Source organism: Amphibalanus amphitrite, unplaced genomic scaffold (assembly GCF_019059575.1).
Source record: "Amphibalanus amphitrite isolate SeventyFive unplaced genomic scaffold, NRLGWU_Aamphi_draft 001133F_arrow, whole genome shotgun sequence".
Taxonomy (NCBI): Eukaryota; Metazoa; Arthropoda; class Thecostraca; order Balanomorpha; family Balanidae; genus Amphibalanus; species Amphibalanus amphitrite.
The window spans coordinates 60,668-127,500 of NW_024882627.1; the positions used below are offsets into that span (position 1 = coordinate 60,668).

Below are 66,833 nucleotides of genomic sequence, written 5' to 3' on the forward strand. Positions count from 1 at the left end.
GTACCCAAACGTGTTTGCCATAAAATGCTGGGAAGAAAACCACCTCTTCCTTGGCTCGTTTTTCCGCTATTCCCGATCGCGCAAAAAGTGTCCAAAACCCCGTTGACTTAACATGGGGAAAATGGAATCGCACGTGCCACGTGCCACGAGGTTTTAAGCGAGTAGCGACCGGTGCCAACAGGTAGATCGCCTGCGGGAGCCCATACACTGAAATTTTTAAGAAAATCGAGCCACAAGTTTAGGCCTGACCCAAGTTGCCCCAATTCGCGGCCAGACATGCAAAACATAGCCCGGAGAAGGACCGCTCCGGTTGTTTTTCAATAGAAAAACACAATTCTAACGAATAGTGTTTGTCTTTTCAAACAACCTGCGGTTATGCAAAACATAGCCCGGAGAAGGACCGCTCCGGTTGTTTTTCAATAGAAAAACACAATTCTAACGAATAGTGTTTGTCTTTTCAAACAACCTGCGGTTACCAGCATCTGCGATGCTGGGCTCCGCATCGCGGGACCGCAGGTTGTTTGAGCAAGCACCTCTGTAACGCCGCAAAAACGCCCGCCGCCAAACGAGAGGATGAGCCTTGCACGTGCCGACCGGAGCGGGTGTGCTACGAACTGACGTGCACTGCACTCTACTAACCGGTCTCTTGCGGTGTGCCAAATTTGAGTGCAATCGAATCGGCCGTTTTCGAGATCTGGAAGCGACACCCTGCACGTGCGCACGTGCAACCTGGGTCCCAATTGACTTGTGCACGGCACTCTATTCGCCGGTCTCTAGCGGTGTGCCAAATCTGAGTTTGTCTTTTCAAACAACCTGCGGTTATGCAAAACATAGCCCGGAGAAGGACCGCTCCGGTTGTTTTTCAATAGAAAAACACAATTCTAACGAATAGTGTTTGTCTTTTCAAACAACCTGCGGTTACCAGCATCTGCGATGCTGGGCTCCGCATCGCGGGACCGCAGGTTGTTTGAGCAAGCACCTCTGTAACGCCGCAAAAACGCCCGCCGCCAAACGAGAGGATGAGCCTTGCACGTGCCGACCGGAGCGGGTGTGCTACGAACTGACGTGCACTGCACTCTACTAACCGGTCTCTTGCGGTGTGCCAAATTTGAGTGCAATCGAATCGGCCGTTTTCGAGATCTGGAAGCGACACCCTGCACGTGCGCACGTGCAACCTGGGTCCCAATTGACTTGTGCACGGCACTCTATTCGCCGGTCTCTAGCGGTGTGCCAAATCTGAGCACAATAGGCCCGCCCGTTCTCGAGATCTCGAAGCGTCGCCCTGCACGTGCGCACGTGCAGTTGCACCCCAATCGTGGCGCATGGAAATACATACTAAATGACTGGTGCACGGCGCCCTACTGATCGGTATCAAGCGCTTTGCCAAATTTGAGCACAGTCGGCCCAGCCGTTCTTGAGATCTGGAAGCGTCAGCCTGCACGTGCGCACGTGCCAAATGGGTCCCATCTGACTTGTGCACGGCACCCTACTCGCCGATCCCTAACGGTGTGCCAACTTTGATCACAATCGGCCCAGCCGTTCTCGAGATCTGGAATCGTCACCCTGCCCGTGCGCACGTGCAGCTGCACCCGAACCGTGACACATGGAAATGCATTGCCCGGCGGTTGCCTACATCCATCCCAAGTATCAGCGCAATCGGCAAACTAAATACAGAGCAATTAGACTTGTTACCAAACCGACGCCTCTTCGTTTTCCACGTGGCACGTGCATTAGGGGTCACCCATACGCATCGAGAGTAGCGCACTACGTGGGAGAAAGGAAGAAGCTATCCCACACAAAAGACCGCGAGTGAATCGGTCAAGCAGTTGTGGAGCTATAACCTTTGCAAAGGCTCCCCCGCAACGGCCGACTGCTAATATTTAGCAATTATCAGTGTCGCGTCCGCACACGGGAGGTATCCCCGTCACCTGTTCGTATACTCTAATGTGGTTGGGTTCAAGTCACAGTCGAGCCCTGCTTTTTTTACAACTTTTCTTGAAAACAACACATTGTGCAGTGACGTTCTATACGTCGTTGGGAAGAGCATCAAAAGTTGTATATTATATTAACTTTTCTCTTTAATATATCTGAAACGTAAAAAGTCATTAAGCAACAAAGACACTCTCATTGACTTTCCATGTTAAAAATTGTCATTTTTAAACAAGCTTTAAAAGAAAAAACGATTTTGCACAGCTTAACGAAGCACAACAGCATATACTATGTTCCTTCCTCAACAACTCTCGAATGTTTGGACGAAATCGTGACACATAATTTTGTACAGTGCGCGAATGAAAATAGCTCTGCAAAATTGTCCATTCACTTAACATGGAACACAGCATAATTCCAACTTTGACCTCGTGCAAGGAAACTTTCCGAGATTCTGACGGGTATACGGCGCACACTGGCGTGTACCGGAACTTGTTTCCCATAAAATGCTGGGATGAAAACCACCCCTTTCTTGGCTCGTTTTTCCGCCATTCCCGATGGCGCAAAAAGTGCCCCAAACCCCCATTGACTTAACATGGGGAAAATGGAAACGCACGTGCCACGCGCAAAAGAATTCTGAGCGAGTAGCGACCGGTACCAGCAGCTAGATCGCCTCCGCGAGCCCATGCTCTGAAATTTTTACGAAAATCGTTGCAGTAGTTTGGGCAGGTAGCAAGGTGCCCCAATCCGCGGCCAGACATGCAAAACATAGCCCGATGAACGACTGCTCCGGTTGTTTTTCAATAGAAAAACACAATTCTAACGAATAGTGTTTGTCTTTTCAAACAACCTGCGGTTATGTTGTTTTAAGCTCTCTTTAGAGAGTTGTACACCTGTTCGTATACTGTCTGAGCAAAGGCCATACGTTACGGTCCAAACTCCATAGTGAGGCGGACATACGAATTTACGAGAGTTTAGCGACGAAATGATTCACTTAATTGTTAAGTAATGGGTACCATTAGGTAGACCATAAATTTTATCTAGCATCTCACCGTAGATGCAGTAAAAAGTGCTTTACTTTTCAATGTATATAAAGACTTGCTCAGCTCAATCAGTTCACTCTGTATTGGCTCAAGCCGTATCATGCGAACGCAATACAAACTAGAGCACCGACAGCGCAGCGCTCCCCAACTCACTGCTCGCCCAGTCCACCCGGGCCGCCGCCACGACGGCCCCCCGCAAGTAGGCATCCCGCACTGCACCGACAGCCGCGGGCCACCAGCTGACCGGCCAGCAGCCGGCGGGCGGCAAGCCGCGGATGGCCGACCCGCCGGCGCGGCGAGGGAGGGGAGGGACGCAGCTGAAAGACCCGACTACATATATATCAAAGAAACATATGTAATCATCGATGACGCGACATAAATCTGCTTTATTGGGGTTAGCGGTGTAGTCTGTGATGCCATCACAATGAAAATAGCCTAGTTTTGTAGAGCATCAAATTCTGATTCCATAACGACTCTCGCTAGTCCATTTTCAATTGTAAATAAGCCTTTTATTGCAATGCAAAGTCCCGAAATGGTGCCGACGGCGGCCGGTCCCCCGATGGTACCATACCATAGATGGTAAACAGGTTAGTTCACATTCCCGCCGCTATGCGGGCGGCGGCGGCGCCACCTGTCCTCGTGTCCGCCTGACACCGTAACGACATAGGTCTGAGCTCAAATCTCGGTAATGTCGTGCTTTTTTACTATATTTCTCAAAAACGGCACCACGTGCAATAAAGTTGTATATATCATTGGAAAGAGCACCAAAAGTTGTATAAAATATCAACTTTTGACTTAAACATATCTTTAACGTAAAAAGCTTTAAAGCAGCAAAGACGCTCCCATTGACTTTCCATGTTAATTTTTTTCATTTTTAAACGAGCTTCAAAAGAGCAAACGAATTCTGACAGCTTAACGAAGCATAACAACATGTTCTATGGTCTTTTCTCAACAAGTCCTGAAAGTTAAAGCAAAATCGTATCATACAATTTTGTACAATGAGCGAATGAAAATGCCTCTGCAAAAACGCCCATTGACTTAACATGGGGAGCGAAAAAAGTTCAACTTCAAACTCGTGCAACTCAAGTTAACGAATTCTGACGGGTATACGGCGCACACTGGCGTGTACCAGAACGTGTTTGCCATAAAATGCTGGGAAGAAAACCACCTCCTTCTTGGCTCGTTTTCCCGCCATTGGCGATCGCGCAAAAAGTGTCCAAACCCCCGTTGACTTAACATGGGGAAAATGCAATTGCACGTGGCACGCGCAATGATTTTTGTTGCGAGTAGCGACCGGTACCATCAGGTAGATCACCTGCAAAAGTCTATATCCTGAAGTTTTTACGATCCTAGACGCAAAACTGTAGGCTGCGACCAAGTTGCCCCAATTCGCGGCCAGACTTGCAAAACATAGCCCGGAGAAGGACCGCTCCGGTTGTTTTTCAATAGAAAAACACAATTCTAACGAATAGTGTTTGTCTTTTCAAACAACCTGCGGTTACGCGACATAAATCTGCTTTATTGGGTTTAGCGGTGTAGTCTGTGATGCCATCACAATGAAAATAGCCTAGTTTTGTAGAGCATCAAATTCTGATTCCATAACGACTCTCGCTAGTCCATTTTCAATTGTAAATAAGCCTTTTATTGCGATGCAAAGTCCCGAAATGGTGCCGACGGCGGCCGGTCCCCCGATGGTACCATACCATAGATGGTAAACAGGTTAGTTCACATTCCCGCCGCTATGCGGGCGGCGGCGGCGCCACCTGTCCTCGTGTCCGCCTGACACCGTAACGATATAGGTCTGAGCTCAAATCTCGGTAATGTCGTGCTTTTTTACTATATTTCTCAAAAACGGCACCACGTGCAATAAAGTTGTATATATCATTGGAAAGAGCATCAAAAGTTGTATAACCTATCAACTTTTCACATAAATATATCTCAACTGTAAAAAGTTATTAAGCAGCAAAGACGCTCCCATTGACTTTCCATGTTAAAATTTTTCATTTTTAAACGAGCCTAAAAAGAACAAACGAATTTGCACAGCTTAAAGAAGCATAACAACATGTTCTATGGTCTTTTCTCAACAAGTCCTGGAAGTTTAAACAAAATCGTATCATATAATTTTGTACAATGAGCGAATGAAAAAGTCTCTGCAAAAACGCCCATTGACTTAACATGGGGAGCGAAAAAAATTCAACTTTGACCTCGTGCAAAGACACGTTACGAAGTTCTGAGGGGTATACGGCGCACACCAGCGTGTACCCAAACGTGTTTGCCATAAAATGCTGGGAAGAAAACCACCTCTTCCTTGGCTCGTTTTTCCGCTATTCCCGATCGCGCAAAAAGTGTCCAAAACCCCGTTGACTTAACATGGGGAAAATGGAATCGCACGTGCCACGTGCCACGAGGTTTTAAGCGAGTAGCGACCGGTGCCAACAGGTAGATCGCCTGCGGGAGCCCATACACTGAAATTTTTAAGAAAATCGAGCCACAAGTTTAGGCCTGACCCAAGTTGCCCCAATTCGCGGCCAGACATGCAAAACATAGCCCGGAGAAGGACCGCTCCGGTTGTTTTTCAATAGAAAAACACAATTCTAACGAATAGTGTTTGTCTTTTCAAACAACCTGCGGTTACCAGCATCTGCGATGCTGGGCTCTGCATCGCGGGACCGCAGGTTGTTTGAGCAAGCACCTTTGTAAACGCAGCAAAAACTAGAAAAACACAATTCTAACGAATAGTGTTTGTCTTTTCAAACAACCTGCGGTTATCATATAATTTTGTACAATGAGCGAATGAAAAAGTCTCTGCAAAAACGCCCATTGACTTAACATGGGGAGCGAAAAAAATTCAACTTTGACCTCGTGCAAAGACACGTTACGAAGTTCTGAGGGGTATACGGCGCACACCAGCGTGTACCCAAACGTGTTTGCCATAAAATGCTGGGAAGAAAACCACCTCTTCCTTGGCTCGTTTTTCCGCTATTCCCGATCGCGCAAAAAGTGTCCAAAACCCCGTTGACTTAACATGGGGAAAATGGAATCGCACGTGCCACGTGCCACGAGGTTTTAAGCGAGTAGCGACCGGTGCCAACAGGTAGATCGCCTGCGGGAGCCCATACACTGAAATTTTTAAGAAAATCGAGCCACAAGTTTAGGCCTGACCCAAGTTGCCCCAATTCGCGGCCAGACATGCAAAACATAGCCCGGAGAAGGACCGCTCCGGTTGTTTTTCAATAGAAAAACACAATTCTAACGAATAGTGTTTGTCTTTTCAAACAACCTGCGGTTACACGAGATTTTAAGCGAGTAGCGACTAATGCCATCAGGTAGATCGCCCCCGAGAGCCCATACCCTGAACTTTTTACGTAGATTGAGCGATTCGTCTAGGCTGCGACCAAGTTGTATAGTGTTTGTCTTTTCAAACAACCTGCGGTTACACGAGATTTTAAGCGAGTAGCGACTAATGCCATCAGGTAGATCGCCCCCGAGAGCCCATACCCTGAACTTTTTACGTAGATTGAGCGATTCGTCTAGGCTGCGACCAAGTTGTACTGATTCGCGGCCAGACTTGCAAAACATAGCCCGGAGAACGACCGCTCCGGTTGTTTTTCAATAGAAAAACACAATTCTAACGAATAGTGTTTGTCTTTTCAAACAACCTGCGGTTACCCATCGATGTTCGGAAAAATTTCAGAGTATGGGCTCTCGGAGGCGATCTAGCTGATGGCACCGGTCGGTACACATGGTCAGCTGCGCCTATGACGTCAGACTTGGCGGACCAATCAGCGGTCGCCGCCCGCCGTTGGCCCCGGCGGCGGCGGCGGTTTCAAACCGACCCCCACCAAACACGATTTGGCAGCACTGTAATGACGCCTGCTGGGCGTGAAGTTTTCCCTTCACCATAGGGTTTACACACAAACTGGTCAAAGTTTGAGCCAGGATATAATAGTCTAAAAATGCAAAAAACGAACAAATTTTGGCATCAATAGATTCAGCATTTCATCGTGTGCCTCAAACCGTCCATCATTTGGCCTCAAAGGAGGTAAAAATTGTTCAAAATCGAAGTTGAAAAGATGCTTTCTGAGCACATAATCTGGTAGCAATCACTTGACCTGCTATAGGCAGCTTATCGATAATTTACAAACATAATTATTAATATGCTGCTTTAAACAAGATTAACCATACATTTTGAGCTTTCAGTACTTTAAATAAGGTCAAAACATCGCAAAACAAAAAAGTTAATACAATAGTCACGTGGGTGTCAGGAAATGTCATAGGTGCGTCAAATTTGTGACTGGGGCTTTACTTTCAAACATCGGATCTACCTGTTTCTTATAGGTATCTTGTTTCAAACCAGCAGTTGTCGCGCGGCCGCCGTGCAGCCTGGAGCAGCGACGAGGGCTGTTCCAGCATTTGTGCAGTAAAAAGTGAAATCTGTGAACTGTGGTGTTCGTGCTGTGAGTGAGGCCCCCTCTGGCCTGCGGGACGCACTAATCGTGCCATACTCGCGTTCGAGACGCCTCCCTTCCCCTGCGCGCGCAATGTAAGTGGGCCAGACCTGTGCATTAGGGGTACCCATTTTTCCCGATTTTGGAAATTTGTGGGTGGGGGTGTTTTTTCCCATTATTTCGCGGCTCCTGATTCCAATGGTGCCAAAAATATTGAAATCAAAGGTGGTTTAGGGGTCGCGAATTGGGATTGAAATTTGCGTATTTACCTAGAAATATGCTTATTTTACGCTGATAGTAAATCGCAACGAAGGCAAACTTTTTGTTTCGAGAGTCGGGTAGAGGGGTCATTGAACGCTCCCTTTTCATCCAGATTGATGTGCTCCATCACGTGGTTACGGTTCAATGCTTTACTAGCGATCATTACAATGTCGATATTGTAACATTTGGTGAAAAGCGCCGGGATGTCTTGCTCCTGTTGCTGGTATCATTCTGGTCAGCGTGCAATCATTTTTGATATTTTCTTTTTGTGTTGCATTAGTGACCTTTGATGACCTTTGAGGTCAAACTAAAATGTGAAGTTTCAGTTGCCATATCTCAGTTCATGACAGGCTCTTTGTGTCCATTATACAATTCAAGTTTGTGCAAATTAGCTCAGGATTCATCTGGCAGATCATGGCTCCGAATGTATTTCAAACCATGTAATTCAAAAACGATCAAACCATTTCGACCGTATACTTCCACAAGAAACGCCGTCGCGTTCGCTCACGGCTACGATGTAATACACCTTTAGACAGGGTAGGATAAATACCTAGGTATGGGTGTTCTATACCAAAAATTCAACTTCTGATCCAAAAACAGAAACTCCAAAGAGTCGATTCTATCCATGCCCACCAACCATGTACCATTTCATTTCTTCAGTGGGGACAGATACACACCGTTCATGTAAGAGTTTCCGATACAATCCGATCATTTACGAGTTCATATTAATTATTCGACACGGGGGACTAGCCATGCGCTGATACGTGCACGGCTGATAGGCATGTGACGAAGAACTTTCACAGCTTCTGGCACAGATCACTTGTGATCTCAGGTAATTAGCGTCTGAATCTGAAGAACCTATAATGTAGCAGAAGATTTTCATCCTGAATGGGCCGTATGGTGGCACCAGGACGCATCATATAGAGGAGTGTGCGTGCAAAGGCTGAAGAGGAGGAGAATCAGGTCCGCCACCATAAGGTCCGTGGCCCACCCACTGTGTCGGCCCCCAGGCAATGCCAAGAGTCAGTAAACGGTTCTGCCTCGGAGTTGGCTGAGTCGTTTAGACTTGGTACCTTCCTGATTCTCAGCTTTAGGCAATGCCATTCGACTTCAGTTCAGCACCATCTGAGGGTTTGGACTGGGCCTGTGACTTGTGAGTGCAGCGTAAGATCCGTTACTATTTCTTGCAAGGATGCTGCTGGCAGCGGCCATCACCAGGCACTACTACAGCTGCTTGTAGTGGCACATGCCCAGAACTGGAGCCACGAGCAGTCGTGCACGCGTTCGGCCAGGCCAGTGCTGTCCGTCATCAGCAAGATTGCAAACATATTGCTTTCATAATGGGGTGAGGATGAAGTTCATTGTTCCTCTCCTCCTGTGATGTTCTCTGCCAGCTGTCTTTCCATATGCACAATCGCATTCTGTGTGTGGTTGTGGGTGTTTGTGGGGGAGGGGCAAAGCTACACTCAAGCACAGCGGTCACCCAAAGGCGCGGTGGTGTAAAGCTTGCGCCCCTCCCTCTGCCGTCTCTGCAACTCCGGGACTCGGGGAGGTCGTCTAGCGAATTGGAAAAGGTCATGCATACCAGCATAGCTTAGTGCTGTTTTTATGTCTTTGTAGATATATTTGGTGCTCTTTTACCGCTGCACGTCAAATATACAACTGAAGTAGTGTTGAACGGTGTCCAACAGTCATCAATACCACTGCAACACATTGGCTTTGCATATTTATAGTCGTTAAAATGAAGTCATTTTTCCAAGTAAAATTAAAACTTCCAATGCAACCTCGCAACCCCTAAAAGTAGTCTGATATCGTTATTTCTGTCACTGCTAGATCCAGAACGGAGCAAAAAAATGCAATAACATCAACCCCAAACTGTTGACATGGTAACCTTGTTCCAACATAAAATATTGCTAATTTGGTCGATTTTCCGCTAAAATTAACATTTTCATTTTGAATTCGTGACCCCTAGAAATCGTTTGGTTTCGTTATATTTGGCACAGATGGAATCAGAATAGACCAAATAATGGGAAAATTGACTCCAACCTGTTCGCATGGCAACCTTGTTCCAAAATAAAATAACATTATTTTGGTCAATTTTTCGCTAAAATTGGCATTTTCATTTTGAATTCGCGACCCCTAGAAATCGTTTGATTTCGCTATTTTTGGCACAGATGGAATCAGAATAGACCAAATAATGGGAAAATCCACCCCCACCTAAAATTTGGAAAATTGACCCAAAAATGGGTACCCCTACAGTGTGCATGCACAGGTGAGCAGATGTTTTGCGGTCGGTGTTTTTTATATATAAATACATTTATTTGCCTTTAATTCAACTCTTTGTATTTTTAACTTAAGTGATGGACATATACGGGCTGTAAAAGCTAATCTGGTTGGCGATCATGATTTATTCGAATTATCTGGGTGATGGTGCAACTGCCATGATTGCTATGGTCAATGTTCAGGAAATATTCGTCATACGGGCATGTTATACTTCTGGCTTGATGCGGTGCACAAAACCATGTTCTTCCACATACGCAGCAGTTCTTGCTTCAAAGACTTATATGCTGACGGTGCATGATAGGTATACCTACTGGGTATACCTACCTCATGCATTTACCACATCCATTCGAAAATATGCACTCGGAATTGTCTCCAGTCAATAGTATTAATTACGTGACCGTATTAAATACTAATGATTCCAGAAACTTTTGAATGGATGTGGTGTATGCATTCATTGATTATATAACCCATCAGTATTTCGTTTCTTGTCAGCGCAAGCCTTTAAGCAATAACTGATGCCAGTCATGGTTTTGTGCACCACTTCCAGCCAAAAAATAACCTGTCCGTTTAGAAAATATTTCCTGAATCAGTATCGTGGCAATTGAAAACGAACGCGAATCGTAAGTTCTTAAACGCAAACAAAGCGATTGTTGACAAGTTCGAACAGAGCGTTAGTACACTTACTTGTTGACAATTTGTAAGCTAGCAATGCCCAGTCAAAGGCTAGTTCATCAACAAACCAAGGGTTGGTGAACCGACAAGGAAACGAATATGCCTATCCAGAAGTTGGTAGGTCCACAAGGCCCAGACTAGTACTCAACAAGGTGACGCCTATGCGAATTGGAACCAAACTTGTAGACAAACTGTTAGTTTGTTCGCCAACAAGTCTGGGGTTGGTGAATCGACAAGGTATCGACAAGGTGACGCCTATGCGAATTGGAACCAAACTTGTAGACAAACTGTTAGTTTGTTGGCCAACAAGCCTGGGGTTGGTGAATCGACAAGGTATCGACAAGGTGACGCCTATGCGAATTGGAACCAAACTTGTAACAAGGAGCCAACTTGTAGATTTGGTTTACAGTGTATACGCAAAATGCAAGCAACTGGAAGCTGCGATCTGGCTCAGTTACGTTTTGTTGCTCTGCAGACAAATGGTATATGTTTGGCATTGATGGCGTTGCGAGCTGCAACCGATAAGACCGATAAGAACTGATAGAGATTCGCCTATGATGCTTTGGCGTTGTGACCTGACCTGACTGGAAAATGAAATGAGTTTAAAATATCCACTTAATCAAGGGTCACGTCCATGGAATTTTGTGGTTGTGTTTTTTTATATTGTTGTGTGGTTCACTCTACCTCACCTACAACACAAGCATTGACAGCAATTTGAGGGAGATTTAGCCCATTTCATCCAAAATAGCAAAGGTGGCTTCGACGATGAGTGGGCATTGGTAAGAAAGAAACGCCGCTCCATTTTGTAGGCAAATTATAGGGCACACTGCCTTATTGGCTTAATTTCATAATCTACAGCTGTGGCGCTGCCAAACTGAGCGACATCGCGCTCAACAAACCGTCTGACGTCCAGACATCACAGCACGCGACTATCTCACTGGTTCGTCCCCAGCCTCAGAGGCCATCCGTCCCGCAGCGTGTCATCCCTGCTCCTAATCCCGGGCCAGGGGGTCCACAGTGAATCCAGGGGGGCGACACGGCTATTCGCGCAATGTATTCAGTTATGGGCCGCGCGGGGCCTCGCGATGACGCGGCTGGAGGCAACTGCTAAGCGCGCTAGGACACTTCTGGCGGGGTCGGGCGCTGAAGCCTGAACGGTGTGCAATGAATGGGTTATGGTCGGGCAGACAGAGATGAGGTATTGAATTTGAATTGACATCAGCAATCGGGTGGGGAAGGAGAACGTTTCTAATCGAGCTTGGGATGGGGAAAGCCGAAAATGTCACGATCGGCTCAAAGCTCCGACAGGGCTGGGTGCCGTACAATGTGTAGTATATTTAGGCGGGCAGAGATGAATTATTGGATTTAGATTCACCTTACCATCGGTTTCTGGTGGGGTTTGAAGACGTTTTTAGTCAAGCTCAGGGTGGGGCAACCCACTGGCGGATCCAGGGGAAGGCATTTGGGGCAAATGTTTAACCCCACAACCATGGCAGCGCCCGAAATCGCTTTTCGAGAATAAAAGAAAACTTCACAACTTTTCTGAGGAAATGTTGTTTATTAAACAATATGACAGACCAATTATGCTTGCCTACGTTCAGGCATTACCTCTGATGGCTATACGCCCAGTACAACATGTGTTGTCTGTCAAACAACAATCGACGACGGGATCCCTTCTCATTATCTCTCAACCATCGGTTGTCAATTCACCCACCCCGTTTCCCTAAAAATAGACGGTAAGATTCGGCCTAGATTCTTACGACCCCTCTAGATTCGCCAGAGACGAGATCGGGTCGCCGTTATTGCACCCGTCTTAGGCGGCGTTCGATGTCTCCCGGACGGCAAAGATTCTATGCCGTCCGGGCCCGAAATGGCGTTCGATGTCACACGGACGACGAAGATTCTACGTGACGTCACGTAGAATCTTTGCCGTCCGCGCAGAATCTTTTGAGCGTACTACGGCGGGCAGAGCGGCAGTGATGGCGCGTATTTCGAAAGCGGCGCAGCAGCTGTTTATAGAAGTTGTTTACATTTGTGCGCGGTGTCTATGGAAGCGTAAACTTTATTGACCATTGGACCTATTTCGAAACTGACGCACATTGTGTAAGTGGCGCACAAAATGGCCGGTCCTGTCGTCCGACTGTGTGCTTCATCGAACGCAAAATAGAATATTCTGCGTAGAATGTTCTTCGTCCGAGGAGACATCGAACGCGGCCTTAGTGTCTTTAATACATAGACATCTTCGACCACGGACGTCGAACGGGGTGATCGTTCCACGAATGTACGCACCATCCAGGCCTAGGATGCATCGAGGTTTAAAAGAATGCAGTCTGTAGATCAATCAACATAACAATGGTGGTATGCAACCACATTATAATATCTCCCCGGCTCCCGCAACGTTCCAACGCCCCTCCGTTATGCATTCGCCTTGTGTGTCCGCAGAGCCGGCTTGCCTCCAATGACGTCATCGGCCGGCCGGCGGCGTTCAAGGTCAAACGGCTGGTGTCCTTACCTGGAGTTCTATAGCCTTGAGTGAATCACCAGCGACTTCGGGAGCCCCGGAAGACCACGTCAGCCGACTTCATGTCCGATAGACGACTCAGTTCAGTAGCTGAATCAGTGGTGTCTCAGAGATAGGTTCTCTTTTCGCTCGGCTCATCACCAGTGCTGACTGCTGAGCGAGTGGCGTGACCTCCCTGTGGACCCCTACTATCTGGCAAACACGGTCACCGCTGGTAAACACGACCAGAGTCGTATCAGTGAACCGGCGGACGGGGCGCCGCGTCCCTCGATAGATGCTGCGGCGTGGTGATCTAACGCCAGAGATCCATCCACCGCCGACAGATGTCTGTGTAAACAGTGCGGATGAATGTGTTCTTTGAGAAGTGACTGGCCTGAAAGTGAATGATGTGGCTGAGCCATTGTCAGCGAATAAAGAAAAGAAGTCTTGGGCCCGTGGAGCTATGGTATGGTATGGTATGGTATGGTATGGTATGTGGGTGCTATGGTATTTTTCTATCTTTCTGCTTAAGTAGTTATTTGGTTTAACCAGGTGAGTTAATTGAGTTAATTAAATGCAATAATGAGGTTATGTAGTAAGATGTATTCCGCTTCGATTTTCACTGTCTGACACACCGACCATCTACATGCTTCTACCGACGAAAGTAATACACAACAACAAATCAGGTCACCGGCATGAGTAAATGAGCGAATTACGAATGTCAAAGTATGAGTGATCCCACCACAATTATGACATGGGTAGCTTCAAACACGTGTAGGGATGGCAAAACTGGCACGCGCCAACCAACTGTCCATGAAATTAGCTCACGGACACGCGTTCCCACAACGAGGCACATTTTCACTACGAGTAAATTGGCCATGAATGGTCGACAGTTGTGGACTTGTACTTTTCTGCAGGTAACCGGCACACGGTCCTAGTAGTAGCGGCGCCCGTTTCTCTTGTACGGCCAGTACGGCCGGTAGAAGCGAGCGTCATCGGATGGCGGCGGAGGTCCGGCCGCCATCGCCGGCGGCGGCGCGCGATGACGCCGCCGGCGTGCCGTCAGCGGCGCCGGGCCGACATACTTCTCCCCGGCGGACGGCAGCGGTAGCGGCTGTGTCGGACGGTTGGTGCGCCGCGCGGCCCTTCTCCGCCAGTAGTCGCGGCACACGCTGCGCAGTGGAGTCGGCAGCTGGGAGAGGGAGCTGGCCCCCTGTCGACGGCACAGGTTACGGTACACGGGCGGCAGAGGCGGCAGCCGGGAGGACAGCCGCCACGGTCGGCTTGGACGGGTCGGTAGAGTTACCACCGCGCGGCTCGGGGCTGAGGTGGTGGCTGGTGACCTGACCCGACCAGGAGCTGCGGTCACCTGGTCAGGTCGGGCGCGCAGCTCGGCCGCAGCCGTGCTCTGGCCGTACCGGGGCCGACGGGAGACGGGGATTACCGACGCTCCCGGCCGGATGAAGGTGCCTGTCCGCCGCCCGGAGCCGGGCCGACTCCGCCTGGAGCCGGGTATCACTGCCACAGGCGGGCGGACAGACAGGTAGACGGGAGATCGCTGTCGTCCGGCGGCGCCTCGGACGAAAGATGTCTTCGGGGCGAGCTGGGATTCCAACCGTCGTCTGGCCAGTGATGACGACCGGAGACGCTGTTGTGGCTTTTTCAGCGGCGATGGTTCGCTGGCCGATAAAGAAGCGATTGGAGCTGCCTGGTTGCTTCTTGTAGACGCAGAAGGACCTTCTGATGAGACAGCAGAGGGTCTATTGACGAAGACGGTCGTCTGTTGAGAGTATCCATCCGTACAGCTCAGCGCCGTACAGAGCAGAACCAGGCAGACACTGAACGTTGCCATGTTGCGACCAGCGATCACACGGCACCTGTCGTTAAGTTTCACCCTGGACTTTTCAGGCAGCAGGCGGCCCGGAGTTGCTGAACCGTGCTGGTTTGACTCCCGATCGCGGCAGACCGTGGCCCGGACAGCAGCTGGTGGCGATGTGTGAGTTACAGCCTCAGGGGGTCGCGTTTTAACCGCCGTCTATCGCTGAGGTAACCACATCCTGCCCAAGTTCCAGACCACGGACGTGTCAGCGCATCTCGGAGCGGGCGTTCGCTGAATTAGTCAGACCCAGGCGACAGCCCGGCGCCCCGCCGTCCGGAAACATTCCTGGAATGCGTCCGTGACGCGCCTGCGACCTCTCGGGAGCTTTGTATCACCGCCTCTCCCCGCCCCCGCGACCCCTCCCCCGCTACGCCAGACCACGACGGCGTGCTCCCATCCCCTCCGGCAGTCAAACCCCCCTCCTCTCGCGGTTACTGGCCAGACCGCAAGCATGTGAATGGCAAGTCATTCAACCAAGGTGCCAAGCTATTAGAACGTTGACTTCAGTTGCAAATTGTCGAGGATTTTTTTTAAACCACATATTACGGGGACGAGCACGAATCGTCTTCCGGATACCTTGGTGCTTCGTATGTTCCGCGTTGTGATGTTGCAATAAGTTCAGTCTGTCTTGTCATTTATTATAGACTGAGACATCAACTTCAGAACGCTGGCGCCAGGCCTGGGTCAGCAGTAATCTGAAACTTATCTCCGTAGCAGACTGACGTATATCCACTTTCATGAGAATCCGGTCCCGGCATGCGCCGCGACTGAGCTATATGACATATGGACGGGGTTTATTTGTACCGTAGTAGTTATACGCTCACGGAATGCGCTGGCGTTCGGCGCCAGTCTGGTGGGCACCAGTCACAGTCTGTAAACTATCAACGGATGTCGGCCGCCAAACATAAACGCGTATTTATATGGCAGGTCACCGTCAGATCTCATGATGGGCTATCATCGATAAGATCGAAGCTCTGGGGCTCGTCAAACCATGCCATTTATGGCTTCATCCCTCGCCCTGCTGGGGCTCCCGGAGTTCCACGCCCTGAGGTGAGGAAACTTCGACGTCTTGGACAAATGAGAGCATTCCTTGTGAACGAATAGAGCTACAACGTCGCAGAATAAAGCAATTGTTCGCTTCTGCAATGTCTTTAGCTGTTGGATCCTCAGATTTAGCCCGCGCCCTGCTGGGGGGGGGGGGGTGTTTGAACACCCTCCCTTGTGGTTTTTCGCGAATATCTCAAAAACGGCGGCGCGGAGCGCCACCGTTTTTGGTACACCTGATCATACATCAATTCTACACATGTTGTGAAAATTTCAGACCAAGGTCATTCAAGGTCAGGTCACCAGGTCACTTGAAGTGACCTCACCTCATAAAAAGTTTCAATGTCTGTCATAGCTACACCGAGTGACCGATCGCTTTGAAACTTTCAGCGATTGCTAAGAGCAATAGCATGTACAAAATGTGTATCTCAGAATTTTAATATCGATGACCTAAGGTCAGGTCAATTTTGCGACCTTATAAGTCAATGGGAGAAAATTGAAATGCGCCTCTTTTGAACGAAAGACATTATAAACACTCCCAAACACTGAATTACAAGTGGTTTAGACACACTGAACATGAAAATGGTGTCCGTGACCCCTGTTTATGCCCTGAGGTCATCTTAGGTCACGAATGGTATCTAACAGTTTTTCGCAAATAACTTTTGATAGAGAGGCATGCTAGAGCGATGAAAACGCCTTAGATGTGTTCAGCTCGACGATACGGATCGACTGATATGCAACATGACCCTTTCCGGTCAGGTCATGACCTTGACCTGAGGTCAAATTTTCAAGTTGACCTTTCAAGGTCAAATTATAGTTCATTCGATGCGTCTTGACGAGAGGAACACGAACACGATGCCGGTAAAAGTAAGCTCGTACAAGGCTTGGGTCAAAAGTTATTGCAGAAAAACTGTTTCCGAAAAAATCGGCTATTTTTGCAGTTTTTGCCCCCTGCAGGCAAAACCGTTGACGTTAGGTCAAATCTGAGAGAATTTCTCAGAAAGGGCGTTAATAGGGCTATCGAATGCGCTTTTCCGCGGCGCTGTAGCTCTTTTGGTTCCCGAGTTATGCGTTGGCTTCTTGGAAATTTTCGACATTCGACCTGGAAATCGGCGAAATTTTGCCTTCAATGACCTCTGGTGACCTGACCTTTGACCTGACCAAAAAATTGACCGAAGTGATTTCCTCATTATTTTTGACGCTCTTTCGAACACCGCCTTCCGCGTATCGCTACGTGGCCCAGGAGCCGAGTTAGAAGGGGGAGTGTTCAACCCCCCCCCCCCAGCAGGGGGTGGAAATCCAGGACCCCCAGCCGGGCGCGGGCCGAGGGTTTGACTTTGGTCTCCGGTGGGCGGTGGGCGGCAGTTGTCAAAATAGAAGTAGTTGCGAGAACAGATTTCGGGCAACATCTTTTCACTAAATGTTTGTGTGACACTTTTATAAATCGTATATTCTTGTCAAAAATGAGCCGAACGAGATGATTCAGCTTCAACAAGACAAAACGAAACGTTTACATGGCAGTCGATCAGAAAAAGTCAAGTTGAAGAGCATTTTCCATGTTTGGTCCTTCTTCGGGTAATCCAAACATTTGTTTTATCAGTTTAATGTGTATTATAGCTTTGCTCAGGTATAAACGCCTGTGAATCTTATTAACTCTTCTGCAGTGTCGACGACGGCAGAATGATGAAAAAGATCACATTAAAAAAAAAAAATAATTTTTGCTGGGTCATAACGTGCCTCTCGCTAAAACCCAACAGTCCCGATCCGCCATCTCTGCCCCCGTGATGTCAGCAGCCATCTTTGGCACGGCCCAGTCGGTGTCGCTCCTGGCCAGCCTCTCCTCAGGGTGTATTGTATACAGCATCACCACGCCACCCAGGCAACAGAAGAAACCCATTACGATCAGTTCCGGCCGTCATTGTCACCCTGCCAGGCGGTGACTGGTCACCCAATGACGCCTCCGGCGCTGACGGGCAGCCAACAGTCGCTGGTGGCGCTCAGAGGCGGAGGAGGGGAGGAGGGAGGGAGGGAGTCATTAGCGCTTCGATGACAGATTGTGGGGTGCCTGGAGTTAGGATGTCATGAGCCTGTCGTGAAGCTGTCGTGAAGTTGTAAAGTTCAGCGTCTGTTCTGGTTTTAAATTGACGTCGAAAATGAAGTGGTTGTAAGTTCTAAGAAATCATGCGAGGTAAATGCTGTTGATTTAGGCATACGCCCTATGGTCAGAAACGTCATCTGCCCATCAATATTTTAAGGGCAGTCAAGCATATGCATCTCAATATCTGCAAGGGCGGTCACTAAGGTATTTTTTCACTTCTTTCGAGTATTTTCTTCTTACTTACTGCAGTCATTTTCCCCAAGACTTATCCCATGGTGTTGACCGTATCCATGTAATTTGTGTTATATGCTTCTTTCATGTTCCCAAAATGAAATGATGATTTATTATAGTGGTTTTGTATTATTTTTAGATATTGATTATTGTTCGCTTTTATTAACCCGCGCCCCGTAGGGGGCTTAAATGGCCCCCTGGCCTTTTCTTAGATATCTCCTAAACGGCTGCAGATATCGCCACCAAACGTCCAGGGCCACTTTGGGCATCAATTTTACACTTTGTTATCCCCCCCACAAAAAAAAAACAAATCCAAAAGCTATGATAGGTTGGTCACAAATGACGTCCGAATGACGTCATGCTCTGCTATTTTCGACCAAAAAAAGGTTTCGCGAGAGGAGCTGTCAGGCCTACAGCCCTACAGATTTGAAGATATAGAAAAATGCACGATATATAAAAGGTGTAGAATTAATAGGGCTATAAAACGGCAATCTCGGATTTTTGAATTTTTGGATTTTCACCCAAAAAAAAAACTTTTTTTTTTGCATATAATAGCCAAATGATCCCCAAAGTTTTTCGAATTTCGAAAACAGAATATATGATATTACCTATCGGCTTCTATCCACATAACCAATTTCAGATCGATGCCTCTTTTTTGGCCAAGTTATAGCGAAAAACTGTTTAAGAATGATGACGTCAAATTTTATAACTCAATTTTTAGCAATTCTAGACAACGTAGCGCAAGGCCAAGACCACCGCTAGACTCCCCATGACGAGCTGCATCGAATCGTTACCCATTTTTATGCACAAAATCAACTTTTAAATTTGACCAAATTTGACCTGATCTGATCTTCACCAGATCATAGTCTTAAAGGGACCCTCCCACCTTAACATTAGATTTGAGTTGAGATAGCCAAAATGGGGTCCCTGGCTCACAATTACCGGTTTCGGCACTTACAACATCGAGAAATGCCTTAAATCGGAAATATTGAATTTCAAAATTGCAGCATTTTGATTCAGAGGGGCTAATGCATAAGAATACCCCTCTGAATGTGTGACGTCAGCGCAGATATCTAACGATTTTTTAATGTTTGACTAAAACGTTTTGTAGCACGCGGTGGTATATGCTGCTTAGCGCGCAACAAATGCCGCACTTTCAAATAAAGTCGCTAGGAACAACGGAGATCCCAAAAAGTAAACAAAAGTAAAAGTCTAATATCTTGAAAACCGGTGAATATTTTTCGATGAAACTTGGTAGATATTCGTTTTTGCTCTTTCTGAACCGAGCGACATCACTTTCATGCCAATTCATTAACTTTTTTGAAGGTGGGAGGGTCCCTTTAACCCGCGCCCGGCTGGGGGTCCTGGATTTCCACGCCCTGCTGGGGGGGGGGGGGGTGTTTGAACACCCCCCTTGTAAATCGGCTCCTGGGCAACGTAGCGATATGCGGAAGGCGGCGTTCGAAAGAGCGTAAAAAATAATGACGAAATCACTTCGGTCAATTTTTTGGTCAGGTCAAAGGTCAGGTCACCAGAGGTCATTGAAGGCAAAATTTCGCCGATTTCCAGGTCGTATGTCGAAAATTTCCAAGAAGCCAACGCATAACTCGGGAACCAATAGAGCTACAGCGCCGCGGAAAAGCGCATTCGATAGCCCTGTTAACGCCCTTTCTGAGTAATTCCCTCAGATTTGACCTAACGTCAACGGTTATGCCTGCAGGGGGCAAAAACTGCAAAAATAGCCGATTTTTTCGGAAACAGTTTTTCTGCAATAACTTTTGACCCAAGCCCTGTACGAGCTTACTTTTACCGGCATCGTGTTCCTCTCGTCAAGACGCATCGAATGAACTATAGCTTGACCTTGAAAGGTCAACTTGAAAATTTGACCTCAGGTCAAGGTCATGACCTGACCGGAAAGGGTCATGTTGCATATCAGTCGATCCGTATCGTCGAGCTGAACACATCTAAGGCGTTTTCATCGCTCTAGCATGCCTCTATCAAAAGTTATTTGCGAAAAACTGTTAGATACCATTCGTGACCTAAGATGACCTCAGGGCATAAACAAGGGTCACGGACACCATTTTCATGTTCAGTGTGTCTAAACCACTTGTAATTCGGTGTTTGGGAGTGTTTATAATGTCTTTCGTCCAAAAGAGGCGCATTTCAATTTTCTCCCATTGACTTAAAATGGGGAGGTCGCAAAATTGACCTGACCTTAGGTCATCGATATCAAAATTCTGAGATATACATTTTGTACATGCTATTGCTCTTAGCAATCGCTGAAAGTTTCAAAGCGATCGGTCATTCGGTGTAGCTATGACAGACATTGAAACTTTTTATGAGGTGAAGTCACTTCAAGTGACCTGGTGACCTGACCTTGAATGACCTTGGTCTGAAATTTTCACAACATGTGTAGAATTGATGTATGATAAGGTGTACCAAAAACGGCGGCGCTCCGCGCCGCCGTTTTTGAGATATTCGCGAAAAACCACAAGGGGGTGTTCAAACACCCCCCCCCCAGCAGGGCGCGGGTTAACTGGCCCCAAAGGATGCCTGACCCACATAATTGCATTTGTCATGTAAAATGGACCATAAAACATGTATCACACGACACTTTGATATTGTGACTCTCAGTGACCTGACTTCTGTGACCTGACCGGGCATCAGTGACCTCAAATAGCAAGATATGTGTTTGACGGGTGATTTTCAATAACATGCCAATTTAGTCGATTTCACAACACATTTCTTGAAATGTCTGTAAAAGGTGAAAATGCGACCTTTGACCTGACCTGTGACGTCATCGGCGTCATCGGTTGGACCGAGGTCAATCAAATTTGGTCACAAGGCAGATCCCCGGTGGGGCTATCGAACGCCCTTTATATTTTGAAAATCGGCCGGTAAATTTCCAAAATCTTAGGGGGGCCGAAAGTGAAACGCCCCCCTCCCCACGGATGGTAGGGTCCACCGATAGCCCTACGGGGCGCTGGTTACCCTTCACCGGCCGAGGGGGTAGGGGTGCCACCCCTTAGTTTTTTTTCGCGATAAGTCCGAACGCACCGGCGATAGGGAGCTAAAACTTGGCCTACCTGACCTTTCATTCAAGCCGGATCTTGTGACACCAACTGTGTTGACCTATGACGTCATAAGTGAACCTCTGCACGGTCATGAGAAGTCGCAAATTCGCAACGCCTTCAGTGCCAGAGTTTACTTTCACAGGGAGATAAAACTTACACGACGTAGTGTTTTCCTGACTTCTGAGGCCCCACAATTTGTTTATCTCGGATTTTTCCTTAAGGTCACATGAGGTCAGGATCTAAATTCTCCCGTTACTCGGAATTGCACGATCGGACGGTATGAGTCCAAGTTTACGCAGCCTGCTCTCCATATCGTAGACTCCAGTTCTTTCAAATCCGTTCATGTAAACTGTTAATGGCGCCCGCGGTCCGCATTGAATCCCTCACCCTTCCTTTGATGCCACACGTCAGCAGCTCTAGCTGAGTCGGACTTGCACCTCTAGCTGAGTCGGGCGAGTGCCGATGTGGCAGCTGGCCGCGGTCACGTGACCGAGCGTGACCCTTGTGCGGGCCGAGTAGAGGGCGTTGTTTTGTGCCCAGTGTGCTGAGGGGCGGACGTGTGAGCTGGAGCTGCGCGAACTGTAAGTGGATTCTGTATTTGAATTATACTTTGTTCTTCTTGATATTGCTATAAACATGCTGATCGATTCATTAACGTAATATAGCTGTTTGTTCGAGTTTGATTTATGTACGTGTTTACTTTCGCTAGGCAGAGTGAGCACCGCGAAGTCGGGCTGCTCGTGAGTCCAGGGATGTTTGGCGGCCGAGCTGTGGCTGTGGGTTCCCCCGTGACGGACCGTGTGGACGGAGCGATCTTCGTGACGAGATCGACTTGTTGAGCGCCGGAGACGTGAACAGCCGGTATGTTAAACGTTGTGTCTGAATTAATGTACGAAATTGCCCGAATTGTTAAGTGTTAATTAATCGAGTAAATGATAGCGCTAATATTAACACTGGTTCTAGAATTGCAGCAATATTCATTTCATGTTATGTTCAATGCACGGCTCACAATATGTCGTTTTGTTCGGACATGTCGGTTGTGGACGTGATTGTGTACTGACCGGTGCATTGTCTGTGTGTTTGTGTCCGGGCAGTAACGGACAGTTTCGGACTGCCTCGAGAGCTGATGCAGACGAATAGAGGTCCAGTTGACGGCACAGCGTGTGTGACTACGAGGGCGCTCGGTTTGGCCCACGGCTGAGGCCGTGGCGGCTACAGTTACGGCTGAGTCTTCACCGGCCACGCCCGTCTGCGTCCGTCGGCTTCTCTGCTGCGCTGCGGTTGAGGACACCAGCCCGCGGCCGAGTGAGACTGATCTCCGCTCGTGGGTGAGTGATTCTGGCATCGTGCCAGGTCGGGAGGACGATAGAAGCCGGGTGGCCTGTCGCCTCTGGTGACTGTGCGCGGTGGCTACGAGCACTAGCCCGAGGCTACAGTGGTTCGGGCCCGGGGCTACAGGTGATTGCGCTTCACTGTGATCGGGGCGCCAGTGAATAGGGGTCGGTCAGCTCTGCCGTGAGCAGTTGGGCTGTTGATAAGCGATGGACGTCGGGTCTGGGGTGGTGTGTATTGTGTGTGCACTACGCTAGTAATATCGTTAGTGTTTAAAGGTAGTGTGCCAGCTTTCTTGGACCGTATGGAGTTAATGGCCCAGATAAGGAGAACCGGATTTTTAGAACTTATCCATACCTTCAAAACTCATGGAAACGTCTTAAATTCTTCAAATTTTGAGTACCCCAGTGCGAAATTCGCCCCGACGGGTTGTCGGTCGTACCCCAACCACATTTCACACCACTATGAACAATAAATGCACACACTGAAATCGCTATTACCGATATGCTCATCCAATCAAGTTTCGATAAACCCGTTCATCATCATCTCCTGCGGTTTCGAACACGCCTGTTAGGTGGCTTCTGATGCTCGTCGAGGTCGGAATTTCCAAATACGCGTGGTGCGTCGGGCCGCGCGCTCTGACTTCGGCCAAGAAAAATGCGTCAGCTGATCATTGTCATTTCTGCCACTTGCGTGTGGTGAAATGGGGTAATAACTTATAAGACGGCTTTTTCATATCAATTATTTTACATAAAATCATATTTCAAACCATAAATAATGTTCGACAGCCAAATAAAAGAAACAATACCAATTTAAGGCTCGACATTGTGTTGTCTACGATTAGACAGCTGATAACTCATTCCCGTACGTCGTATGGTCGTAACACTATAATGACCTTTGCTTATTGTCACAAGTGCGCCGCATTCGCGATTGTTGCCCGACGCCTGTTTGCAGGTGAGCCCACTACAGTTGTTATACATATCTAAAAACCGATAAACTTTTAGGCGAAAAAGGCACTATTCCAGGCCCATTTTGATTTTTTTTGCGATTTTAGGTAAAAACAGAAGCTTCTTATCTTAGGAAAAATAAAATGGGAAATCTTTCAAAGGTGGCACACTACCTTTAAGTAGTTACGGAGCGAGCGAAGCGAGCGGAGTCTTACGTAGAATAACGGAAATTTCTGAGTATGAGCGGCCGGCCGGCCGGCCGTGGTCACGCTTTTGCGAGGCTTATATCTCAGCAACCACTTGACCAATTTACATGCGGTAATTTTTGTGGGGTAGCTTCATTCCTTCTACCAAGTATTGGACTATTCCCGATGCATGTGGGTGACCCCTTATGCACGTGCCAGTGTGCCACGTGCAAAACGAAGAGGTGTCACTTTTGTAATTGTTGCAATATCTCGGTAACTACTTGGCCGATTGCGCTGAAAGTTGGCATGTAGGTAGGCACCCACTAGGCACTGCATATCCATGTGCCAGAGTTGGGGTGCTGCTGCACGTGCGCACGTGCAGGGGTCGTTTCCAGATCTCGAGAACGGCTGGACCGATGGCGCTCAAATTTGGTACATGGTTAGGGACCGGTTAGTAGGCTGCCGTGCAAAAGTCAGTTGGGACCCATTTTGCACGTGCGCACGTGCAGGGTGCCGCTTCCAGATCTCGAGAACGGCTGGGCCGATTGTGCTCAAATTTGGCACATCGCTAGAGACCGGTTAGTAGGGTGCCGTGCACAAGTCAGCTGGAGGTACCCCCTCGAAATTTCGCACGTGCAAGGCTCACCCTCTCGCTCGCTCCGTTAGTCGCCCCAAAAGGCGCTATACTGGTACTATTAGTGTTTAAGGTGTGTGTTTATTTATTTGTGATTGCACAGGTTGTGTTATGCGGAGTAGGTGTTTAAAATAGCTGATGTGGCTTAATCCTGGATCCTTGTTCGTAATTCTCATCTTTTTGTCCTCTGCATTCACAATGGCACCTACCAGGGAAGATTTGAACAGGTTAAAACTGACCGAGTTACAGAGAGAGCTAGAGTCTAGGGGACTTGATATCACAGGTAAGAAGAACGAGTTAGTGGATAGGCTGTTTGAGGCACTGATAGAATCAGAGACGCCCCCTCCAACGCAGAAGGAAAGTCATCAAATGCCCCTTGTGGCACCCGAGTCGGGATCTGCGGTTCCTGATGCTTCCCTACTCTTAGCTCGTTTAAGAATTATCCAGGAGAGACAGCTGGTTGAGCAGGAGAGGATTTCAGTTAGGGCAAAGGCAGAGCAGGATGATTCGAGGCTTCAGGCTCGATCGGAGCAGTTACAGATAGAGTTGCAACTTGCTGAAGTGGGTCACTATGACGACGCTGCCCTTGAGCCCCTGAGGGTTTCTACAGCTAGTCAGGCTCCGCAGTCAGAGTCCGCGAGTGCACTGTCCTCGCAGGTGAGGCGTGCTTTGCTCCCTCCCACGGAGCTACGTCCATTCACTGGTAACGTGGAAGATTTTCGTTTATTTATGAGCGCCTTCGAGGCTCGTGTTGCCAGTAAGACTGATGATCAGGAGGAACTTTTGTTTTATTTGGAACAGTTCACTAGCGGGAAACCGAACCAGCTGGTGAGGAGCTGTCTTCACCTGGGTGCTGCTGGATTCGTTGAGGCAAAGCAGTTACTCGAGTCGCGGTACGGTAACACAACATGTTTAGTTGACTCATACGTTGAGAAGGTAAAGGGGTGGTCTCGGATCATACCCGGAGATGTGGAATCACTGGACAAGTTTGTTCTGTTTCTGACGGAGGTAAAGAACGCCGTCTCTGGCGTAGCTTTGAGTGAATTCGAACATCCATCTACTCTCCGCCTGATAGTTTCTAAAGTTCCTCCTCACCTGCAGGATCGGTGGCTTAGAGAAGTAGACCGCCTATGCCAGGAGGGGCGCGCTGTCAGGTTTTCCGATTTAGTTAAGTTTTTGGCCGCTGAGGTTCGGGTCAAGAAGAATCCGCTTTTTGGCCTTCGTTCTGCCAATGCTGACCGCCGGCCGGAGGCTCCTGGTGGACCTCGGAGGCACACGGTCAATGCGGCGCACGTGACAGCGCCGGGGACTCAGCCGGGAACTCAGCGCTGCGTCTACTGTGGCGGTCCCCACAGTGTGGCGGACTGTGAGGTGCTGAGGATGAGGCCGTGGGTCGAGCGGCGAAAGGTCTTTATGCAGCATAAGCTTTGTTTTGGGTGCCTAAAAGCAGGGCACCAGGTTCGGTCCTGCCGGCGGCCGCTGGTCTGCGGCGTCTGTGGCGGGCTCCATCCCTCTGTCATGCATGGTGAACCGGGCGGGGGACCGGCACCACCTTGGGTTTCAGGCTCTCGGCCGGGTCAGTGGCATCGGCGGCCGAGTCCTCGCGGTAGTACGTCTCAGAGCATGCAGCCAAATGACATGATTCCGCCCGGCGGAGTCGGGACAGCGGTGGTTCCGCACCGCGGCGGCGCGGGTCCGCCCATGAGTGCGCCGGTGGCGCCGCCTGCTGGTGCGGCGGTGTCCGCCGCGACGGCGGAGTCTGCATCGCGCGGTGGATCCGCAGGCGCTGTTGTAAGTGCAAGCCTTGGACTGCAGGGTGCAGGTCGCACGGCCCTCCCTGTAGTTGTGGTGCGGCTTCGTGCTCCAACAGGCAAAGTGATCGTGACGAATGGGTTTTTTTATCAAGGGTCGTCGGGAAGCTTCCTGACTGAGCGACTCGCAGAGCGTTTGGGAGTGCAAACTGAGCGCACGACCATCTCTATCGAGACCGTGGGTAACGATAGGAGGAGCATGTCCACTTCGATAGCTCCAGGGTTAGAAGTAAGCGCTCTAAACGGCGGTGAGTTCCACCCTCTACCGCCACTATTGACTATTGACGCGCTTCCGGTCACCCAGGCCGACCGATGTCAGGGAAGTGAGCTAAAGGCTGCGTCCCACCTGGACGGTGTAGAGCTTCACGAGCTGGATGTACCGGTGGAAGTTCTGATCGGTTCTAACTGTCCCGAACTGATTGTGGCGAGAGAGGTTCGTTCTCCTCCCCAGGGCGAGACTGGTCTGTGTGCTGTGCGAACTGTACTGGGCTGGTATGTGATGGGACCGGTCCGGGAAGCCACCGGTTCGGGAGAGAGGTTCACGGTGAACTTTCTGAGGGTGCAGGAGATGTCTGTTTCTGACCATGACGCTGAGGATAGTTTGTACAGGAAGATGTATGATAATGACTTCAAGGATTTGTCGGACGATCGTGAGTGCTTCTCTGTGGAAGATCACGAGTGGCTCGCTGATGTTCTGCCCCGAGTGAGGAGAGATGATCATGGATTTTTTGAGGTTCCTCTCCCTAAGAGGGATTTCGGTGCGCTGCCTGACAGCATGCCGGTGGCGTCAAAGCGTTTGGACTCGCTGAGGAAGCGTTTCAATGCAGACCCAGAGTACTTTGACGCGTACAGACGTGTCATTTCCTCACTGGCGGATGATGGATACGCAGTTCCGGTGCCAGAGGGAGATAATGGGGGTCATCCGATCTGGTATCTCCCTCATCACGGCGTCTTTGAACCGGAAAAAGGTAAACTGCGTGTGGTGTTTGACTGCGCGGCCAAGAGTCGTGGGGTCTGATTGAATGACCTGTTGAAGAAGGGACCGGTGCTGTCAAACTCCCTCTTGGGAGTACTTTGTCGTTTCCGTGAAGGAACGGTCGCATTCACATGCGACATCCAGTCAATGTTCCATAGAGTCCATGTGCCCATCTGTGACTCTGACCTACTGAGGTTTCTGTGGTTTAAAGACGACAATCCTGACGGTGAGGTAGTCGTGTGGAAAATGAGGTCTCATGTTTTCGGAGCCCTGTCCAACAGCAGTGTGGCCAGCCTGGCACTGACCTGCTGCGCTGAGGAGGGTCGGCTGCGGCATCCTGAGGCCGCCGACGCTCTGCTTCGGAAAACATATGTCGATGATACCCTTTGTTCCACAAATTCTGTCGAAAGCGCAGTTCAGCTAGCGCGTGACCTGAAAGACTTGTGCAAAAACGGAGCGTTCAACTTGACAAAGTTCTCAAGCAACAGTTCTGAGTTTCTTAAGGAGATCCCTGTCGGTGACAGGGCAAAAAATGTGAGGACTTTAGACCTGGACAGGGACACTCTGGGTGCCGAGCGTGCGTTAGGCCTGAAGTGGTCTATCGTAGACGGCTCGTTCTGCTTTCAATTCTGCAACAAGCAGAAACCTGCGACAAGGCGCGGTCTGCTGTCGACAGTCAGCTCGGTGTTTGACCCGCTGGGAATTGTCTCTCCGGTGACTCTGTTGGGCCGAGTGCTGCTACAGAAACTGTGCCTGCTCTCCTGTGGCTGGGATGATCCGCTCCCTAGTCCGCTGGCGGAGGACTGGCAAGAATGGCTGGACCGAGCCAGCGAGCTTGACAATGTTCAGCTGAGGAGGTGCACCGTCGGCCCTCCCGGGAAGGTGTTGAACAGTCAGCTGCATGTCTTCGCTGATGCGAGCGAGACGGCATACTCCGCCGTGGGTTACCTGAGAAGAGAGATTCTTACCCCTGAGGGACAGGTCGAACGTTTTGTGACTTTTTTGATGGGAAAGGCACTAGTAAATCCCGTTCGTTTCGTGTCGGTGCCACGACTAGAGCTGGCTGCAGCGGTGCTGGCAGTTAAGGTGAGGAGACTGCTGGTGAGAGAGTTGGATGCCACATTTGATTCATTTCACATGTGGACCGACAGCACGGTGGTCCTGAGCTTCATCCGGAACCGAACCACACGGTTCAAGACGTATGTGGCGAACCGGCTCGCCTACATACATGATGGTTCAGAGGTGGCCGAGTGGGCGCACGTGCCATCCAAGTTGAACCCTGCCGATGTAGGTTCTCGTGGCTGTTATCCTTCAGGCCTGGGACCGTGGCTGAGGGGACCTGAGTTTTTGGATGGTGAGGCTGGTGGCTGGCCCTCAGACCCAGCTGTTCACGCTGAGATCCCTCCGATTGAGGTGAAGTCCGCTCCAGTGACAGTGGCTCTGGTGTCTGCCGGCACCGGACAGAAGGGTCCAACGGACGCTCTTATCAGTCATTTTTCGTCCTTTGACAGACTCAAACGGGCGGTGGCATGGTATCGGAGGTTCTTCTGTGTCATCCGGAATGGTTCATTTCGCAGGTGGTGCATGACCCGCCGAAGGGGGCTTCGGCGGCGTGACCACGTTAGCGAGGCCTCTCTGGTTGTGTCCGACCTGCATGAGGCAGAGCGTGCGATCTTGCGGCACGTCCAGCGGGAACTCCCCGAATTTCCTGGTAGAGACTGTGACGATGGTCCAACTGAAGTGAGTTCGAGTAGTCCTCTGAGAAAGTTACGGCCGACCATGCAGAGTGGTCTGCTGGTGGTTGGTGGTAGGCTGTCTCGATCTGATTGTGTCGCTGAGAGTGAGAAACACCCGGTGATTCTCCCCCGGGATAGTCACGTGACACGATTGGTGATCAGAGAGGCTCACCAGAGAGTTGGTCACGGGGGGAGAGACCACACTTTTTGGGACCTGAGACGTAAGTTTTGGGTCATTGGAGCGGGAACAGAGGTCCGGAGGTTGATCCGATCTTGTGTGGTGTGTAGACGGGTAAATGCCCGTCCCCAGCATCAACTGATGGCTGAGCTGCCTCGGGAGCGCGTCTCGGCAGACGCGCCGGCGTTCTCGTCGGTTATGCTGGATGTATTCGGACCAGTGTTGGTCAAGACTGGGCGGATTGAGCGAAAGCGGTATGGACTGATGTGTGTCTGTACGATGACACGAGCTGTTCATGTTGAAATTCTGAGTTCATTGAGTGCTGATTCACTTATCAATGCCATTCGACGCATTAGTGCTCGAAGAGGCCAGATCACCCAAATCCGAAGTGACATGGGAACGAACTTAACTGGCGCCGATCGCGAACTCCGTGAGGCGCTGAGAGAGGTTCGCCAGAGTGATCTGCAGCGCGCGGCGCTGAAGCAGGGTATCGATTGGAGTTTCAACCCTCCAACTGCTTCTCACTACGCTGGTGGTGTCGAAAGACAGATCCGGACGTTTCGTAAAATCTGGCGATCTATGCCTACTCAGCGTGTAGATGACGAAACGCTCAGTACCTTGTTCTGTGAAATCGAGTCGATCATGAACAGTCGCCCGTTGACATACGTGTCGACGGCCTCGGGTCAGGTGGAACCCCTGACGCCGGGTCACCTGTTATTCCTGAGGGGTTGCGTCGGACCCATTCCTGGTGAGTTTTCTGAGGCCGACTCACTGCCGCGGCGCCGATGGCGTCATGTACAGCATTTGGCTCAGGAGTTCTGGCACCGCTGGAAGCGGGAGTATTTGTTATCACTGCAGACGCGACAGAAGTGGACGCGTACTGCCACGAACCTGGGACCGGGTGATATTGTTTTGTTAGTAGATCAAGATGTACCTAGAGGTAAGTGGCGGATGGGGAAGATAGTTAAGGTTTTTCCCAGCCGGGACGGGCTGGTTCGAAAGGCTCTGGTTAAAACGTCTACGTCGGAATACCTGAGGCCAATCCATAAGATGGTCCTGATCAGCACGGAGTCTGATCTGCAGTAGACGTGCAGTGTCCGCGTCCCATTGTGGGTATTGGTTTGAACGGATCTGCAGCTGTAGTGTACGATATGTAGGCAAACATCAGGTGAGTGACTTATGTAGAATTCGTGTAGTTAAGTTTTAGTGGGTAAGTGCAGTGTCCCAACGGGATAATTGTTTGGGTTAATTGTTTGCTAGTTGTTAGATAAGTAAAGCCGTCAGGATGTTGTTTGAACTGATGCAGCTGTTAGCTCGTTAAGTCCGTAAACCACTGATGGTGATTTGACTTTGATCGGGCGCCGTGTTCTGTTAGTTCGGCCGCCCTTGCTCCGGTCGTCCGAAGGGGGGAGTGTTAATGGCGCCCGCGGTCCGCATTGAATCCCTCACCCTTCCTTTGATGCCACACGTCAGCAGCTCTAGCTGAGTCGGACTTGCACCTCTAGCTGAGTCGGGCGAGTGCCGATGTGGCAGCTGGCCGCGGTCACGTGACCGAGCGTGACCCTTGTGCGGGCCGAGTAGAGGGCGTTGTTTTGTGCCCAGTGTGCTGAGGGGCGGACGTGTGAGCTGGAGCTGCGCGAACTGTAAGTGGATTCTGTATTTGAATTATACTTTGTTCTTCTTGATATTGCTATAAACATGCTGGTCGATTCATTAACGTAATATAGCTGTTTGTTCGAGTTTGATTTATGTACGTGTTTACTTTCGCTAGGCAGAGAGAGCACCGCGAAGTCGGGCTGCTCGTGAGTCCGGGGATGTTTGGCGGCCGAGCTGTGGCTGTGGGTTCCCCCGTGACGGACCGTGTGGACGGAGCGATCTTCGTGACGAGATCGACTTGTTGAGCGCCGGAGACGTGAACAGCCGGTATGTTAAACGTTGTGTCTGAATTAATGTACGAAATTGCCCGAATTGTTAAGTGTTAATTAATCGAGTAAATGATAGCGCTAATATTAACACTGGTTCTAGAATTGCAGCAATATTCATTTCATGTTATGTTCAATGCACGGCTCACAATATGTCGTTTTGTTCGGACATGTCGGTTGTGGACGTGATTGTGTACTGACCGGTGCATTGTCTGTGTGTTTGTGTCCGGGCAGTAACGGACAGTTTCGGACTGCCTCGAGAGCTGATGCAGACGAATAGAGGTCCAGTTGACGGCACAGCGTGTGTGACTACGAGGGCGCTCGGTTTGGCCCACGGCTGAGGCCGTGGCGGCTACATAAACAATAGAATTAAATCCAATTAAAAATCAAATAGAAATATATTGCACAATGAGCATAGATACTGCAAATGTCATACAAAAGCTTATATTTGGAGGTGAAAAGTTGAACAGCAAAGGGGCGACGAGAACGTTACGACAGATCTGTAAGGAGGGGGCAACTGTATAATGAGCACATTGTAATAAAATGACATCACATAGCCTGCACAAACACTTGACTATAATAATACAGGGTCAGTGAAGTAGGCCTACTCCTGTGTTATAACATATGTACCTATACCTAAGTGGAATGTAATTGTGCGTTGCGTCATGCTGGATGGCAGCTGTATATAATTGGTTCGTGTTCTCTATGAGTGTATGAACGTCATTACAAGTGGGAATAGATAACACCAACACCAAATAATTATAACAAAATAAACATTAAATCAACTGACCAAGATAAAATAAGTGTTTAACATACGTTTTCAATGCGAGCTTTGTCATTCACCGCTATGACATGAAGTAAACTGCAATACATGCCCATAAAAACAAACAATGACCAATGCCTATCCATAACGCTAATTTTTGTTCCAGGGATGCACAACTTGTGGTGTGAATACGACAAAATACACCAGTTTAGCAGCATGAACCGTTGGTCATTCATTCATTTCCGCCCTCCAGTCATTCGCCATTCATTCATCTGTCAGCATTGCAATCTGTTTATCGTCAGACGTTCTTCGCCGCTCCGTCATCCCGTCATCAGCCATCCGTCATTCGTCACTCGTCACTCGTCACTCGTCTTCACTGGTGCCACACCGATGTCGAAACTCCTGGCCCGACTCGTGCAGCCAGAAATTAGCAACTGCAGACAGACGGGACGCGATGGGTCATTGGCATGTCGGAAACTGTTTCAACATATCGGTCGGCGGAGTGGAATAATGCGTCAGAAAATTATCACTACGGTAGTTGCAACACCAGGAATCCATTGTAATTAAAAACATTATATTTACCAGGGATGCGGAGCCGGAGCCGGAGTCGGAGCCGGAGCCGCCGGAGCCGGCATATTTTGCCCGGAGCCGGAGCCGGAGCCGGAGCCGTGAAACAATATAGCCCGGAGCCGGAGCCGGAGCCGGAGCCGCCAAAAAAGGGGGCGACTCCGGCTCTTTTTATTTTTTGAAGAGGAAAAAAATAATTGACCTATGTAGTTCGGTTTGACAGTATAAAGCAGTAAAACATATGGTAAGTACGTCATGGGCCATCAAGTGAATGAAAAAAGCCGAATATCCCCAGCATCCCACAGTACGCAATCAACTTCCTGTCTGCTCCTCTCCCCCCCCCCCCCCCACGTCTACTGCATCCCCAGAACATGAGGACCGGTCATCAGGTGACGGCCATTGTTTTGAAGCCAGTGCAGTGGACTGCGACTCCCAACACCGTCTCTTCCCACCCCACCCTACCCCCCCCCCCCCACACCCCCACCCCCCAATGCAGCCGAGACGGGTGTCAGCTTACGATGGTTCAGTGAACTCCGATTCGCGGCGACTGCGTTTCCAATGTCCTTTCCAATGCTTTCTAGTCTTTTGTTCTGCCAGTTCTCTCCGAGGTGCGTTTGCGCGGGGACGCGGTGAGCCGGTCATGGCAAAGAGTAACGCGGCCGTATAGTCATAATATTTCGCCACGTGCTTATATACCCTGTTCGCTGATTGCATGTGCTGTTGAGAAAAATAGCCTTAGATGTTAGTTGTTATGCAAATACAGAAGCTACGTGTACCAATCCAATTTTTCTTCCACCCGTATTTAATTGATTGCATAGGAGATGTACTGAGTCGGAGCCGGAGCCGCCGGAGCCGGAGCCGCCGGAGCCGGAGCCGCCGGAGCCGGACCATTTTACTCGGAGCCGGAGCCGGAGCCGGAGCCGCCATAACATTTCACCCGGAGCCGGAGCCGGAGCCGGAGCCGATTTTTTTCTCCGGAGCCGGAGCCGGAGCCGGAGCCGTCTGAAATTTCCACGGCTCCGCATCCCTGATATTTACCTATAACTAGGGATTCATTATCTGTAACTGGACGCTAGGATTGAATGAGACAATTGAAATAAGATGGAAGATTGTGTCACACTGTTGCATTCTATTCGACAGGATACTGCACCGCATAGCTCCGCTGTCGTGCGGTGCAGTATTCAACACTTGAGGTGTCTTTATTGACTCTTGTGTGAGCGGCGTCCTGAGGAAGCTGGCAGAACATTGGGATTGGATACCGCAGGATCAGCGGAAGGCTGAGGTGTTAAAGACAGCCGTCGACTCTTATACAGTTACCGATATCTTAGTGACTTTGGCAGCAAATCTTTATGTAGGTATGCTTGTCTTCTTTGGATGGATCGTTTCGGTCCAATTATATCATTCAAATGTCATAACCCTCGCCCCGTTGGGGGGGGCCATTTTGGCCCCCCCCTGTGGTTTTTCCTGAATAGCAAGAAAACGGCGGCGCGCAGCGCCACCAAATTTTCAGTACCTTTCCGGGCATCAATTTGACACCTTCACACCAAATTTCAAGTCTTAGGTCACCTTAGGTCAGGAGTTATTGAGGTCAAACTGAGGTCATGTTCGAGCAAAAATGAGCAAAAAACATGCAATCTTGAAACGCTCACCAAATCTACAGTTATCAAGCAATTTCAAAGTTCTTTATATGGTCTAATAGACAAAAAGCGGCGCTACAAAACTGCTATCTCAGATTTTCAAAATTTTTGGTTTTTGACCCAAAAAATTTCAAAAAATTGAATTTTTTAGAAATACTAAAAAAAATCCAAAAATTTTCCGAATTTCGAAAAAACCGGAATATATGTGATAGTCCCTGTGCTCTTCTATATACATACCAAATTTCAGATCGATATCTCGTTTTTTGGCCAAGTTATAGCGAAAAAACTGTTCAAAAATGATGACGTCAAATTTTTGAACTCAATTTTTAGCGATTCTAGACCTCGTACGGCAAAACAAAGACCACCATTGAACTCCCCGTGACGAGCTGCATCGATTCGATACCCATTTTATGCAAAAATATCAACTTTGAAATTTGACCTTATTTGACCTGACCTTGACCTGACCTTGACCTGACCTTGACCAAAACGTGACCTAAGCTGGCCCCAAAGGCTGCCTGACCCACATAATCGCATTTGTCATGTAAAATGGACCATAAAACATGTATCACACGACACTTTCATATTGTGACCCCCCAGTGACCTGACCTCAGTGACCTGACCTGGTATCAGTGACCTCAACTAGCAAAATATGTGTTTGAAGAACATTTCCCCATCGATGATTTTCAATGAAATGCATTTTACTCGATTTTACAACGCATTTCTTGAAATGCCTGTAAACGGTGAAAATTGGACCTTTGACCTGACCTGTGACGTCATCGGTTTGACCTAGGTCAATAAAATTGGGTCACAAGGTAGTTCCCTGATAGGGCTATCCAACACCGTTTGCCGCTTGTCGCTACGTTGCGTGGTTCTCGAGATCTTAGGGGGGGGGGGGGGCAAAATGCCCCCCCCCCCCAACGGGGCGCGTTGCTCGGCAGAGCCCAACGGGGCGCGGGATAAGAGAAGAGCATGGGGCGAGATCTTGGGCTGAACCGACGACTGACTTCTGCGACATAGCCATCGAGCCCATCCCGGATCCCAATGGCTTTGGGGCAGTGCCAGGGGTTACGTAGCAGGAGCAGAGGCACGGTGGGGCACGAAGTCAAGGGAGGGAGCACCAGCCCAGTGAAAGCATGGCATGGCAGCTATGTTATTACATAGCCAACAGTTATTACATAGCAGCTATGACAAATCCAGCATATCCCGACACTCACTGGACTTGGCGCCGAGCAGAACCGGGCAGGAGGCGTGCACAGTGCGAGAGTCTGCCAGGCCGCTGCGGCGCAGGTTGAACCAGAACAGGGCGGAGCCGGGCACCGGTGGCGCCGCCACGCCGAGCAGCGGGAATACGGTAGCGCCACCTGCACCGACCGAGTTCAGCTGCCGGCCGAGGAGGGCGTGTCACCGAGATCGGGTTGCGGACAAAGGTTCGCGTCGCAAAAGTACATACGTATGACCAGTGGCGTATCCAGGGGGGAGGCCAAGAGGCCATGGCCTCCCCCTTTGGCATCAAACATGCAAGTGGGCCCTTTGGGTCACTTGAGTGCAGTGAAGTTCCCAAGGGATCCATGGGGGCCCTGAGGGGCGCCCTGGTTACCTGAGGGTCCCCTGGTTATCTGAGGGGGCCCTGGTTACCTGATTGGTCCCGGGTTATCTGAAGGACTCCTGGTTACCTGAAGGTCCCCTGGCTACGGGGGCCCTGGTTACCTGAGGGGCCTTGGTTATCTGAGGGGCCCATGGTTACCTGAGGGGCCCCTGGTTTCCTGAGGGGCCCCTGATTACTTAAGGGGCCCGTGATTGCCTGAGAGCCCCTGATTACCTGAGAGGCCCCTGGTTATCTGAGGGGTCCCTGGTTACCTGAGGGGCCCCTAGTTATCTAAGGGGCCCCTGATCCCCTGGGTGACCCATGGCCAGTGATCTGAAGAAACCCTGGTCACCTGAAGGGCCCATGTTTACCCGGGGAGTACCTGGTTATATGAAGGGCCCCTGCAGTCACATAAATGCCCTTAGTTACCCGTGGAGCCCCTGGTATAACCGTCCCCTGGTTATCAGAGGGTCCCCTGGTCACCTGGTGGACTCCTGGTCAATTGAAAGATCCCTGGTCACCTGAGAGACGCCTGATTACCTGAACGGCCCATGACCACTCGGATTCAATGGTATGGCCAGGGGCGAGGGGGCACGTGTCCGTTATAGGGTTTAGGGTCCCCTCGGGCCCGAGAGGCCCTGCGGTGCCAAGTGGCGGCAGAGGGCTCGCGCTGGCAACGCTTCAACTGGAAAGGAGACCACAGGACTTGTGAGAACACCCCATGGGCTCTTGTGTAGCCACACTTATCTCCAGAAGGGCCTCACGCCAGGTTCTGAGGGACCTTGCCGGCCCTGAGGGCTCTTGCCGGCCAATAAGGGATCAGCTGTAAGGGCCCCATACCCGTTTGCTATGGCCCCACGGCCCACACCGGTGTTTCTGAGGGCCCTCACAACGGCGCCTGCGAGGGCCTCCACTGCCACCTCTAAGGGCCCCACACCAGTGCCTCTTAAGGGCCTACTTCGGCGGTTCTGAGAGCCCCACACCGGCGCCTCCGAGGGCTCTATGCAGCGGATCTGACGGTCACTTACCAGCGACTCTGAGGGCCTCTTACCGACCTCTGGGGGTCCCTTGCCGGCCTGTGAAGGGCCACCAGTGACTTTCAGGGCCCCACACACGCCTAAGTGATGGCCCCCACCAGTGTCTCTAAGCCCCAAGGCCCTCACAACGGCGCCTGTGAGGACCCCACACCAGCGCATCTGACGGCCTTTCACCGACACCTCTGAGAGACTAACACAGGTGACTCTGAGGCACTCGCTCGCTTCACTTCCTCATAAAATACCGTGCATTTTATACATACTTCTCAAGCAAAAAATGATATTTTTACCTGCCAATTTTGCACATTTTCTCAGTGCTTAGACAGACAGACAGACAGACAGACAGACAGACAGACAGACAGACAGACAGACAGACAGACAGAGGGGCCCGTCTGCAAGGGGGGACCGGACCCACTGTGCCCAATCCCCTCATCGAAAGGTTCTGGATACGCCCTTGCCTGGGTTGACAGCGGCATCCGGGTGACCATTGGGCCCCTTTGAGAGCAGGCGGCCCACTCCTGGGCGAAATCCTGGGAACGTGCCTGCTTGAGTGTCCCAAGAGAAACGACCTTCAGGGCCTCATCCAAAGTACTGGCCCAAGCATAAATAAAGTCGAACTGCGTCAAACTATCTTAAAATGCCATTTGATGGCCCTCATGGCCCCCAGAGGCTAGCGTGGGCCCTCAGAGGTCGCTTTGGCGGCCATAAAGAAGCTTAGACTCGAGCGTGGGATCCTTTGAAGCTGGTTTAGAGTCCTAAGGAGCCAGCGCTCAGCCCTCTAAGGCCAGAATGGGGCCCTCTAAGGCCATTGTGGGGTCTTCTAAGGCCAGTGTGGGGCCTTCTAAGGCCAGTGTTGGGCCTTGTAAGGCTAGTGTGGGACCCTCTATGTCCAGCATGGGGCCGTCTATGTCCAGCGTCTTTAAGCCCAGCGACATGGGGCCTTCTTAGGTCAGATTGAGGCCCATTGGCCACCGAGACTAGCTTGGGGCCCTCTGAAGACAATGTGGAGCCCTTTTAGGCCAGTGTGGGGCACTCTGTGACCAGCGTGAACCCTCTGAGGCCAGCGTGGGGCCATATGTCATCTGACTGCAGACTTCAGAGGTTGGTGCTGGGCCCTCAGAAGCCAGCGCGGGCCTTCATAGGCTGGCGTCGGGCCATTAGAGGCCACCTCGAGGGCCTCGGCAGCCACTTTTCAGATCTTATGCATATTTGGGCCCCCTGAGGTAGGAGTGGCCCTTAAAGGCCGGCGTGGGACCCTTAGGGGGCATCATGGAATTATGGGACTTCTACCACAAAATGTATTTTGCAGTGGCTAAGATTGCTGTTATTACAATTCAATAGCCTCTTAGTGTCCAAAGTTTGAATCATATGCTGATAATTTTTTTTTGTGCAAAATAAAAAAATACCGGCATGCTACCGGCAGGATATGCCAAATACCACGCAAAAACCTGCGGTAGTGAAAAATTACCGGCATGCCGGTAGTGCGGTAGGGAAATTTTGCAACTATTCATGGGCTTCTAGAGACCGGCGTGGGTTCGAGAGCGGCATAGGGTCGTCAGACTGACTCAAAGACTCCCAAGAGCCAGCGGGGGCCTATGAGGTCAGCCACGGGTCTCCTAAGGCTATTATGGGGCCCGGAGGCCAGCGTGGTTCACTCTGTGGCCGGTGTGGGGCTTTCAGAGGCCAGAATGAGCCTTCAGAGGTCGGAGTGAGGCCAATGTGGGCGACATAGAGCCATCAGAGTCTAGATCAGAGCTCAACCCGGGTCGGGCCCTTCTAAAGTTAAGGGTATCAGCCCTCAACCACCGCAAGACACAAAGAGATTGACATCTGCCATTTGAAAAATGTTACAATCGGACAAAAAATTGACAAAACATTCTGCTCTTGATAATCTTTAGTGGCCCCGGCGGCGACCAAAGCAAAAAAAAAAAAACTGTATGCCTACTGCTGAATTAAATTGTAGGTACACTACATACAGAGCTATCGATATCGATGGCTTTTTCACATTTTTCTTTTCTTTTTTAGATTGCCGAGCGTGCCTAAAAAGGCTCCCTCACATGGTGAAAGTGGCAAAGAACCGCACCTGGGCGTGGGCTAAGTACGCCACTACTGGGGCCCCTAAGGTAAGGGTGGGGCCCCTTAAGCAGGTTTGGCCTCCCCCTTTTCAAGATCCTGGATACGCCACTGCGTATGACTAATTGACTAGCCTTGCGTATGGCTATGGCTAATGTACGTCACAAAAAGAGCACAGGACAAACTTACGTATCGTTCATGTACGTAATTCGTAAAGTATAAAGTACCGGTACGCATGGACAAAAGTATGGGTTACCTATGGTAAGGTTTGGATGGGTTAGGCCTAAAGTCATGTTTGGCTGAACAGGTTACATAGGTTAGGTTGGGTTAGGTTGTAGGTATCTATAGCGAAGCGTAATTTTTCCTTACGTTCCCTTACGTGATCCCTTCCTGGAGTCAACGATATTCAAAACTCACATAAAACAGAAACGTCGCGAGTCGATCTCTTGGGTACGAGAAGTCTCCAATCTGAAAGAGGAACCATCGGTCAATAAAAATACCAAAAACAAATAAAGCATTCAGTCAAGTACCTACCAATGCAGATAGGTGAAAAACCCTGCTTCCCATGCTGTTTGGGAGTGACCCAACACTCAACAACCTTGCACAATACCAATATATGTAGATAGTTAGGTAGCCCGCGCTTGATTGGGGGGGGGGGGGCTTTAAGGAGTCATCCCCAGTTTTTTTAACCCTCGCCGGCACAGCCCATTTTGAGTCCTTCGACGGTGTTGGTACGACCCCCCCCCCTCGCGTTTGGCCCCTGATCGAGCTAGATTCGCGGAAAAAAATGAGCGTGTTGCCCGTCACGAGAGGAGGTCGATGATACCCAATTTTAAGGTCCTAGGTCATCGGGTGACCTTCCAGGTCAGGTCAATGACCCGAAAACCGGGAAAATCGGGACCTGTTAGAAAGTCGTAAAGTGTGGCTGCTATGTGGTTTTCCGGGGTGCTGATCACGAATATCGTGTTAGTTTTGATTATAGATGGTGTCTTTAAGCATTTAGACCAGATCGGGTCAGGTCAACCGGTAGGGGTTGTGACGGGTATTCGTAATACGTGTCAACCGCCTCGGACAGCTTCGTAACATGTTACGAAGGCACCAAAACTACTTCGTAAATGTTCAAATGGTTGCTAAATTCGAATTCAGCTCCAAAAACTAGCCTAAAACATGTCAAACTCGAAAAAGTGAACCGAGGTCACCCGAGGTCACCAAAGGTAAATGACCTGACCTGACCTTCAGGTGACCTTGACACCCACCCTAATGCATGGGAGCAACATCAAATCACATGTTTGAACGTTTGAAACCACGAAAAGCTTGCCAACGCGCGGCTAATGCGGGCGGACATGCACCGAACCGCGATTTCGGCCAAACATGGTCACAGAAAAGAGGTCACAGGTCAAAGGTCATTGGGGTCAGGGTCATGAAATTTTCAGGGTAGGTGTAAAATTGATCAATGCGAGGGTACTGAAAGTTTCGTCGCGATTGGCCGCTTTTTACGCGAGTTATTCGCGAAAAACCTTAGGGGGGGTTGCATCAACAGGGGGTCGCCCCCTGTGCCGGCGAGGGTTAAGCAATATCTTCAAAACAGCTCACCATATCAAGACAAGAAACAGAGGTTGCCTTATTTCAAGGATGCAATTGCAGACGTTCTTGCCCTTCCCTGCGAAGAAAACTGATTTTACTTATTTTATGTGCATGGCAAATCCATGGCAAATCCGGCAAATCCGTCTTAGGTATATGTAAATGCATATACAACACCCTCACTTGAAATTCATTTCTTTGGTTTATAATGACGGTTGAGATCAGCCATCCGGGATGTCAGGATGGAACACTCCCCCGTTATTGGCCTTTGACAACGTCTAACGTATCACTCAGCCCCTGATCGAGCTAGACCTTTGCGGAGAAGTGAGCCTGTTGCTCGTAACGAGAGGAGATCGTTGAAATTCAAATTTAACCCGCGTCCTGCGGGGGTGTTTGAACACCCCCCTGTGATTTTTGGCACACCTTATAATACATCAATTCTACCCATGTTGTGAAAATTTCAGACCGAGGTCATTCAAGGTCAGGTCACCAGGTCACCTGAAGTGACCTCACCTCATAAAAAGTTTCAATGTCTGCCGTAGCTACAACGAGTGACCGATCGCTTTGAAACTTTCAGTGATTGCTAAGAGCAATAGTAGTTATTACAAAATGCATATCTCAGAATTTTGATATCGATGACCTAAGGTCGGGTCAATTTTGCGACCTCCCCATTATAAGTCAATGGGAGAAAACTGAAAAGCGCCTTTTTTTGAACGAAAGCCATTAGAAACATTCCCAAACACTGCATTACAAGTAACTAAGACACACTGAACATGAAAATGGTGTCTGTGACCCCTTTTTATGGACGACGGTGAAAACTGCGCGCCTGGGGCGATTTGATCAAGGCTCGTGAAATTCACACGTGACATTTAGCATGTAGAAGGCCCAAAGAGGGGGAGAAGTTCCGAATGTCACGTGACCCAATATGCCCTCTGGCGCCCTTTTTCCACCGGCGTCCCTTTTTATGCCCCTGAGGTCATCTCGGGTCACGAATGGTATCTAACAGTTTTTCGCGAATAACCTTTGATACAGGCATGCTAGAGCGATGAAAACGCCTTAGATGTGTTCAGCTCGACTATACGGATCGACTGATAATGCAACATGACCCTTTCCGGTCAGGTCATGACCTTGACCTGAGGTCAAATTTTCTAGTTGACCTTTCAAGGTCAAATTATAGTTCATTCGATACGTCTTGACAGAGGAACACGATGCCGTTAAAAGAAAGCTGGTGCAAGGCTTGAGTCAAAAGTTGTTGCCTAGAAACTGTTTCAGAAAAATCGGCTATTTTTGCAGTTTTTGCCCCCTGCAGGCAAAACCGTTGAGGTTAGGTCAAATCTGAGATAATTAATCAGAAAGGGCGTTAATAGGGCAATCGAATGCGTTTTTCCGCGACGCTGTAGCTCTATTACTGTTAGCGCCAGACCCCTTGAGACCCTAATTTTTCGCGATTACTTTTAAATGCGTGAAGGAATTTCAACCAAGCTCAGGACATGGCCGTTTCAAGACAGGCCGAAACTTTTACAATTTAGATATTTTATCGCCATTTCAATATTTCAGGCACTTGTCATTGACTCGTAATGTTAAATTTCGAGCAAGATTTTCATCCGGTGTGTAGAGGCTATCACCAGTCAGTCTGTGATACGTTATGACGTCACAGCTAAGCCCCGCCTCTGTGGTCTTGGCCTGCGGCGGTTTCGGGCCGGCGCGCGGTCACTCTCGCTGTGGCGGGGAGCGGGGACGGGCGACGGTCGAGCGGTGCCGAAAGCCGGCGGAGTTGTGCGTAGCGTCTTGGCTGACAGTGCCCAGAGAGCGACATGATGACTAAGGAGTCATAAATGCTCAATGCGCATTGCTTCTACAATGCTGATATGTTCGCTGATATATCTTTTTTTATAAGCTGCAAATGACGGGCAGGTGGCATATAACTGACATAAGGTTAGGAAATATTCACCTGTATTTAAAGCCTATGGCGTTGCAGATAATGCGATAATGGGATGTCGGATGTCACCAAGTAGCTGCCGATTTGTACATCGCTATGCAACCATCGAACAACGCAATAATAAGTTAACCCGCGCCGTGCTGGTGGCCTGAACTTTCCGCCGAGTGCTGGGGGGGCGTTTTCACGCCCCCCGTCTAACTCGGCTCCTGGGCCACGTAGCGACACGCGGTAAGCGGCAATCGAAAGAGCGTCAAAAATAAGGACGAAAACACTTCGGTCATTTTTTGGGTCAGGTCAAAGGTCAGGTCACCAGAGGTCACCAAAGGTAAAATGTTGACTATTTCAACATTTTGGAAACTGCCAACGACTATCTCGGGAACCGATAGAGCTACAGCGCCGCGGAAAAGCGCATTCGATAGCCCTTTTACAGACCTTTCTGAGTAATGTTCTCAGATTTGACCTCAGGTCAACGGTTTAGCCTCCAGAGGGCAAAAACTCAAAAAATAGCCGTTTTTACGAAAAACGTTTTTTCGTCAATAACTTTTGACTCATAAGCGCCATGACATTACTTTTGCCAGCATCGTGTTCCTCTCGTCGAGACGCGTCGAATGAACTATTTGTTGACCTTGAAAGGTCATTTTGAAAATTTGACCTCAGGTCAAGGTCATGACCTGACCGAAAAGGGTCATGTTGCATATCAGTCGATCCGTATCGTCGAGCTGAACACATCTGACGTGTTTTCACCGCTCTAGCACGTCTCTATCAAAAGTTATAGCCAAAAAACTGCTGGCGACCGTTCATGACCTGAGATGACCTCAGGGGCACACAGAGGGGTCACAGGTGCATTTTTCCTATTCAGTGTGTCATTTTTACCTATGAACCGATGTTTGAGAGCGTTTTGAACGATATTCGTCCAAAAGAGGCGCATTTCAATTTTCTCCCATTGACTTATAATGGAGAGGTCGCAAAATTGACCTGACCTTAGGTCACAGATATCAAAAATCCGAGATATACATTTTATACATACTGTTACTCATATCAATCGCTGAAAGTTTCAAAGTGATCGTTCAGTCGGTGTAGCTATAGCGAGCCTTTGAACTTTTTCTGAGGTAAGGTCACTTGACGTGACCTGGTGACCTGACCTTGAACGGCCTAGGTCTGAAATTTTCACAACATGTGCGGAAATGATGTAGGAACACGTGTACCAAAAACGGCGGCGCTGCGCGCCGCCGTTTTTGAGATATTCGCGAAAAACCTGAGGGGGGGGGGGCGTAAAAACGCCCCCCCCAGCACGGCGCGGGTTAATTGCCTGAGCTTCACATCATACGGCTCGCTCGTATTTCAAACAGATACCCTACATCGAAAATCGTATTTGTTAGGAATCGTTAACGTTTGTTCGAAGCACGACTGAGTAGTAGGTTGAGGAGTGATGGTCCTCTTGGTCCTATATACAAGAGTCAACAAGAGCCTAACATTTACTTGACCGTCTGCTGCAATTGACTCATAGCACGTGAAGCGTCAGCGAAATTCATAGTCCTTCACAGATGGCAGAAGTGTCGTTTGTACAGAGGTCGCTGATGGGCACGGGTCAATGCCGCAGTCGTGGGCGGAGCCTAATGTCATATGACGTAGAAAGCCTCTATCCAGGATGGAAAAACAGTTAACATTACGAGTCAATGACAAGTGCCTGAAATATTGAAATGGCGATAAAATATCTAAATTGTAAAAGTTTCGGCCTGCCTTGAAACGGCCATGTCCTGAGCTTGGTTGAAATTCCTCCACGCATTTAAAAATAATCGCGAAAAATTAGGGTCTCAAGGGGTCTGGCGTTAACAGTAGTTCCCGAGTTATGCGTTGACTTGGCTTCTTGAAAATTATTGACATTCGACCAGAAAATCGGCGAAATTTTGCCTTCAATGACCTCTGGTGACCTGACATTTGACCTGACCAAAAAAGTGACCGAAGTGATTTCGTCATTATTTTTGGCGCTCTTTCGAACGCCGCCTTCCGCGTATCGCTACGTGGCCCAGGAGCCAAGTTAGAGGGGGGGTTCAAACACCCCCCCCCCCCCCCTCCCCAGCAGGGCGTGGAAATCCAGGACCCCTAGCCGGGCGCGGGTTAGCCCTCGCATGTGTAGGGGGTCGGATGGAGTCCCCCCCATGGTTTTTCGCGAATAACTCGCGCAAAAAGCGGCCGATCGCGACGAAACTTTCAGTACCCTCCCATTGATCAATTTTACACCTACCCTGAAAATTTCATGACCCTGACCCAAATGACCTTTGACCTGTGACCTATGTATTTCTCGGGACCATGTTTGGCCGGAATCGCGATTCAGCATATGTCGGCTCGCTTTAGCCGCGCGCTTGCAAGCTTTTCGTGGTTTCAAACGTTCAAACATGTGATCTGGTGTTGCACCCATGCAATAGGGTGGATGTCAAGGTCATCTGAAGGTCAGGTCAGGTCATTGACCTTTGGTGACCTTGGTTCACTTTTTCGAGTTTTACATGTTTTTAGGCTATTTTTTAGCTGAATTCGAATTTAGAAACTATTTGAACATTTACGAAGTAGTTTTGGTGCCTTCGTAACATGTTACGAAGCTGTCAGAGGCGGTTGACACGTACTACGAATACATGTCACAACCCCTACTGGTTGACCTGACCTGACCTGACCCGACCTGGTCTAAATTGCTTAAAAACATCATCTGTGATCAAAACTAACACGGTATTCGTGATCACACCCGAAAACAGCCAAACAGGTATCTATTAGGTACCCGCTATTCCGTCGTGAAAACGGCTTATATGCTACAAAAGCAAAAAAAAAAAATCGATTTAACAAACTTTCAATTGGGTGCTGAATTCAAAATCAGTTCCAAAAACCCCATACAAATTCGAAAAAAATAAAAAGTCAAACAAGGTCAACAAAGGTCAATGAGCCTGACATCACTTTCAATTGACCTTGCACAAACTAAAATAGGTACTTGAAACAAACATCATTTCACATGTTGGCACGTTTCTTATCACGAACCAATGATATAGGTACGCTGAAAAATGTGGAATCGCTATTCTGGCCTGGCTTATACCGAGCAAGATGTCATATGTGAATTGTGAAAGGTCGGTTAGCGTTAGGGTCATGCAATTCTAAGGGAAGGTGCAAAATTGATTAATTAACTCAAGACTACTAAAAACGTCGTCGCGATCGGCCACTTTTCAGGCAAGCTATTCGAGGAAACCGAAGGACCGAAGGGAGGGGCGGGCCGCTCGAACCCCTCTTCCGAACGTAACTATAAGTGTGAGGGCTTTGGAAATTGGATATGTTTGTAACTAAAGCTGTTATATCTTTTATTTTATTTCAAAATTTATTATATCTTAGACCTAATTCAGCATAATTCTCACCAAATGCATAGCTGCTTTATAAGAGTCGGTTGGCCATCCGGAAGCTGTACGCGGTCGGAACCGCATCAAATACATTAGTCAGCAAGCGTGAGATAACACAACGTTCAGCACTGCATTGTTTTGCACCAGGAGTATGTGTGAGATCATGGCGGATCTTCCCGTGACTCAGAGTTGTGGTAAAGGCGTCATTGAGTCATTTCACCCCGATAGGACATGGTCGACTATTGCGCCACACCAGCTTACTCTACAGCCCGATATGCAGAAACCAGATCAGCCTGATACAATGTGAAAGAACGTCGGACACGTGTAGATCATATGTGTCTTTGGAAGAGGTTGTTTTCATTAGACGACGTTTGGTGCTCTATGCAACGTGTGATGTAGAAAAAAGACCCTTTTATGTAGAACAGCCCAAGGCCCTCGCGCGTCGTGAAATGAAATCAACTATTGAGACTGACTAAGCAAAATAAATGCAAAAGGGAGAAGAGGTAGAGAGAGAGAGAGAGAGAGAGAGAGAGAGAGAGAGAGAGAGAGAGAGAGAGAGAGAGAGAGAGAGAGAGAGAGAGAGAGAGAGAGAGAGAGAGAGAGAGAGAGACAGAGAGAGAGAGAGACAGAGAGAGAGAGAGAGAGAGAGAGAGAGAGAGAGAGAGAGAGAGAGAGAGAGAGAGAGAGAGAGAGAGAGAGAGAGAGAGAGAGAGAGAGAGAGAGAGAGAGAGAGAGAGAGAGAGAGAGAGAGAGAGAGAGAGAGAGAGAGAGAGAGAAGATGAATAATATAGGCATCAACTTATTCGTGCAACAGGATTTCAAATTCATTGACTATCAAAGTCGATTGGTAAATTATTGTGTGATATGCGAAGCATGTGGTTAAAACTTAAATATACAGAATAACGGCAATCTACGAGTAAAACTGACACCCAGACCACCATTCGGTATTGACACAAGTGATAAACGGGACCATGTATTCAAAAATGACCAGCAGCATGTCATAACAAATATGTAGCGCATTAAGGCCTGGCTACACTATGCGTTTTCTGCGTGCGTTTTTTGCAGGTTTGCGTTTTTTGCGTAATATCGTTCTAGAAAAAAAGTCATAAATGATATAACTTTCCCATTAGTTAGATACAAAAATTAATATAATTCTGATATTAACTAAAATTCAATATAAAAAAAACATCACAAAGCCGTAATATCGTTATTTTTTCTAGAACGATATCACGCAAAACACGCAAACCCGCAAAAACGCACGCAGAAAACGCATAGTGTAGCCAGGCCTTAACACTTATCACAATGAGATTGGCGGCATCCACTAGCCATAAGCATCAAACAATTAGCGGCATCATATGTATAACACTAATGACTAAGACATAACGATGCGAATGCCTATTGCTATAGCCTACTTGTTGAGCACGCGCTTTGCGACACATTTACAAATGAACGGAACAGAATAATGACAGGACAGCGTGAGCAATGTGCAAGCGTTTTGGTCGCCCTCCCACATAATTGCTGACATGGCGGGCTGGTGTTCTTATGCTTGGTTTAAATATATAAGCAGGTAGAACGTAGAAAAATGTGGCAGATCACATGCAATAACGCATATAGAACACCAGCAAAGCAGGGCAAACACTGTTTAACACTCATTGTTAAATACCCTTCATTCACTACCGACATAAATTGACATAAAACAAGCTCCATCATTTCAAAGGCACAAGAACCACCTCACAACATAAGGCACACGATGCATAGCATAATTCAGTCCCACAGCCGACTCGACTGAGTCTGTCCGAGCACAAGCAGTCCTGAGTCCTTGACCACGCCCACACGGCGAGGCTCATGGCTCCGTCAGGTAGCACGTGAAGCCAGTTTTCGGGCTGCGAGAGAGCGCAACCTTCCGTCTCCGATAGATAATGCAGAAGACGATGAAGTTGATCACGCCGCCGGTGTTGGAGAAGGTGGTGACGAACTGGAAGAGCAGCTGCGGCGGCGGCTCCACCAGCTGCCACGTGCCGTACAGCGCCATCGCCCACCACTGCACGAAGAACGCCGCCACCAGCAGCAGACACGTCTTGGCCGCAGCCAGGACGGAATCACTTAGCTGAGACTGACCGAGAACCTCCTTGTTGTTGCGGGCCTCTCGGTAGATCTGCAACCAGGTGAAGACGTACAGAACGGCGCAGGATACCAGGACTACGCCGAGGGCTGTTGTCGTAAACAGGATGTTGGCGATGGAGCCCTTGACGGCGTCAAAGTAGCAGAAGGTGCCCGTCGGTCCGAAGCCTTCCAGACCGGCCACCACGAAGCCAAACAGAGCAGGAGTGCCAAAGATGATCGAAAGCAACCGCCAGTCGCACTTGCCGAATGACAGACCCCGATACCGGTGTACCAGCAGGCATGCGTTGACGGCCGTGATGAGAACCAGTATGTTCTGCGCCGATATGAACTCGGACAGCATGAAGCCGTAGAAGGCGCACAGCGCCGGCGGCGTGACGTGGCCCCGCTGGATGACGTAGTGCAGGTGGTCCAGCGAGTGCGACACGTTGAACAGACCGTCACACACAGCCAGGTAGACGACGATGCGGTCACTCTGCGACCAGAGGAAGAACGGCCGCCGGTGCGAGCGGAACGAGCACACGAACGTGGTGAGCGCGCAGCAGAAGCTGGCCGCGATGCAGCAGAGCGCCGCGATGTGGATCACGTAGAACTGGCCGTTGTCCAGGCCGTACACGGGCAGGTCGTAGCCGGACCGGATCGGACGCGTCGTTCCGTTCTCCATCTTCAGCATGCTGAGGTCGTTTGGCATCATTAGCATTTTCATGTCCTGTCTGAACAGGACTAGAACGGAGGTATTTGATGGCCACTGCACCGCCAGGACGACTTCTTTGGTCTTCCAAAGGAGATAGCTCCGGAGCAGAAACCCGTCAACTCACCGAACCAATGACTGTCTCACACTGAACACTTATCCGTAACGTCTAGCTACCGACCAGTTCTGCGCAATTGCTCAGTCCGATACCGCCCTCTGCGTCAGTCCGGTTGACGTCGCCAGTATCGGAACCACACCGTATCAAACACTGTATCAAACGCAGCAAAAATATCAAAGCACACAATGCAGCTCACTGTCGCGTCGCCCGTCGGCGGGATAGATCCGCTGTCTGGTTTTGGCTGCACTTGGCTCTGCAGACGACAGAAGATAGCTTTACAGCCGCTCTGAACTGGAGGGTAGCTTGCTCTGGGTGGCTCGGCGGATGTCTGCGACTCCCGGCACGGGTCGGAATGGCCGCCGCGCGGCGTCAGAGGGCTCTCCGCACAGGAAGTACGCTATCGTCGCTATATGGCCGCGTTTCGAGGAAAGACAGCGCATTATCGACAATGTGCTGAAAATCGTCGCTCGTCATCTTGCCGACGTTCATATGACAAATTTGTTTGACCTGTTTGTGAAGAGACATTCTTTAGACATTTTTGACAAATATCGTTGCATTGCACTTTGTGCTCACTTTATGTGTCACCAAATACATATACCGACCGAAATATTAGCCAAACCATTTGTATTGGGCGATGATGTAACTGATGATGCACTTCAAGCATTCTCAAGGGATCATACTCCGTGCAAAGTGATTCAGGCGCTTGTCCGTTCTTTCTTAGGTTTGCCAGACTATGCTTACCTACATGCCGCAGCACTCATATTCGCCTAACATTGATTCATTCATAGCTTCTGCCTGCACCATATGTAGGTACGCACTACGCGTCGCCAGCGGCATACGACTTTAATTCTCAAATTCAGATCAATCGTTCCTTAGTCCTTACCAATTAGCCTCGTCAGACACAATTACTGTTCCAGGGCGACTCGAGTTCAAATGACCGCCATGGTCAGTAACTCAGTAGCTGTAGTGTGACAGTATTGGGACTCCACCTGAGGTCAACTCGGCCAATGACGATCCACCTTCCGGTTAGGACGGTCGGGAAAGTCCGAGGACACGTGCACCGACCATCAGGCAAGGGGAGGGGATGGGTAAGCTCCGGCTGTCAAGTAGCGGTAGGTTGACGTATGTAGGTATCGATTGTTGACGGACCGATTACCCACTATACTCTGTTCCGTTTCAAGCTTGCAGCCGAAGTGCCCTGCTGAAAGCAGTGCATGATTTCTGTATATACAGCTCTTACATTTTAAGACGAAAATTTTTGAGCGGAGGAGCGATCTGCCTTGGATCTGCCGAAGAAACTCCGACTGCAAACTTGATATGGAACAGACTATAGCTGACACAACGCAGCTGTTGTACCGCCAGTGGCCCAGGGCACCCGATTAGAGCATTGGCAACAGACAGGTGCTTTAATGTGAAATAAAAAAAGAAGAAATAAGAATGTGTATTTAATGTAGCTTCAAAATCACGATGCATAACACACACCAAGTGGTATGTATTATTATAGGCATTATAATCATGCATATTGCAATTGTTTGTGGCAAGCTATTGATGAAGCCCTTGAAGACCTTGTCGGAAAAAATATCCTAGTTTATCTTCAACTTTGAAGATTACTATTGATATTTGAATGGCCAAACATTATTAATGGAAGCCAGCCATGCTGCTGAGCGTGACAAGCTCAGCGAAGAACGCTGAGAAAGAAGAAAGGACACTAACAGACCTGAAATGGTCATTGGGATGACTTTGTCGTAAACTTTGGGTAAAAATAGCTGATGAGTAATGAAATGATATTGAAAAAGTGAGTAATGAAATGATATTGAAAAAGTGGAATAACCATTGTCAATGGAAATTGTGCTGCACAAATATCTTATAACTCCATCACTTTCGTTGCGCTTATTTGAATTACTGAGTACAACAGAATGGCACATGCAGTAATTCGGTCGATCTTTCTGACCAAAGCTATTTCCTGCTGGTATATTCCTGATCAACGCGAACCGTGATGTCACTCGGCTGACGCTAAGACAGCTCATCAAATCGGAAACACGTGTCAAGTCAAAGTGACATATGCAAGTTGCAACACAACATATTACATCATCATATTACATTTCTTAGGCCTTTGACATGTTTCAAACATTGTGGTAACCAGCACTGATGTTTGAACGTCACATCACATCCTACTGCCTATCAGTCCATGCCAGAATCTACGAACGTCTCCGCTAGGAGGCTCTGGACGCTCCGCTTCCTCGAAGAGCGGATGTGTCAAGATAACCAGTTTTGCCCCAGTCGACGGTCAAAATGTCCAGTCCAGGAGCCTTTGAGCAGCGAGCAGTCAGCCCCAGTGCGCGGAGGTGGTCGCTACGACTTGTTTTAGTCTCCAGTCAACACTGGTCCTCAACAAGATTCATCTTTTGTGTTCGTGCTAAAACAAGAAAAACACCGACAGGCGACAACGAAGTGAGCTAGTCAGGTACTCGGAAAGCCGGAAGTCAATCGAGTCAAGTGGCTGGTGTCAGTTATCTGGTTATCGTATGAAAACGTGAGAGGTCAAGCTACAGACACGAGTTTAATCGTCCCAGGAGATCCAGTTGAAACATCGCCAAGCATGATGGATTCATCGACGCCACCGGTCCCAAACATTCTCGCTGGGGGCACTAATCCACTCATGATGTCCAACAATTCCAGCCTGCTGGAGGCAGCCAACGAAACGGATCCTGTGATCCGGTCCGGCTACGATCTGCCCGTGTACGGCCTGGACAACGGCCAGTTCTACGTGATCCACATCGCGGCGCTCTGCTGCATCGCGGCCAGCTTCTGCTGCGCGCTCACCACGTTCGTGTGCTCGTTCCGCTCGCACCGGCGGCCGTTCTTCCTCTGGTCGCAGAGTGACCGCATCGTCGTCTACCTGGCGGTGTGTGACGGTCTGTTCAACGTGTCGCACTCGCTGGACCACCTGCACTACGTCATCCAGCGGGGCCACGTCACGCCGCCGGCGCTGTGCGCCTTCTACGGCTTCATGCTGTCCGAGTTCATATCGGCGCAGAACATACTGGTTCTCATCACGGCCGTCAACGCATGCCTGCTGGTGTACCGTCACAAACCGATTCCATTCGGTGCCAACGACTGGAGGCTTCTCGTGGTCATCTTCGGCACTCCTGCTCTGTTTGGCTTCGTGGTGGCCAGTCTTGACGGCTTCGGACCTACCGGCACCTTCTGCTACTTTGACGCCGTCAAGGGCTCCATCGCCAACATCCTGTTCACGACGACGGCGCTGGGCGTGATTTTGGTGTCGTGTGCGATTCTCTACGTCTTCACCTGGCTGCAGATTTACCGAGAGGCCCGTCGGAACGAGAAGAGACTCGGTCGCTCGCAGCTGAGCGGCTCTGTTCTGGTTACAGCCAAGACGTGTCTGCTGCTAGTGGCGGCGTTCTTCGTGCAGTGGTGGGCGATGGCGCTGTACGGCACGTGGCAGCTGGTGGAGCCGCCGCCGCAGCTGCTCTTCCAGTTCGTCACCACCTTCTCCAACACCGGCGGCGTGCTCAACTTCATCGTCTTCTGCATCATCTATCGGAGACGAAAAGCCCGAGCTGAAACCTCCTCCAAGTCCGACAGCTTCGGGACAGGACGGTCAGGAAATTCCAGCCAGGACTTCCGCTTATAGTGCGGCGTCTCAGTCAACGACACCGACCGCTTACGCTTGCTTGACCACCCCAAGTTATCCAACGAGGGAACGGAGCAGGATGAAGCAAACCATGTTGATTCTCACTTCTTTTTTGTTAACTGCGGGGCTTGTTGTTGAAGTTTCTGTAATATGAGCGCTACTCTGGCACTAAGCGGTTAATGTTATCAGGGTCATTGTGTTAATACGCTTTTGATTTCCTTAAAACATTTTTTCATACTGCATTTGACATCACTCATGTAACTCTGTTGCATGAACGTCATGGTATTTGTGTGTATGTTGAATGTATGTAGCCATTGGTCTTATGAATGAGATGCATAGGAATTGGAAAGAGTTGCATTTCGAAAGTGCACTTTGTATGTAAGTGCAACTCTGCAATTGTGTGTGCAATGATAATGAGGCAAGATTAGCGTATTTGAATAAACACATGAATGAATGAATGAATGACGATGTTGGAATGACGATGTTGATGTGGGCATTTTCTGGTTAGCCGAAAATGTGGCCAGCATCCGGACTTAAGTTTGAACGATTGCCAGTAGCGGCGGAACACCTTCAATTAAGGGGGGGGGGGGTGCACTGCCGACTTTTGGTCCCATTCTTTCCATGCAACGCCCATAGGGCTAATGTTAAAATACCAAAATCAAAGGGGGCACGGTGCCCCGGTGCCCTCCCCGTTCCGCCGCCTATGACGATTGCAAGGTATTCTTGTTATTATTGAAAATACGATTACGAATGGCTCACCAGAACGTGACCTGGCCAGTGCGAGCAGTCACTGGCGGATTCAGGAGGGGGGAGGGCATTAGGGGCAAATACCCCCAGAGGCGCCCGAAATCGACGAAAATTTGCAGTTTTCGAGAATAAAGCTGAACAAATTTTATTAGGTAGCGTTTAATATACGAGGGGGTATCGAAAAGTTCTGATCATCACCATGAATTAGATGTGATAGAAATTTGATTTTTTTACATGATGTTCATTACTCCTTTACAAGTCACCACACTCGACCGCAAACTTATTGCATCGTTTCTTGAGATGCCTCAGGCGGTCATTGTAGGACCTTCGCGTTGTCCCGTAAATCACTGCTCCACCTCATCAATGACGTCATTTCTGGCCTTTGATTACCGGCCATACTGTGGATTCTTCATCTCCCGTAACAATCAAGAGTCAGTTAATACCCGGTCAGGTGAATTTCTTAGATGCGGTAGGATTTAATGTCCACATCATGTTGATTCTTAAATCGCAGCTCAGGACGAATGGGCGGGGGCGCTGTCGGTGCGGATAAAACATCTTTCTTTGTTTTTTTTTTGCGGTGATTCTGCTTGAGGCCATCTCGCAACTTCTTCAAAAGTGTGCAGTAGTGCTTGCTTATCATTATCCAACCATCATCAAGACAGTCAGTAATGACTATCCTACGCCAGATCCAGAACACTGATAGCATTGACCTTTCATATCGGCCTCTGCATCTTCGCCTTTTATGAAGGACAGATGTGCCGTGCTTAAACTTCTTGATCATCTTTTTGTCTCTGGATCATACACATAGACCCGGCATTCGTCACAAGTCATTAAATGATCGAAGATGTCTTCAATTTCCTAAAAAAGCCTAGTTTTCATTTCGAATGGCCAAGACGCATTTTTCTCTTGAACAAAGTAGACACACGAACTTCTAAGCGGGCTGACTCCTTTATCGTCTGTCGTTCTTCGCCGATAATATTTTCAGGCACTGCCAGCATTGAGACCTTTCTGTTGCACAATCATCTGAAAGGTCACACGACGATCTGTAAGGATGAGGTCTTCCACTTCCTTCACAGTCGCCACCTTGTCAGTCACTGGTAGTCACTCACTTCTTGACTCCCCTGCAAGGGTCATGCAACCAAGTTGAAAATTATTTCTTCATTTTCGGTAAGTGCATTAGATGGGCTTTCCTCGCTATAAACTAATTTCACGTTCTTGATGTATTTTCTCAGTGTGATACCGTTTCAAATGCATTAGTTGGATGACGGTTCGGTCCTCAATGGACCCAATACTCATCTTTTTTACTTCTAAGTCTCTCCTACATAAGTTAAAACCACTTCTCAGGATTCTCTTTGCGGGAACATTGTTCTTAAGAACCAAATATAATACCAACCAAAAATAGTCAAAATCGGTCCATATCTTCTATGTGATGATCAAAACTTTTCGATACCCCCTCGTAAACGGCACAGCAGCGCGTAAGGTATCTAAATCCGACAAGTTTTGGGAATTTGGAGAAACCTTTTTAGGGGTATGCCCCCACCCCCGCAGCGTTCAATACCGCCTTTCTGGATCCGCCTGTATGAACAGTCTAGCTACGAACACTTGCTCGTTTTCATAAGCGTATCCACCTCACCTCGTAGGAGCCGTAGAAGTCGACGTGTGGCTCGTAGTGGCCGCCGACGCCGTAGTTGACTACCTGGAGGTCCTCGGCGGTCTCACTAGAAAGGCCCGTGAACGCCTCCACCAGGCGGTGGAACTGGCCCACCAGGGGGTCAGAGCCCCGCGGCAGGAACGCCCTGCGAACAAGCGTTGTACCTAAATATGCAGCGTTCGGACAAAGTTGGATGAGTTTAGGCTGGCGAAGCGTTTTATAGAAAACGTCCCAACAAAACAGTAGTCACTGATACCTACATTGGACAAAATAAAAACAATGAAAAATAGGAAGAGTTCAAAAGACAACAAAACTACGTAACCATCTCGATTATTCGATGACATTCAAGTTCCCCACCAAAGATTCCGACGCGGTTGCGCGACTTTCCAATAGGTTTCCGGAAGACCAGGGCTCCCCGCCCGGTCAGGCCCGGCGCGGCGGCTCCCGCCTGTCGGGGGCGGCGCGGCTGGCAGCATGTCCCGGATTTCCTGTGGTGTTCCCACACAGTGCAGTGGGACGTCGCGGTTCCCCGGCGGACGATGTCACGGGGGGATGGCCACGGTTCGCCAGGCCACGGGACCTTCCGGATATCCGCGGCGCGGCGCCGGTCGGCCCGTCTCACGCAATGGCGATAGGACTCTCGTGCATAGGCATGACCATTCAACAATGCTCAGAAGTGAAGTGGAAAGGGTTCGATAGCCAATCGGTAGATACTTAGCGGTAGATCTTCAGCAAACAGAAACACAAGCCTATGTGTGAATTGACTCAAACACTTCAAGTCATCGACTTTCTTTGATAATCTGCGATAGTGCGCCTCAACAGTCAGCAGCTTGCGTCGTTGTAGTATGTAGTTCTCGCATTTATAATCTCCAAAGGATATGCATCGATACCGATAGGATGGGAAAAGAATCCCAAGTAGGACGTTCTCTGAAGCAGCCTAGACCGATATCCCTCTGGCCTTTGGTCTAGACATCATCACTAACACGTTTTGGCACACTTTTGGACGTTTTGGCCAGACTTCCACTATATACAGCTAGCTGCCCAAATATTAGGGGTGGTTTAAACTCCACGATTGTTCCAATAAAAATAATTCGTCAGGAAACTAGTTATTTTCGGCCTAAATAGTTATGTACTTGCTCACATTTTGCCGACTCTGCCCTGGGTGCTCCTGCCGCTCTCTCCGGGTCGCCCTGTGACCTTGCTGGTGACCAGCCGTGGACCGGCCAGACGCGACAGGCGGCCCCGCTGTCGTGGACTAGTGACGTCATAAAACCGCACTATCAGCGGGTCCGGCCATAGCAGTTCGGTCTTCAGCGGTCTCAGGCGGAAGAATGGGTCAGAGGACCTCTTGTAGGCGCAGTGGAACCGTGAGGTCACGGCTGGGGACTGTCGGAGAAGACGGAAGGTCAAACGGAGTTGCAGGGGTTCATGGTGAAGGGAAAAGGAGAAATACTAGCAGATGGAGAGATGAAATCGGTAGAAAGATCGAGAGGGTCAGTTAGGATTCCACGGAATATGTTACCTGAGAAGGGACGAGTTAGAAGAGAGTGACAAACTCGATTTTTTTTTTACAATGTAAACATGAGGGCCTATAAATCAAAATAACATAAACGGGTCACGGAACAGCGACGGCAGACGACACCGGTACCCCCCACGGAGACGGCACCGACCGAAACGGCGCCGCTTTGGCGCGCCAGTCTGCTGCCTGCGTCTCGCCGTGGGGCGCCAGACACGGGGTCACTATCGGGCCACCATCCGGCGGGCAGATGTGACACTCAACCACCGTCTGACTCGTGTTCAGCAGACGGTGACGGTGACTTCGGAGGTACAACATCATCCTACATCATTCTTCGGAGGTAGTCACATCATCCTTCGGAGGTAGTCACATCATCCCACAATCAATACATAATTCAGACGAAAATATGTCTGTCTGCCTGTCCGCTTGTCTGTCTGTCTCTATCTCTCTCCCACTCCTTCTCTTTCTCCTTTCCATCCTTCTCCTCTCTCTCTCTCTCTCTCTCTCTCTCTCTCTCTCTCTCTCTCTCTCTCTCTCTCTCTCTCTCTCTCTCTCTCTCTCTCTCTCTCTCTCTCTCACCAGCAGCGCCTCTCCTCGGCACAACCGCTTGTAGCGACGCTCGATGTCCTGCATGGCGACGCTGTCGGTAGGGTCGGCATCCTCAACAACACGTCCCAGGAACCCCAGCGGGATCCCGGAGCCGGCGAACTTGCTGATGAACTGGTCTGGCTGGCGACGTGCCAGCTGTAGCACCAGCTCCCTCTGTGGGAGAGAAAAAACACACTTCTCATACCTAATCCATCGACAAAAGGCATCTGCAAATTTCCTGCTGCTTCAGTAAAATTGGTTTTCCTCATAGCTTATATGCAGTCTCTGTATTTATATGTGTCTCTGAGTTATGGAAGAAAGACCGATATTTTTCCGTTTTTATTTTCATTTTTGCTCATTTAATGTAGTATTTAAGAAATAAGAATGCAATTGTTTTAGGATTAAAATTATAGGACAAACGAGTATATTTTTTAGTAATAAATTCCGATGCTTTGCTAAGTATTTAGCCATTCTTTAATCGACATATTTACATTTTCAACGAGAAATATGTAGGAACACCAAATTATTTGCAATTTGTCCTCTCTCCACCCATTCTCTATCTATCTCACTCTCCCTGGCTCTCTCTCCCTAAATGGCCATTGTCCATGGCATTGCTCACCGTTGCTCGAATGCTGTTGAGTTTACGCTCGAGCTCAACCCGCCGCTGCTGTTCATGTATAAGCTGTTGCGCTGCTTTGTTCCAAACTTCGGCTAATTCAAATTCCATGTGAGATAGGCTCTGCTGGCTGAGCCGAGCACAGTCATCACCTGCGAAAATGTTACCGTATTTAATTAAGCACATTTTTTCTCGAATCATCACGTGTCCAATGCCCTGAGTAAAGAAAACAACAAGCAGGACATATTCGTTTCTTGCACAGGATACTGGAGGGGCAGATAGTGGTTTTCAGCACTATCATTTGCTGCATTTACATACAAACTGATTCATTCCCAATCAACACTAACCTGACAGTGTCCACGGGGAGCGATGGCCCCTGATGCGACCCCGCTGCAGGTCTGATGTGCTTAAATCGTAGATGTCCTGTAGCCGAACTAGCGCGAACGCCGACTCGTTGAGGTCGGTGGTGTTCGGGAATAACGGACTGGACAGCACCTCCGTCACGTTACCCTCTATATCTGAAAAGCGACGCGACATTTTCGGCCTTATCTACTCCTGCTTCCCTCGGAAATCTGAACATTGACGGCCAATCATTGCCTATCGCGCAATCGAATTTGTCACTTAATCATCTATCATCCCTTTGAACCGAGGTTTTACGAGTCGAAACGCACTGTCCGATGCATCAGCTCAAAATCATCAGAATGCATAAAAAATGCAAGCTGTCTGCCGGCACAATATTTAGTGACTCACATAATGGCGCAGGCAATGGCGTGCTCATGTCGACGGGTGGGTGGGAGTGAATGAGTTAGGCCGGAGGACGGGCTGACGATGTTAGATGCCAGATAGGAGTTGGATTCAGATGACGGCAGTAACGGCGGGTCTAAAGGAGGGCACTAACCGGGCTGTCGGGCGGCCAGCAGCGCCGTCCTGACCGGCTCGAAGTCGCTGGTCAGTCGCCGGAGCATATGGTAGGCGTCCAGCGGGCTCACGATGCTGCCGCCGAACGTCTGGATGGGATGACTGTCGGCCAGGAATCTGCCAGACACGTGACACACCAATGTGGTCGCAATGCACAAACCAGAGCATGCCAACATCAACTAAGATGTCCGATACCAGCATCCGTTGTCGGCGGGAGACCTGACCAGCTTTGGTCTGATTTTGACTTTTGGTTAATACCCAAGCTGGCCAAAAAAAAAAAATATATCCGGGGATCTAAAAGAAGCACCGGGGATCATATGCGTGACGGCACTAAAACCGTTTTGCAATTAGGTATTTTTGGATCGGTTTGACGACGCTAGTTACCAAAAGCCGGAATCCGACCTTTACGTTATTTCTAAAATGCTGGCTATTGGGTTTGGCTTACCTATCGCTTTGCCGACTGTCCCATGCAGCCCCGTCTCCCGCCCCCCCCCCTCCCCAACACATACACACAAACCAACCTGTTGAGTTCCTCATTCGGTTCATCGCTGTGCAGCTCCTGAGCCAACTCCACCAGCCTCTTCTCCAATCGAAGCACCGAAGCCAGTTGTGAAGCCGAGTTGTAGACGTCAGCCTCCACGTAATGATTCTCCAGCAGCACCACCAACAGGGGCAACAGCAGCGACAGGATCGACCTCAGAATACACGTTTCAGCGACAAATTTCATCGTGTTATATAATTCGTTGGAGTTTACCTTTCAAACACGCCAAAGTTAACCACGTAACTGGCGGCGATTCACTCCTGAATGCTGATAGTCCTCAGATTCCGCATGGAAATTAATTACAAAGGGTATCACCGTATGGTGATTGCGTTAAAACTCACACGGAGCTTTGATACGTTGGTGTCAGTACTCAGCCGTCACAGCACTGACGACACGTTCACGTCTGACCATCGATAACATCAGTCTCCCCAGTCACACTGTTATTACCAGTCGCATCTCAGTCTCGTTCCACATAAAGCACGGCTTGTCCAAGCAGCTTACACTGCACAGACGCGGACCGCAGACACAGCTGAAGCCCCACCTCGGCCGTTTTCACACACTCAACACCGCGAGCTCAACATACAGGAGCTCCGTTATCGCTTTCACTATTCACCGCACACGGTCTCTCTATAGGTGAGTCAAGTCGACAGTGGCTGTCTCAGGTCGGGCTAGGTCGGGTCGACTCTCCTGGTCAGACTGCAGACTGCACAGCAGTCGGGTCAGACTAGCTGACCTTTCTCGCAGACTGTAGGCTGAGGCGATCGATTCAGATGGGCTGACTTCGTTCTCCAGACTTCAGAATGCGGTGGTCGGACCAGAGTCCAGACTGACTGACCTCTCTCCAGCCCGCAGACAGCACCGCCGTCAGATCGAGTCGGATTGACTCCGCCGGTACAACTGGCAGACGACACAGCCGCACCGGCCTCTCTTGGCCTCAGGTGGCCTAACGGTACGGGCAGGCGACGACGGCCGCCCGGCCAGCACCCGGCAGGGCCACCGGTCAACGGCGGAGCGGGAAGGCGCTGAATAATACTGCGGAGATCTGGCGACTCATTCTGGTAGTCTGAGAAGTGATGTTGATGACCCGTTGAAGATCGGATAGATGATGACGAAAGGTAAACATCTGCGAAGATTTGACAATTGATTGGCGGAAATTGGAAAAAAACAACACTATTGCTCTTCATTAGTGAAATTAAGTGCTTTGTACGGCCGATTTTAACATGTGACTGTTCATCGTCTTTCCGAATATGGAAGAACCGTGGGGCATCCGCTTACCTACATACGCGGAGCTGTTGGACACTTCCCCGACGGGAACTGGGCTGTGGGGCACCTCAACGACAGTGCAAAGCTGCGATGTGGGGCTCCTTCCCGACGCTCAATACATGGATGGCTGAGTCCGCCACTATATACCCTTCCCGCCAGTCTTCATTAGTGGCCTGGTTCTTATGGTACTCCTGGGTGGCACGCGACCATTTAACGCTCTGCTAAACCGAGCGTCCGCTGTTTGAAGCATGGAATGGATAATGACGGTCAAACAAACACCGCAGCAAGAACCACGAACCGTTAGGTACCCATAGGTGGGAATGAATAGGCTGTGAAATAGAAAGATCATGACACAGAACCCACTATTCGTATTCGTTAAATGCGAAAGACTTACTAAAAAAACACAATTATTCGGCTAAAAATTAACTCATACCTAACTTGCACACACAAGAATACAGCTGGCTTGTTGTGTTTGTAATGCTTTTATTTCCGAGAGGGTGTTGATAAAGTCAGAACGATGCAACGCGCTCACCCTATGTGCTGTGTTGTCCGTATCGATATGTATAAAATGATTTATGTTTTTTTTTGTAGTCACGATCTCACAACTTTGCTCCTTCGCCATATGACAGCTCATCGTTTCCTGCCTTTCTTTTTACAAATTCCAAATTACAGCCAAGACCGTGTTTCTCAATCCTCATGCAATGGCCGACCATTATTTCTGATGTCTACAGTCTTCCTTTTCGCCCTGCTGCAGTAACAGACCACTGCGTCTATGCATCTTTTTTTTACAAGGAGACAGAAGACTGCGTCTGTTTTCCATAAGGGGGCAAACCACTGCATCTGTTCTCTATAAGGAAGGCCGACCGCTGGGTCTGTTGCCTGTCTGCAGCGCCGTCGGTCGCGACACTCCCACCGTGACGGTGGCATGTCAGAGCGTCACGGTGTCGATCCCGTCACGGTGCGCAACGTGTGACCACAACTGATGAGCGATCCAGTTAGTCGGGCCAGCGCACAGGGAAACGAAGTCGCCCACTCGTGAAATAGTGCACCGAACAATCTGCAAGACTAAGTAATTTGTGGCGAGATTGCACCGATTGACGTATCGACGCCAAACTTTCCGTACCTTCGGCTGCATCAATTTGACACCTTGTATCAAAATATGAACTTCGTAGCTACCATAGGTCGGCCGGAAATGACGTCAGAGTGACGTCATGTTCGGCCGATTTCGACGCATAACATTGAACCACGGCAATCGCTCCCAAGAGCTCAGTTTTTAAGCTAGATCCAATTTCTTTGCATGAGAGGACTCAGAATAGACTGCGCTATCAAACTGTTATCTCGGATTTTCGAAATTTTGAAAATATTGAAAAATTAATATTATAAAATTCAAAATTTATATTTTTACATTTCCTTTCATTTTTTTTTTACTTTTCGAAAAAACTGGAATATATGTGATAGAACGCGTTATTATGACTAAAGTACTGTCTCCACGTGTAAACATTTTCGGTTTTTACGCGTTTTAGCAAACGAGAGTTTTTCGCTTTTTTCGCTTTTTAACAGACGCTTTTGCGAGTTTTGCGAGTTCTTCGCTTTTTACGGTTTTAGTTTGTCAGTCTTTCAGAACAATTACAATTTCAGAACAATTTCAATTTCAGAGTGAGAACATCTTTCTCCGCCCTTCGTGCGCTGTATGCCGTGGCCCTCTTGTCCCACAGGGCAGGTATCTGGCGCACGGCTTCTATTAACCCCTCGATTTTCGCTGTAAAGATAGTTATAGGGGTATCATCACGTTACCCTATTGTTATCACCGCTATGACATCAGTTAATTATCAATTATCTGAAATGATCTGATATCGTAATATCTGTTATCCATAGACTCACTATGTAATTATTTGACATCCACATCGTTGGAATAGCAACAGAAGTTATTGGTATGGTTGTCTGAGTACTTGCCATGATCATTGAATTAATCAAATTGCGTTTCATCGCTTTCCACACTTTCCATTGCATCTATTTCACCGTAAAATGGTATTAATAGCAGAGTGATTACCTCTTTAGCCTTCTCAAAAACCGGAAAACTTTCATTCGATCCAAATGTTTGGATAAAATCGCGCGTTTTTACAAATGCGAGTTTTGCGCTTTTTAAAAGTTTTACGAGTTTTGCATGACACAACTGACGCGTTTTACGAGTTTTGCAGTTTTTTGATTTTATGAAGCCACGCGTTTTTCGATTTTTGACAAATCTTCCGCCGTGGAGATGGCACCGTGTAATTTAATGGTACAGATCAACGCCGGATCATGAAAAACTCGCAAAACATCAAAAAAGCGTTAAAACGTCATTAAAAACGCGCAAAACATGTACCGTGGAGAACGACCTTAACTCTAGCAAGTTTTAGCTAAATATCTTCAAAAATGGCCAAGTTATAGGTACGCATTATTGCAAAAAATCACAATTATTAATTTTTCAAATCAATTTTTCAGCACGTATATGACATCGTACACCAATATAAATATTAAATATAAATATTTATTCTAAATATTATATTAATAGCAACATCCTGTTCCTGAGCTCAAACTGCATCCAATATGAGACACCTTTCTTATTGAAAAATTTTAACTTCAAAATTTGACCTTTTTTGACCTGAAAGTGACCTGACCTAAGCTAAATTCGACTCAAAATGACCTTGAATGACACAGACGACATCAAATTCGAAATATTTGGCCTAAATGGACCATAAAACATGTGTCACGTGACCGACGCATGATATAATATTTTCGTGGCCTGTGATGACCTGACCTTGACCTGAAAATCAAAGTATTAGTTTGGTACCCTCAGGGTATCTAGAGCACCTGTTCACGAGTGTGTGAACCAAAAATGAGCCTGATCTGACATGTAAGACGGCGGCCGGCCAGAGCTCAAAACGTGAACAAGCCAAAATGCTAATAAATTTTTACTTTGACCTGGCCTGTGACGTCATCGGTGACCTCGAGGTCAATGAAATTAGGTTTCGCTCGACAGTTTTTCCGGGGCTATCAGACGCCGTTTGAAATTTGACGATCGGCCCAGTAGTTTCGGAGTTAGGAGGGGGGGGGGGGCTATGAAGAGCCCCCCCCCCAGTAGGGCGTGTTATACGCAGACCCCAGTGGGGCGCGGGTTAAGAAAAAAATTTGGGCCAAAATCCAAAATTTTCAAGAAACCGAGATTGCCATTTGATAGACAAAGTAGAATTACGTATAACATTTTTTGTTTCGTCTTGATTCTTTAAAAATTAAGATGTTAGCGGCGTTTGAAATTTTGCCGTTTTTTAGGCGAAAATGGCGAACATTGCGTAACTAAAACGTGATTCTCTCTCTCTCTCTCTCTCTCTCTCTCTCTCTCTCTCTCTCTCTCTCTCTCTCTCTCTCTCTCTCTCTCTCTCTCTCTCTCTCTCTCTCTCTCTCTCTCTCTCTCTCTCTCTCTCTCTCTCTCTCTCTCTCTCTCTCTCTCTCTCTCTCTCTAAAAAAAAATCGACGGATTTCGCTCAAATTTTCAGGGAACGTGTCAAATTGTGAAAGTTTGACGTCGCTGGCGTTACGCGTTTAGAAGTTATTGGCGAAAAACGGGAGGGGGCAGATTCTGCCCCCCCCCCCCAGCGGGGCGCGGGCTAAGTGCCAATTTGTTTTTGTTTAACCCGCGCCCGGCTGGGGGTCCTGGATTTCCACGCCCTGCTGGGGGGGGGGGTGTTTGAACACCCCTCCCCCTTCTAACTTGGCTCCTGGGCCACGTTGCGATACGCGGAAGGCGGCGTTTGAAAGAGCGCTAAAAATAATGACGAAAACACTCATGTCACTTTTTTGTCAGGACAAAGGTCAGGTCACCAGAGGTCATTGAAGGCAAAATTTCGCCGATTTTCAGGTCGAATGTCGATAATTTCCAAGGAGCCAACGCATGACTCGGGAACCAATAGAGCTACAGCGTCGCGGAAAAAACGCATTCGATAGCCCTATTAACGCCCTTTCTGAGTAATTCTCTCAGATTTGACCTAACGTCAACGGTTTTGCCTGCAGGGGGCAAAAACTGCAAAAATAGCCGATATTTTCGGAAACAGTTTCTCTGCAATAACTTTTGACCCAAGCCCTGTACGAGCTTACTTTTACCGGCATCGTGTTCCTCTCGTCAAGACGCATCGAATGAACTATACCTTGACCTTGAAAGGTCAACTTGAAAATTTGACCTCAGGTCAATGTCATGACCTGACCGGAAAGGGTCATGTTGCATATCAGTCGATCCGTATCGTCGAGCTGAACACATCTAAGGCGTTTTCATCGCTCTAGCATGCCTCTATCAAAAGTTATTTGCGAAAAACTGTTAGATACCGTTCGGGACCTAAGATGACCTCAGGGCATAAACAAGGGTCACGGACACCATTTTCATGTTCAGTGTGTCTAAACCACTTGTAATTCGGTGTTTGGGTGTGTTTATAATGTCTTAAGTCCTAAAGAGGCGCATTTCAATTTTCTCCCATTGACTTATAATGGGGAGGTCGCAAAATTGACCTGACCTTAGGTCATCGATATCAAAATTCTAAGATATACATTTTGTACATGCTATTGCTCTTAGCAATCGCTGAAAGTTTCAAAGCGATCGGTCACTCGGTGTAGCTATGACCAGGGATGCGAAGCCGTGGAAATTTCAGACGGCTCCGGCTCCGGCTCCGGCTCCGGAGAAAAAAATCGGCTCCGGCTCCGGCTCCGGCTCCGGGTGAAATGTCATGGCGGCTCCGGCTCCGGCTCCGGCTCCGAGTAAAATAATCCGGCTCCGGCGGCTCCGGCTCCGGCGGCTCCGGCTCCGGCTTCTACGCAGTACATCCCCTATGCGATCAATTAAATACGGGTGGAAGAAAAAGGCAATGGGATTGGTACACGTTGCTTCTGTATTTGTATAACAAGGCTAGTTTGAATACCACATTGTTTTACACCTTGTACTGTCAAACCGAACTAGGTAAATATTTTTTTTCTCTTAAAAAAAGGAGCCGGAGTCGCTCCCTTTTTTGACGGCTCCGGCTCCGGCTCCGGCTCCGGGCTATATTGTTTCACGGCTCCGGCTCCGGCTCCGACTCTGGGCAAAATATGCCGGCTCCGGCGGCTCCGGCTCCGGCTCCGGCTCCGGCTCCGGCTCCGCATCCCTGGCTATGACAGACATTGAAACTTTTTATGAGGTGAGGTCACTTCAAGTGACCTGGTGACTTGACCTTGAATGACCTTGGTCTGAAATTTTTACAACATGTGTAGAATTGATGTATGATAAGGTGTACCAAAAACGGCGGCGCTCCGCGCCGCCGTTTTTGAGATATTCGCGAAAAACCACAAGGGGGGGGGTGTTCAAACACCCCCCCCCAGCAGGGCGCGGGTTAAGTAGGTGGCAGACGTCAGGTCAAGGTCAGGTCAAGGGTACAAAATGCAAGTTTCTACAGTATCGGATTTGCACCGTAGTTGCCGAATAATGGTCTGAGACTGATTGCCCAAAACGTGTTCTTAGGCTACCAAGACAATATTCGTTGCATACAATATCATGCAAAGGTCAAGGTCAAGGTAGGTCATGTCACCAAAAATGAAATATAGAAAAGGGCAGGTGCGACACATGTTTTATGGGTCATTTTATTCATAGAATTCAATAGGCACACTCAATAAGTGATATGGACCATATTTGGATGGTCGAGGTCGGGTCAAGGACAAGGTCAGGTCAGTGAGGTCAAATTTTGAAGTTGGTTGTTAAGACCTAAAAATGTGTCTATCTGATGCAGTTTTTCACGGCAAATCGAATGATACTATTTTTGTTTCCGTTCGAGGTCCAGAACTTTGAGAAAAAAAAATGTTTTAAAAAAATGTGTGTCGTGACGTCATAAAATTTTGAATAACTAGGAACAGGGAATGATTCGCAGTATTGACATTTCCGAGTTTGGAGTCGGAGTCTGGAAAATTTTGGCGACTGCGACTCCGACTCTGGTTTGAACTGCACGCTTCAACCGAGTCTGATCTCACAGGATTCTCAGAAAGGTACCCCATTTTTTCTCGGCTCCAAAATCTCATCGGATCTGTATCGATCTCAGGGGGTGCCCGGTCCGAGGTTGAGGGGGACAAGCTGCCCCGCTTGCCCCCCCCCCCCCCCCGTGGCGACGCTAATGCTATATACCCTTTAGGATTATTTTCATTCATAGGCATTAGGTATATTTTTTTTAAAAATGAAGTATTCCCTCTCCTTCACGTAAAAGATACCAAATAATATTATACAGTTATGGCGCAATAGTTTCGATTTTTCAGCTGTTCGGATTGAAAACGCACGGCAAATATGAGGAAGTTGACAACGTTGATTGGTTTCAAACGGAGTTGAGAGTGAGCGATACTTTGTTTTCGAACAAACTCGAAATGAAGCCATGTTTTATCACGCTGTTTTTATACTGGGAGCGGTCTCATCTGCAGCTGTCTCTTGGCTGGGTCGTCTTCTTGGCATGGTTCCGAGATTGCTTGCGCCGGTAGGCTCCGAGAACTTTCTGGGGTCTCTCGTTTCGCGATTTGCTCTGCCCAGCGCTGCTGAAACTCCTATTTAGTGTCGATTATAAATAGCGACCGTTGTGTGAGTGAGCAGTCTTGTCACTCGAGGTCAGGTGAGTGCCCCTGAAAGCTGGTGATTGTGGA

The 66,833-nt window shown here is 48.9% G+C and overlaps 3 protein-coding genes across 5 annotated transcripts in view; 2 read left to right on the forward strand and 1 right to left on the reverse strand.

Moving 5' to 3' along the window:
- The first annotated feature begins 28,846 nt into the window (after positions 1-28,846).
- LOC122370454 lies at positions 28,847-31,530 on the forward strand. The gene is made up of 2 exons (XM_043346101.1): positions 28,847-31,181; positions 31,415-31,530. The coding sequence occupies exon 1, from the start codon at positions 28,929-28,931 to the stop codon at positions 30,342-30,344; it is 1,416 nt and encodes a 471-aa protein (XP_043202036.1). The 5' UTR covers positions 28,847-28,928; the 3' UTR covers positions 30,345-31,181; positions 31,415-31,530.
- Positions 31,531-31,562: 32 nt separating this feature from the next.
- On the reverse strand, positions 31,563-59,081 carry LOC122370460 (prolyl 4-hydroxylase subunit alpha-2-like). Its single transcript, XM_043346114.1, has 10 exons — positions 58,876-59,081; positions 58,335-58,471; positions 57,784-57,954; positions 57,440-57,588; positions 56,812-56,994; positions 55,858-56,102; positions 54,699-54,861; positions 39,257-39,307; positions 35,362-35,527; positions 31,563-32,377 (listed from the first exon to the last, which is right to left on the reverse strand). The coding sequence occupies exons 1-10, from the start codon at positions 59,079-59,081 to the stop codon at positions 32,307-32,309; spliced, it is 1,542 nt and encodes a 513-aa protein (XP_043202049.1). The 3' UTR covers positions 31,563-32,306.
- A 7,387-nt stretch (positions 59,082-66,468) lies between these two features.
- Positions 66,469-66,833, forward strand: part of LOC122370455 (protein unc-45 homolog B-like) — a 32,533-nt gene continuing 32,168 nt past the window's right edge. Inside the window, exon 1 of one of the 3 annotated variants that reach the window (XM_043346104.1) lies at positions 66,469-66,802. Coding sequence is in view for 1 of the 3 variants with exons in the window: in XM_043346102.1 (XP_043202037.1) it covers positions 66,647-66,670 (24 nt within the window). In the remaining 2 variants the exon portion in view is untranslated. The remainder of the gene's footprint in view (positions 66,803-66,833) is intronic. The other 2 variants (XM_043346103.1, XM_043346102.1) reach the window with 2 other exon arrangements.

Excerpts from the sequence above, each read along its gene's own strand:
- LOC122370454 (XM_043346101.1), top strand. The coding sequence starts at position 28,929 with ATGACCCGCCGAAGGGGGCTTCGGCGGCGTGACCACGTTAGCGAGGCC.
- LOC122370460 (XM_043346114.1), bottom strand. The coding sequence starts at position 59,081 with ATGAAATTTGTCGCTGAAACGTGTATTCTGAGGTCGATCCTGTCGCTG. Across the intron at positions 57,589-57,783 it reads CTCCCCGTGGACACTGTCAG|GTGATGACTGTGCTCGGCTC; the intron begins GTTAGTGTTGAT and ends ACATTTTCGCAG. Across the intron at positions 54,862-55,857 it reads CAGGGCAGAGTCGGCAAAAT|GGCGTTCCTGCCGCGGGGCT; the intron begins GTGAGCAAGTAC and ends GCTTGTTCGCAG.